The sequence below is a fragment of the Sturnira hondurensis genome, unplaced genomic scaffold (assembly GCF_014824575.4).
Source record: "Sturnira hondurensis isolate 20B ecotype Veracruz unplaced genomic scaffold, ASM1482457v3 Scaffold0008640, whole genome shotgun sequence".
NCBI classification, from domain to species: Eukaryota; Metazoa; Chordata; class Mammalia; order Chiroptera; family Phyllostomidae; genus Sturnira; species Sturnira hondurensis.
In genome coordinates this window covers 19,851,333-19,923,086 of record NW_028081271.1, presented here as the reverse complement: position 1 = coordinate 19,923,086, position 71,754 = coordinate 19,851,333, and the positions used below count along the sequence as shown (strand labels likewise).

The window sequence follows — 71,754 nt, the reverse complement described above, 5'->3', positions numbered from 1 at the left end:
AGTAAGCACTCAAATAAATTATGAAAATTACCAGCACCTCAGATCCCCAGTTTCTCTATGGCCCCCTTCCAGTTATTACCACCCTCCCTAAAAGTTACCACTTGTAACATCATCAATTAATTTAGCCAATCTTTGAAGTTCATATAAATGGAATCATACAGTACATATTCTTTTGTGTCTGGCTCTTTGTCTTTGATATTTAGGTTCATCTAATTTCATAGTAATTCATTCTTTTTTTATTGCATTGTATAAGACAAGGTCTGTCCAGAAGGTATCCAGCCATGTTATATGAAAAATAGAGACATTTATTGAAGAAGATAAGATACAAGAAACATTGTACATAGGACAATGACACCTCAGTCCCAAAATAGGCACCTTGGGACCTCACAGTTTTCCCAATTGCCACCAGCTGCCCCACTGTGTTTTCCTGAATTTCATTGGCAGTCTGAAATCTCCTCTATTTCAAGGGTGATTTTATTTCTGGGGAAAGCCGGAAGTTGCAGGAACCAAATCTGGACTGTAGTAGGGCAGAGTCATCTGGGTGATTTGATGTTTTGCAAAAAGCTTTCTGCACAAAAAGCGACACATGAGTAGGTGTGTTATCATGAAACAACAGCCAATCACCTGTTGCCCATAGCTGTGGCCTACTGAATCCCCTGAATAGTTTCCAGAGAGGAATGCTGAAGCTTAACACAAAATTTGGTGCAGATTCAGTGCTCTTCTTGCTAGGGTAGTTTCGAATGTGATGATCACACAGTCCACACGCTCACTCTGAAGCATCTACTGCCCCCACTGACCGGCACAGTGAAGTCACCAGTGTGCCTGCCCATTCCAGTCCACTCTTCTTGGCTGGCGACTTACATCGATGTCATGTAAACCATTCTCATTACATTAACTATGGGTGGACTTTTTCTGGACAGACCTCATTACATACCAGAATTCATCATCCAGTCCACTGTTGATGAGCATTGTGTTATTTTCAGTTTGGGGCTGTTGCAAATATTGCTGCTATGAATATTCTTATCCGGGTCTTTTGGCAAACATATGTTCACATGTCATTTGGGTATGTACGCAAGAGTAGAATTTCTGAGCTATGGGGTATCTGCATCTTTAACTCTAGTAGATAATGCCAGTTTAACAAAGAGCTTGTATTATTTACACCTCCCACAGCTTCTCATTCTCACTAACCCTTTGTATTGTCAATATTTTAATTTTAGCCATTTTATCAATACGGTGGTTTGAATTTGTATTTCCCTGATCAATGAAGCTGAGTACTATCTCAGGTCAGGTTCCTTGATAATCAGACTGAGATAGAGATTTATATGCAAGAAATTTATGAGAGAATGCCCTGTGGGAGAGCGAAGGCAGCCGAATTGACAGCCCATTCATAGGCTTCTGCTCATCCCATGGACAGCTCTGGGACTGGCATAACCCTGAAGAGTTGACCCACCTAGAGGAAAGGTGCCAGGCAGACCTTCACATCCATACTGACCAATCATTGGATGTTGGCTGTCCCTGGGGAGAGGTGTGATTTGGGGTAAAAAGCTCTTTTTGGCCAAAAGAAATATCAAGAGAGGGACACAGCTCACAGCAACACTCCCAGAAGCCAGGAGAATGAGTGCTTTAGTCCTGAAAGAACACCTGAGCTACACACTGTAGCCTCATCTATAAGCATCTTTTCATATGCTTCGTAGCCCCTCAAAAATCCCCTCTTGTGAAGTACCTATACTGGTCATTTGTCATATTCATATTTTTAGTGGATTATCTTTGTCTTATTAAATTGTAGGAATTCTTTGTATATTATGATGAGTCTTTAGCAGATGTCTTCTCTATTTCTGACTCATAAAATAGTCCTGGTGGCCAGACCTGATTGACCAGACACTCATTATTTTGAACTCTATCCACAACTTTTAAATTCCTTATTGCTTGCTTCCTTATTCATAAGGCACTTTTACTCACATGGTCTCATAAAATCACAACAATTTTAGTATCAAAATGAGGGGCTAAGATTCATCTCAAGGTCACATTTCTAGCAAATAAGCAGACAGGACTTCTAAGTGCCAAGTTCTTTACTATAGGAAGGTGAGATGACAGGAAGATAAACCTGGCAGGTATGTTTGCAAATATCAGGACTTCTCAGGTCCCCATCAAGACCTCCTTCAGTTAATGAATAAAGTCACTTTCTAAGGCTTATTATTGTCTACAAGGACAGAATTTTAACCTTCAGCTAGGGCCCATCCCCTTCCCATTTCTTCTGTTTTTCCACAGGTAGTTGGAAGCTACCAGTTTGAAAACGAGGCATTTCAGTGTCAAGGTGCCCATCGTCCTAATGAATGGCTGTCTACTTCATCTCCTGGGCTGGATGAGGAGCCAAGGTGAGCCCCTCTCTGTAGGTACCCCTTCCCAGCTGGCAGTAGAAAATACGGTACCTTCTGCCTAGGGTGTGAGGCTGTCTGTCTGCACAGAACTATCCAGCTTGAGCTAATGAGCTGTTGACGCGGATGGCCAATTACTTTAGCTCTTTAAAAACCTGCCAACTCTCTTTTTCACTATGGCGTTCCCTTAATGGCTCAGACATGAAATCAAATCCCCCACGTGGAAGACGGTGGCTCTGCCTCAGGACACTCCCATGCCTTTCATTGCCTCAGACAACCACGATGAGGATGACGAGCCCAAGGGTAGAGTGGAACCAGGTTGTTTTCCCCTGGGGCCTAATTTAGACAAGCCTTGGCCACCCCATCCCCACACCTCAGAAGCTAGAGTTCTAAGGACTGGCTCAGGAGGCTCGCTCCATTCCAGGAAGCCCCAGGGTATTTCTGGACAAGAACCAGGCCCCAGTCTCTCACCCAAGTCCTGAGTATGTTGACTGAGGTTCTGTTCGTGGATCAGCCCAACCTGGCCAGAGGGCCTGGGGGCTTTCGAGATGGCCCGTTCTGGAGCTGGGCTGCAGCTCCTGACACAGCTCCCACCCCTTCTAGCTTCCCATTCTGTGCTTTTCTCCCACTTGCCACAATTTGGAGTCCAAGTGGCTCTTTCCCCAAGGTGCTCTCCAGGGATAGCCCGAGAAGCCCGAGAAGACAGACTAAAATACTTCTATCGACAGAGACCCTGTTTGGAGCGAGCTGGCAAGGAGGAACAATTCTTCCATATGAGCACATTCTCCAAAGAGGCCCCGTTCCACGGTTTTTAGAGGTGGCTTCCTAGACACGATGGCTGTTGAGACTGCGCTGAGCACATACTGGATGGAGACGTGGAAAAGCAAGGCTGTGTGGGGCGGAGAAAAGTTTGTCCCAGGCTAGGCCCCAGCGAGAGGCTTGCTTTCCTCACCAAGGCCCGTAAATTCAGTGACATCTCCCCTGAAGCACACATTCCGAGGACCCAAGAAATAGTTTTTCCTCTTTCCCCCACGTTGCCTTCTGTGTCCCCAACTCACATCCCACTTTCCCTTGTTTCCTAGTCTCCTTCCCCATTTTTTAAAATGTTGTTTCTTTATTTTTAGAGAGCGGGAAAGGGAGGGTAGAAAGAGAGGGAGAGGAACATCTACGTGTGGTTGCCTCTCCTGTGCCCTGCCCATCCCCACCCGCGCCTCCCCCCACCCCCCCAACCAGGCCCACAACCCAGGCATGTGCCCTGACTAGGAATCCAACCCTCCACCCTTTGGTTCGCGGGCCGGTGCTCAATCCACTAAGCCACACCATCAGGACACTTTTTCTTCTTTTCCTCCTCTCCATCCTCCACCCGCCCCCCATTCTCCTCTTCCTTCCCCCAGCCGTCCTTCCCGGCCCCCTTCACTGCTGCTCCGCAGAGACCAGCTTCCTTCTTCACCGAGAACTCTTACAGCAGAGCCGGGTGGTGTCCCTCGGAGGGACAGTCCCTGCCTCTCCTCCTGACTCTGCGGGGCGCACAGAGTGGGCACAGCAGGGACCACCGTGTCCACAGCAGCCCGCCTGTGGTGTCTTGTTCTCTCCCTGCTTCAAAGAAAGGTTTCAGACAACAGGTGACATGAGCTGCAGGCGGGGAGCCATTCCTGCCGGGGCAGCCTTTCTTCCCCGCATCTCTCGGTGCGTGGGGAGAGCGAGGGTTATTGAGCATCGCGCTGGGTGGGGTGGCGAGCAGCGGAAATGAGTGATGAGCGCAGAGGCAGCGTCCAGCCGCGGTCCCACGGGTCGCCCTCTGAATCACTCTCCGTCTCTGTGACTCAGACAACCTATTCCAAGCCTCTGTTCCCTTCTTGGTTGAATTACATTCAGTCTCATTAAATGAGGCAGCGCGCTTAGCACCGTGCTGTGTGCGCTCAGGACACATCAGCGACAGGGATGGGGGGCGGGGAGGCGGAAGCAGCAGGTGGGAATCCATCCCTCAGGGAGCTTTCCTTCTACGCAGGGAGATGAGGCAGCAACTCAGGGTAGAAAGGGAAGTCAGGGAGGCGTGATGAAGACCTCCCCCTGCTTGGAGCGACGAGGGACGCCTTCGTAAGGAAGGCAGCACTTGGCAGGACTTCCGAGGGCAGAAGTGAGATGCGCCACAGTGGGGAGCGGATGCTCCCGTGCAGGAGACACCAGAAGCAAACGGCCAGAAGCAGTTAAGTTGGTGGCTCACTGAAGGAAGAGGAGAGGGTGTCCCTGAAACGTGAGAGAGGCGGAGAGAGTGTGGGAAGGCGGTGTAGATTGCTAGGAGTTCGAGGATCCTCGTGGCCAAGTCGCATCCCTTCCTGCCTGTTCAAGGACACCCCTTCCCCTTCCTTTCCCCATTCATTAATTTACTGCATCGTTCCCATCACCCTGCAAGCACACTTATCACTCCCCCTGTCTTAAAACAAAACAGAACAGAACAAGTAAACCTCCTAGACCCCACTTCGCTGCTCCCTGTTCGAGCAAAGCTCCTAAGAACTTACCTACACTCACTGTCCCCTATTCTTCTCCTCTCAGTCTGTCGCAACCCACTCATTCAAGCCCTCTGCCCAAGCATCCACCAAGACTATTCTTGCGAAAGCCATCAGTAGCCCCCACACTTTTTGATCCCATGCTTCTCTTTCTTGATCCTCAAGAGCATTTGCCATAGTCAATCCCCTCCACCTTTAGGTACTTTCTTCCCTGGGCTTCCAGGCCCCCCAATCTCCTGGTTTTCCTCCTCCCTCATTAAATGCTCCTCGTCATCACCTTTTCTGCTTCCTCCCCAGCTCTCTGACCTCCTTCCACTGGAGTTCCCCGGGGTCCTAACTTGGACCTTTTCCATTTTTTGGAAGCCAGTGTTTGTTATTTTAACTTAGAAATATGTGTAGCTGTAGTAAAATATATATACCACATAAAATTTACCAACTTAACCGTTTTTAAGTGCCTATACTTCCATCCCATTAAGCACATTCACATTGTGGTGCAAGCGATGCACCAAAACTCTTTTCAAAACTCTTTTCGTCTTGCAACACTGAAACTCTGGACCCACCAAACAGCCGCTCTCCTCTTCCCCTTTCTCCGGCCCCTGGCACCACCATTTCTCCCTTCTCTCCCTGGGAATAACATGGACTCCTCTAAGTACTTCCTGTAAGTGGAATCATATGGTATTTACCTACCTGTGTCTGGCTTATTTCTCTTCACTTGATGTCCTCTAGGTTCATCAGTGTTGTAGCATGTGACAAGATCTCCACCCTCTTCAAGGCTTAACAGTGTTCCATTGTGTGTCCATACCACATTGATGGACGCTCGGGTTGCTCCTGCCTCTTGGCTGTTGGACTAATGCTACCACGAACACAGATGTGCAAGTATCTTTTTTGAGACCCTGCTTTCAACTATTTGGGGTATTTACCTGGGAAGGGAATTGCTGGATCACACGGTGGACTTCTTCACATTGTGAGCTCATCCAGTCTCATGGTTTGAAATGTATTTTCTGATCACTTCCAAATTTGTGTCTCCTGCTCAGACCTGTCTCCTGAACTCTTGACTTGTACATCTGACAGTCTCATCTTGGATACCCCGTGGGCATCTAGAACTTGATATTGCCCCAACCTGAACTCGTAAATTTCTCCCCCTGACCTGACCTTCCCCAGACACCTCCATCTCACCCTTCCATCTGCTCCACTAAAAAACTTGAACTCATTCTTGACTCCCTCTTTCTCTCGTTTCTCATCTTCAATGCGGGAGGGAATCCTGTTGGCGGTACTACAAAATCAGTTCAGACTCTGACCACTCCTCAGCACCTCTGCTGCTGTACGTACAGTCTGAGCCACCATCCTATCTCACCTAGATTGTTGCATAGCTCCTAACAGTCTCCCTACGTCCATACTTGCCCCCTTTTCTAAGTCCATTCTCCAGGCAACAGCCAAAATGATTTTGGGATTTCTGTCTATTTGTTTGACTGCTATATCCCTAGTACCCAGAACAAGGTCCGTACATAGTAGATGCTTAATAAATGAATGAATCCTATAGACTGGTGATTTTCAACTTTTCAGTGTGTAGGCCTTTTTTAAAAACATATTATAAGGGATTCTGACATATAAGGCAGATAAAAGCAAAGCAGCTCTGCTAGGGGTAAGGAGTAGGGAACTAGAGCCTTTCGCCATCTGCACCAGACCCCCAGCCGGTGTTCCTCCCATTTGGTGGTGTTTGAGGAGGCTCACAGACCTCCAGGCAGCTTTCAGAGCACTGTGAGGAGTCCCGTTTGAAGGTCAGAGGGAAAGAACTCACTCCAGGCCTTGTGTGCATACTGGGTCCTGCTAAAACCAGCCCAGTTTTTTTGGACCACAGGAAGGAACCCTGCAGCTCCATTCTATTCTGAGCACAGCTACCAATGTGTGGACCTAGTTCTCTCCGTTCAAAACTCTGTTCTATGCCTGGCCTCTGAAAAGTGAGAAAACAGTCAGAGATTTCCAGAGAGTTCTTGGGAAAGACCTTTGGCCCTGTGGTTTTCGATCATTAATTCATTTAACAAACTTTGAGTACCTACCGACTATCTACATGCCAGGCACTGTATGAACATTCAAAAGTAGAACAGCTATCTTTCAGTAGCACATGGAAGAGACAGTGAATATTGAGAAGCCCCTCTCTAAATTCTCTGTTTGAATACCTCCAGTGTTGGGGGACTCACTACCTCCCAAGGACATGCATCACACTGCCCACAGACACCAGCAGGACAACTTTTCTTCTTTTTTGTTGATCTCTTATTCTGTTTTCCCATAACTTCTACCCTTGGTCTTATTTTTCTCCTCTGGCTCCACACCAAATAAATCTCTCTCCTTCACCCAAAGTCTCCTGTGATTAAATGAAGTAGATGTTGGCCTTTTAAGTATTTGAAAACAGTAATCAGTTCCCACAGAAAGCTCTCCATAGACCTGTGGCCACTTTGGGATGGAGGCAGAGGGCTATGTTTTGTGGCTGCCCCTAAATGCTTGGGATTTGGGAGCCACACAGCCTGGGTTAGCCCTGATCAGCTGCAGGCTCCCTCTCAGAGCGGGCACCCCTGCCACCCCTCTGCAGCAGGAGGAAATTCCAATCCGCTTTTATGGGGGTGGGGGGGGCAGGTAAATGGTTTAAGCAAGAGTCAAGCCCTGGGCTGCAGGTTTTCTGCTGCCTCCACACACCCCTTCCAAGAGGGGCAGACCCTCCTCCTGATACAGGTTTTGGGATGCTCATTTGATTGCAAAGCAGCCCCTCCCAGTTCCCTGGAGTGAGCCAAGCACAGTAAGGAAGAATGTCAGCGACTCCAGACCGCAGAGCTGCAGTGGGGGAGACAACAACAAGGAATTAAATGATTTTTTTTGGAGTGTTCTTTGTTTCAACAAAATGTAGTTTCCAAGTAATTGTTTGCCTGACGTAATAGGGCCCCCTGGGCCTCCGGGTGTAAATCTTCCCAACAAGAGGGCAGTTTTCTGCTTTTTCCTGCAAGGCCAAAGCCCAGCTCTTTCTCTGGACCAGCCCAGCATGTCTTGAATTCATTAGTTGGGCCATTTGGCTGAGCCGTCTCCAGCACTCCTGCCAGTGCTGTGCGCTGCTCGGCACAATCCTATCTGCCCTTTAATGCAGGAGGCCAGGCTTGCCCAGGAGAGGAGAGGGAAGTCAGCAGAGTGAAGGAGAAAAAGGAGAGGGAGCTGGGAGTGGTGGAGGGTAGAGGAGGGAAGGGGAGGGGAGAGGAGAGGAGAAACGAGAGCGACTTAACTAGTTTCTGACTAGCCAGGAAGCCTCAGAAGGAAGAAAAAAGACTGATAAAGGATTCTCAGTCTCAGAAGAAGGGCCAGGATTTGGGAGTCACATGTGGGATCTGCCCCGCACAGCTGTAAAAGGGAGCATGTTCCTGAAAGATATCTTGATTCCTGGCTGCAGGGAGAGTAGAGGGGTAAAAGGTCCATTTAGAAGAATCTCTGCTTTCCGTTGCCCTTGCTTCTCTCCCATTTTCTTCTCTGTTTTTTTATGCATGCATTTCCCTTTAAAATGTAAAGAGACAAATAAAAGCATTCTCATGCTTCCTTTCTCTCCTGCCTCCTTCCTTCTTCACCCCTATTCCCTGCCTGGCTCCAATTCCACCCCAACCCCACTTGTTTTTCCGCTGACAAGTGCCTGAATGAATGTGACCTTTCATTTCCTCTAGACGGCATCTCTCCCTCAATGCCACCTCCTCCCACCTTCCCCATATGTCTCCTGTGCCTACATGAAGTACATGTTGGCATGGGTGGGGAGCTGTAGGCACCCCAAATGAACGGAGAAGACTAAAGGTCTGTCCAAAGTTGTTAAGACAGTCCTCCAGTCAGCAGGAGGACCTCAGGGGTCTGTACTCAGTGCCCACCACATGGTACCATCCAGCCTCAGACCGTCAATCTGCCTGTTGACTTCCAATAAACAAAGGCCATTCCACTCCACACAGGCCTTTCAACCACAACCCTAAATAAAGGCTTTGGGTAGGACTGTTTAGTGGGTACCAGGTTCCACTCCGACTCCCATCAGGTTTGGAAAACCTATCCTGGCCATCTCTGGCCTGCCTAGCAAAACATGCCCTTAGGAAAAGTCTTTGAGCTCAATCACTTCTGCTTATGTGTGAATTTAAAACCCTGTGTCAGGTCCACCTAGAGGTATGTGCCTTTCAGTAGTCCCTAACTGTAGAGTTCAAGGCTTTAACCCACTGCAGGCAGCACCCGCCTGGGGTAAGTGCTCTTTCCAAGTTCCCGATAGAGACTGCAGAGGCAGCTGAGCTACTCGGTTCCCTTTGAGGCCCAGTCCCACGAACCAAGAGGCCTCCTGTCCTCTCTTCTTGGGTGGAGAAAGGGCCATGCCACCAGTGGGGAGCAAAGGCACTTGTATAATGTCGTTCCCAGCACCCCCAATACACACAAAGGATCTGGAGAGACAGAACTCAGTGTGCTCATTGCAGGTGAATAACCTAGGCTGTTCCTGCCTGGACACAGAATCCGGGCCTAGAGGTTCTGGCGATCCCGTGATTATGGGGTTCTCTGCCACCTCAGCCCACGGATTCTACCTGTGCTGGAAACAACAGCAAGAAGAAGCCCCACCCCTTCAGTCTGGAGCTCACATCAAGTAAGCAAAATACACCAAGAGGACATCGGTCTTAGACTGGGCCACACATCTCACCAGAGTCTTTGGGGAGCAAGGTTATGACATTAACAGCATCATCAATTGGCATTTCTTTCAAAGTGTCCAGGTATGCATGACAGCATGACAGCATGACAGGCTGGTTCAGCTGGGTCATTCCGCAGTGTCTGAAGCTTTCTCTTCAGTGTCAAGTGCTGTTTTCTTTTTAGATACTCACGTGGCGTTCTTTGCCCGTTCTCTTCTCACTGTGTTAGTCTGGAAGTGGAGGGGAAGCGGGCTTATATTCTCAAAAAAAAAAAAAAAGTTGCAGAGATCGGTGGGGACCTCGCAGAGGCTAAACCAGAGCCCTTATTCAATTTGGTTGGTGGTCTCTGCCACAGAGCTAATGAGCTGCAAATACTCCCCTTCAAAAGGAAGGGCTGAGCCTTTGAAGCCTGAAGGGACCCGCCCAGAATACCACAGCCTGCAGCCGCAGGCAGCGCTTCCCGGCAGAGCCTGGAGAGCAACTCAGGGTGGGGATCAGAGTGTGTGTCCCACCAGCCACTCCTCCAGAGCCCGCCCGGCTTGGGCCTCCCTTGGCCTTGGCCCTCCTTTGGAAAAGGGGGCCAGTATTGCTTTGCACCCTGTGTTCTGGGCATGAGAGGAAGAGCATAACGAGTACTGTTGGTTGAATAATTAATTACACACCAGCCTCTGCGCTAAGCACTGTACATGTGTCATTTTCTCTGTTTCTCTTACAGACCTTATTTTTAAACACACAGAAACTGGGGCACAGAGAAGTTCTGTAATTAGACCAAGGTCACACAGCTAGTAGGTGGCCTGCCCAGCACTCGACTTAACATCTAGGACCACATATTTCAACCTATGGCAGTTTGGATTTATTTCTATAATACCTTGGAGATACACCTTGATCTACAAGTGTCTGTGATCCACGTCCTTGGGGTCAGGCAGAAAATAGCCCACACAGAAGTTTTGTTACTGGGCCAATGGTCACCTGTGAGAGAACATAGGGGTGGAAATGTCCTCTCGTTCAGATCTCTTCCCCCCTCTGGAGCCAAGCATCTCTTTGGTGGGAAGACTGCTGACTATACACGCTGTCAACAGGACAGTGGGTGGCGTTTGAGATAAAATTTCTGCTTCCTATGGGTTTCTGAGAACCAGCTGCCTATCACCTGCTCAATCTTAGCACAAGAGCGAGCTGTGTTAGGGCGACTAGGCAGAGAGCTAAGCAGAACTTTAAAAAAGCAAGCTGTGGAAGCAGAGTAAGAGCAACAGTAATCTCATGAGACTGTACTCACACTCAAAACTCACAACTGTGTATGTGTGTGTGTGTGTGAGTATGTGCAGTGGGTGTGGGTCTGTGTGTGGAGTGTGGGCCGAGGAGGTTGGGGAAGGGCAGAACGTGAGAAATACAAGCCCCTCGAGGTGTTTGCAAACCGGTTGAAGAGAAAAGGTCAATATCGTATGTAAAATAGCAGCCCAGAGTGGTGTGCGTTACACTGCAAGTGCTGAATTATTTATTCAGTACAGCTAATTCCTACAATGGGAGGCCAGATCAGCAGGAGTTTGAATAGAGAAGAGGGGCTTCGTGCAGTACGAAGGGGACGTCGGGTGGCCCTTGAAGGGAGAGTAAGAGGCAATCAGGTGCTGAGGCAGAGAGGGCATTCCTGCTGAGGAGCATACATATGAAGACCATAAATAAAAACTCTAATCAAATCTGCATTGTATTTAGAAGCACAAGCTGTTAGGGTTCAAAGGGTTCTTAGAGGCCACATAGTTTGGTGTTTCCCTTTGCAGAGAATAAAAGAGAGGCGTAGAGAAATCAAGTTGCAATGGATGAACCACTTAACCTTTTTGGGCTTAGTGGGTATTGGTCTCCATGGAAGTGGGACTGCTTTGCAGACACTATCTCTGTTAACCCCCTCCCATGTTTGGGAACCAGCCAGAGACCAGACAGTGAGCAGAGCAGTGGTGCTGAGTTGATCCTTTGGATGACAGTGACTTGGAAGAGAACCGGGTTCCCCCACTTCTACTCTGTCAGGCTCCCCAGCTGGAAAGCAGTCAGAAAGGGTGTACTGTACAAAAGGTGGGGGGTGAGGAGAGACCTTAGCCTCCAGCTGGCCTCCCAAGTACCCACTCTTGCTTCCTTCTAATCTGTTTAGTGGACCATGGCCAGGTAAAAATTTATACACTAAAATTCACTTATTTTAAGTGTAAAACGATGAAACTTGAGCAACTGTACATAGTTGCTGTACATAGTTGCAGCAACTGTACATAGTTGTCACCAGTAAAGGTGACAACCCTCAAGACATAGATGTTCCCACCACCACAACGACTGTTCTCGGGCGGTCGTTGTCGATGACCTCCCCCAGCCCCTGCCTCTGCAACTGCTGCTGTGTTTTCCGTCTCTGTAGTTTTGCCTTTTCCATAATCCCAGCTGATCAGAATCAGGCATGCAGTCTTAACCTCTTTTACTTAATATGATGTTTTTGAGATGCATTCACGTTGCATGTGTTACTTCATTTCTTTGGATTGCTGAGTGACTTACAGTTATCTGACCATAATCTGTTTATCCACTCAGCAGCCAACATTGGAATTCTTTCTCTTTCTCAGCGATTTTGACTAAAGCTTCTTTCAACATTCCTGTGCAAGCCTTTGTGTTTGCATTTCTCCTGGGTAAATATGGAGGAGTGGGATTGCTGAGTGAGAGGCTGGGCGTGTGTTTAGTTCCGTAGGACCCAGCTGAACGGTTTCCAGAACGGGGTGGAATCTTGCATTGCCTCTGGCAACAGGGAAGATTACACTTGGTCCACATCCCCACCAACTCTTGCTTTTGTAAGTCTTCTTAACGTCACCCATTTTAATGGGTGTGTAGTAGCATCTCACTGAGGGTTTAATACACATTTACCTCACAACTAGCGAGGTTGGTATCTCTTCATATGTATACTGGTCATTCTTTTATCTTCTTTTGAGAAGTATCTATTCAAAATGTTAGCCGCCCCCCCTTTTTTTTACTGGCAGCTTGTCTTCTTGCTGAATGGTAAGAGTTCTCTGTAGATTCTGAATACAAATCCTATGTCATAAGTATGCTTTGCAAATTTTTGTTCTCAGTCAGTGGCCTGCTTTTGTTTGCTTTAGTGTGTGTGCTGAAAAGCAAAAATCTTTCATTTGGATGGAGTTAATTTTTCAACTGATTCATACCCTGTATCTTATGAAATATTTGCTTAACCTAATGTTAACTATATTCTAATTTTCAGTCTCACATTTAGGTCTACGCTCCATTTTGAGTTAACTTTTCTGGATGGTTTAAAATAAAGGACAAAGTCTAGTTTTGCTGCTGCTGTTGTTTTCACATAGCTATTCAGTGGTCCCAGAACCACGTCTTGAAAAGACTACATTTTTTCCAAGTAATTTCCTTGGCACCTTTGTCAAAGATCAGTCGATGGTTCTTAGGTCAATGACAGAGGACATTGATGGTTCTGTACGATACCTTAATTTTAGGTATTCGTTATACATTTGTCAAAGTCCATAGAAGGTGCAACACCAAGGGTGAAATCGAATGTGAATTATGCACTTTTGGTGATGATGATGAGTCAGTGTAGACTCTCCATTTGTAACAAAAGTATCACTCTGGTTGGGGGTAGGTTAGCCTGTCTCTGAGTAGGAGTAGAAAGTACATGGGAATTCCCTATACTTTTTACTCAGTTTTGCTATAAACCTAAAACTGCTCTAAAAACATTCCATTAAAGAAAAAGCAGAAACAAAAGAGTCCTGACCAGTGTGGCTAAGTTGGTTGGAGCATCATTCTGTAACTGAAAGGTTGTGGGTTTGATTCCTGATCAGGGCATATGTCTAGGCTGCAGGTTAGATTCCCGGGGCGGGGGGGGGGGGGGCCCAGGAGTGTACGGGAGGCAACTGATTGANCCCCCCCCCCCCCCCCCCCCCCCCCCCCCCCCCCCCCCCCCCAGGAGTGTACGGGAGGCAACTGATTGATGCTTCTCTCTCACATTAATGTTTCTCTCCCTCCCTCTCTCTCTCTAAAAGCAATGAAAAAATGTCCTTATGTGAGGAGAAGAAGAAAGAAGGAAAATACAAAGTCCATTTTTAAAAAGTCAATTGACTATGTAAGTGTGGGTCTATTTCTGCCTGTCTGGTCTGTCCCACTGACTTATCTGTCTCCATTTATGTCAATACCATACCATCTTGGTCACTATAACTTAGGGTAAATTTTAAAATCAGGGCGTGTAAGAACAAACAAATAAAAAACATACTGAGCATATATCTAGGCTTTGGAACTTCCTTGCTAAATGTTATTGCACATGTCAATAACAGATTAGGGCTCATAAAAATGTGATGTGTGTTTGATTCTTATTTGATTATTTCTAAAAGCCAACACACCTTCACATTTATTTATAATTATACATAGCACCCAAAAGTAGTGTTACAGAACCAAAAGAATTTATCCACCTAGTGTTAGCAGAGCCAAATGCTAGACACTGAGGATTGCAGTGAAGGAATATTCGCTGTTTTATCACGAATGACGCAGTCCAGGAGAATGGGAAACTAATGCTCAGAAGTTCAAACTTCCTTCTGGCACGTAGGTTACAAGCTATACAGGGCAAAATCACTAGATTCTGTGGGTTAAGGTTTCAGGTCACGTTGGAAGCTGATGGGTCAGAGGTGAGGTAAGGCTAATGAATCATTTCTTCAGGTCTTGAGGACAACTCTGAGGTTTTTTTAAGGAGCCAGAAGGTGGTTCCACCTCAGTTCTCAGGAACTGAACATAACTCAGGTCAAGATGCTATCTTTAGCTTGCCAGAGGTCCAGGCCTTGTGACTATCAGTCAGGTCCGGGCTGCTGTTTCCTGCTGCCTCGGGAGTTGCTGATTATCCAGGGGAAAGGCTGGGTCTATGAGGGGTATATATATGGGATATATATAAAGAGAGAGAGAATTTCTAGAGCTAAGATCCAAAATTAAATTTAATCAAACTCATAAGGACTCTCAGTTTAAGCAGCTATTGTATTATATTGTGTGCTGCCAATTAAATAATAACAAATAGCTTAGTAAAGAAACAAATCTTAATAAAGCAGGTAATGTAAATGATCCAACTTTGCTTTTCTTTTTCAAAATTATTTTGACTATTTTATGTATTTTGTCTTTTCATATAAATTTTTTTAATTTTAATTTTTATTTAATTCTTGTTCAAGTACAGTTTTCTGTGTTATATTCCCAGCCCTGCTCCCCCCATCAACTCATCAGTTTCTTCAAAAATGCCTACTAGGATTTTTATCAGGATCGCATTGAATCTATAGGTCAATTTGGAGTGAATTGACCTCTTAATTCATACTGAATTTTCCACTCCATTAACATCAAATCCATTAACATGGAACCCATTTCATTAAGTCTTCTTTTGCAATGTTTTCTAGTTTTCACTGCACAGATCTTGCCTACTTTTGTTAAATTTATTTCTACTTATTTTTAATGCTATTAGAAATAGATATTTTATAGAAAATTATTTTTTAAGTGTTCACCACTAGCAAATATAAATAATATTAATTTCTGTATATTGACCTTATTGACATCTCTGTAATCTCTTTAGCCTTGGCCAAATGTCAGCCCCAGAATACTTTACTCATCTCTTCTAGAATTTCTCAGACTCTGTTGTGTATTACTGATCAATCAAGGTCAGAAATGCCCATAGCACTGTGTTCAACCACCAGGTTCTTGCATCCAAGAAGAACTGGGCTTTCCCTTTCTTTCAGTCCTTGTCCTGAAGAGCAAGATAATAAAATTCTCAGAGAGTCATTTTCTTCATCTATAAACTAGTGGAAATATCTGCTGTGCCAGTCATGTATTGCTGAGTAACAAACCACCCCCAAACTTAGTGGCTTAACACACCCATTTGATTTGCTGTGAATCAGCCACTGGGTTGGGTTCAGTTGGTGGTTCTTCTGCCGCTCTTGCCTGGGGTTCCGCACGCATCCGCCATCAGCTGGTAGATGGCTGGGGTCTGTGTGGCTTCGGACTGGGACTGCCTATCTCTGCTCCATACAGTCTCCCCCACTGCACACCAGTCCAGGCTTCTTCACACAACAGCAGGAAAATTCTCAGCAACAAGGGAAGACAAACATCTCAATATAAAAGCACTTTCCAAGCCTAAACTTGCATATTTACTAATATTCTCTTGGCCAAAGCAAGTCACAAGGCCAAGTTCAGAATCATTGTCAAAGGGGCTACACAGAGACATAGATACGGAAGGAATGATTCACTGGGGACCGTTACTGTAACAACCTACCACACCTGTTTACTTGGGAAAGCTATGAGGATCAAATGAGATGGTACTTACACACCACTATGTACAATGCAAGTTTTATATCATCAGTGTATGTAATTCTATCATTTGAACTTTATTTATGATGTAGCTGGGAGTCTTTCAACATCCCCTATGAAATCCAAGTCCCTTGGGAATGGTGTCATAAGTTAAATTGTATTCCCTAAGAAAGACACATTGAACTTCTAACCCCCAGTACCTCAAAATGTGACCTTATTTAGAAATAGGGTCACTGGGTCATTGCAGATGTAATTACTTAAGATGAGGTCATACTGGAGTGAGGTGGAACCCTTAATCCAGTATAACTGGTGCTCTTTTAAGAGGAAGGCCGTGTAAAGACACAGAAATACACAGGGAGAGCATCATGCAAAGATGGACCTTGGGTTATGCTGCACGAGCCAGTGAAGTCCCATCTGGGACTACCAAAAGCTAGAAGAGACAAGGAAGGATCCTCACTCTGGAGGCTTTGGAGAGAGCATGACCCTGGCAACACCTTGATTTTAGGTTTCTAGCCTCAAGAACTGTGGGATAAAAAATTCTATTGTTTTTATGCCGCTCAGTATACGGTATATTGCTACCACAGCCCTAGGAAACTAAAATAGATGGTAAATATCTTTAACCCTCATCAGCTTCATTTAAAGAAGGCTGAGATGGAACGAACCACGATTCTTTGATTGGAAGTCAAGAGTCCAGGCCACTCACCATCTGTGGAATTTGAGCCAGTTTCCATATCTGTTCAAAAAGAGGGTTGAAATAGATTAATATTTCCAAAAGCACGGTATGGGTGTCCCATGATAAGGTACTTGGGATGATTTTACATGGATGCATGGGCAAACATTTTTTAAATTTCAATGGTTAATATTAATCGTGGGTATTTGATATGCATGGCAAGTAAGGATGATTTTCCATTTTTGTGGGTAGTATAAACATGTGTGGATTTTTGAAATGTCTCAATTTAAATAAAGCTATGAGTAAATAATAGAACAGTTGACATATGCGTATAACAAAAACTGTGAAAGTACTGTGTGAAAGACTGGCATTTGGGGAAATAATGATATATTCTCAAAGGCTTCTTCCAGATAGAAAATGTTAGGCTTCTGTGGATTCATAAAAATGCCCTCTAGACTAGAACACAGGCAAGGCTCTGGAGGAATACGGGTGGGCAGTTCATGGAGAAATGAGGGAGAAGTGGGTGGTTCTGCAGAACCCAAAAGGGACCGTGAAACCCTGGTCACTCTTGGGAAGCATCCTCTGATTCAGCACTTGTTTGCTCCATTCTATCACACAGTGTCACCCCCAAAGCCACCATCTCAGTAAGTGTTTTTTGCCAGGATTTGTCTTACCTTGTTCAAGCTTCCATGGCTGAAAATCACAGATCCGGAGACACAAACCACTTCCCACTCAAAAGGCAAATGGTAACACCTATCTAGTTGGGAAGATGGAGAACCTTACGGTGGGCTCTCTGCAGTGTTGTTTTCATAACAGAATATAATATGGGCTCATATTTGACTGTAAGTGGCTAATGGTGCCTGTCGAAAGGACAAGGGGCATGAAGACCCATGAGACACAGCCTCACAAGAGACCCTTAGTCCTGACCCTTTAGTGCCAAAAGCGACCTTGTAGGTCATCTACCTCCCTGTACATCTCCACTGAATGTCTTCCAGCTCCTGCTGACGTACATCCATTACCTCCTGTTGTATGTTGGCACTGCGGGTTAGAATTATTATTCTGCGTGATGGGCTTTAGCCTCCCTTCTTATAACTCACATGAATGGATCTTTGGGCTAGAAGGACCCTCACACCCTTTGAGCAGGGCAGGCATTGTTATCCACATTTTTTGCAGGAGAAAACTGAGACCCAGAGAGTTTAATGGGCAGAGAGGAGGATCCCCTCTCACAGTCCTGTAGCTTCCCATTATGCCCGAGTTTCACGTACATTCCGGTCGACTCTTAGAAATGACTGGACCAAGTTTCCTCCCATTGGGGGTGCCTCTCCTACAGCATGTTTAATATGTGACCATGTTTATCACCTGTTCTTCAACTCCTGTGTTGGCTCTCACCATCCTCCACCAACCCAAGGAGAAACTGTAAAGCCTAGTTATCAAACACACCTGTCTGATTTCCGTTGCATTGTTGCCACTGACTTGGTTTTTGCATAACAACCATTGGTCCTTTTTCTGCATTCAATATCTCTGTGCAATAAGCTCTTCTCCCAGCTAGCATCTCTCCACATACCTGAGAAAATTCTTCTCTTGGCCATGTAAATCTTTCCTTCTATAGGCTAAACATCACCAGTTCGCCCCACCTGTTCCCCAAGGACATAGTTTCCAAATCTCTGAACACCTTCGTTGTGGTCATCTCAAATGCTCAAATATGCGGTGCTAAGAACTGAATGCAGTAGCCTAGACACAGCACAGTTGTCAGAGCACCGCCATCACCTGGCCACTGGACTTGTATTAATGCAACATTTACTTTCTGAGCAGTCATAAGACACTCAGGACTCTTGGCGAACTTGCAGTCAACTAAACCTCTAAACTGTGAATTGTTATTAGACTAAGGGTTCCCTTCCTTTTATTGTACAATGCACATTTTCAACCTAATTTTTAAAAATCTCCAATATTCCTGTGGATTTTTTGCTCACCTCCTTCAGGTCTTTGCTTAAATGTTGCCTCCTTGGTGAGGGTTTCTGGACAGCTTTCCAGAAGCTCAGGCCTTTGCCTACACACACTTCCCTAGTGTTCCCGAGACACTTCTCTGCTCTATTTTTCTTGATGGCACTTAATGCCATTTGACAAATTAGTATAGATTTATCTCTCTGTCTCCCCCCATTAGAACTTCAGCTCCGTGAGGAGAGCATTGTTGTCTGTTCGCTCACTAATACTGCCCCAATAAAGACAACAGTTCCTAGCACAGAGTAAGCATTCAATAAATATTGGTTATATCAATAAGTAAATAAAATGTAGGTATATTGGTCAACTTGGGGTGCCATAACAAATATGGCAGACCAGGTAGCTTACACAACAAATTTATCTCTCACAATTCTGGAAACCAGAAAGTCCAAGATCAAGGTTTAGCAGGGTTCAACTTCTGATGAAGATGCTTTCCCTACCGATGCTGCCTTCTTGCTGTGTGAAGAGGTCTCCCTCTCTCTCTCTCTCTCCCCCCTTACAAGGCCACCATTCCTATTAGTTTAGGACCCCACCCTTATGACCTTGGTTAACCTTGATTATCTCCCCAAAGCCCTACCTCCAAATACAATCACAATAGGGGTTAGGGATTCAACATACAAATTTCTGGATGGACACAATCCAGCCATGGCAATAGGATGTTGGAACCCTTACTCAAACCCTTACTACAGATAAGGAAACTGCAGCCCTGAAATACTGAGGCAGTGTCTTGCCCACTCACCTCCTGGTAAGCCCTCACAAAAGAGCTGCCAGTAATGCCTTAGGATAGGTGTGGGTTCCATGCAAAAAAGCACACATCTAGCAGTTGAGTTCCCCTTCCTGCTGGAGCCTCACCTTCATGTTTCAGGACCAAAGGCCTTCCTTCCAATGTACCCTGTGGTCTGGTCGGCCAGAACTTGCCGTCTTTCCAGGAACTCATTCTTTGACTTGTACTTACTCAGCTCATCCCAGTATGCAACAGGGCTGTGCTCTCTAAAAGTGATGACAACAGACTGGTGAGACAGCTAATTTTTGAGGAACTATCAGAAAAAATTAAGTGCTAACAATGTGTGTGGGACTGACTCCAGCATAATGAGAGATCCTAGAAGAGAGAAATCCGAGTGAGTGGGAGAAAGCTCCGTAGAACTTGTGGGACTCAGACGGGGCTAGAAGGATGTGTGGGACCTAGACAAGCAGAGGAGAGGAAGGAGGGCGTTGCTAACAGTGGTGAGACTGGAGTGACAACAGTATGTTAGGATCAAAGGATTGAATCAGGCTCAACCCCAGGAATGGGGTTGGGTCCAGCACTCACGCTGAGGATGGGTGAGAAAACACTGGAAAGACAAACTCTTTTGCCAAATAGAATACTATTGTTCTTTCTTCTTCCCCTCTCACTCCGGACTAGCCAAGGCAGAAAAGCCCAGAGCTTCCTTAAGAGAGTTTGCAGGGAGCTTCCCCCCAAATTTATCAACATCAGACCTTTTATTTATTTATTTTTATTAAAACAGGCAGCTCCATGGGTTTGCTTCCTGCCCTTTCTACCAAAGTTTTTCCTCCATCAGCCACCAATTTTGGGCGGGGGTGGGGGGTGGGGGGTGGGCTTCAATTTACTGACTTGAGCAGAGTCCAATTCCTTGGGGTCTGAGGTGCAGTGGGGTAAAACATTTGACCAGTAGGTCCCTTCCTTCTTGGACTTGACAAGAAGTGGGCAGGTCAGAGGCAGCTGTGCTGAGTATTTACGTTATGCAAAAGGCCGACTCAGCCCTCCTTCCTGCCAAGGTCAGCAAACCCACATTCCGGGTGGTTTGGGCGTGTGGGTGTCTTCTGGACCAGCAGGAAAGCCGGCCAGGAGCCCAGGCCTTAGCTTGTGCAGAGACACAGAGGCTGGGGAGCTTCTGTCCCCCATAGCCATCACCTGGGATCTCTTGTACACGCCAGACCTCCCACCCTTTCTTCCCTGAGCGCTTTGTCCACCAATGAACAGGAGAATGCATGGAAATGGGAACCCAGGCCCAGGCTGAGTTGGGGTCGTGGGGGTCGTGGAGAGGACGGGAGGCCCTGGGGAGCATGAGGGGTGGGCAGAGCAACCAAGGTCATACATTTGCTGACACAACTGCAGGCAGAGCCCTGGGATATACTTTCTCCTCTCCCCCACTGCGGTCATCATCAGCCACACACATTCTCATTGCGTACTGTTGAAACCAGACTAAATGGACAACATTTAAGGAGAAAAACAAGTAGCATCAGGACAATCTGAATGTCCAACATGGAAGGAAAGTTGGCTGCTCCAACTCTTTGCTTTAGGAGTTAACTGAACAAAATGAGTTTGGGAATTAAGGTTTTTAATGTGCAGATAAACCTCTATTTAAAACACACAAGGCAGCTATTTCCCCGTTCCTTGGTCTTCCTCTCTGCCTACGTAACTGCTACCAACCCCTCAGGGTGCAGCTCCAGTTCCAGCCTGTCTGGGAAGGCCTCCCCTCCTCATCCATCTCTCACAAGCCAAGGACCTTGATGTTCACAATCGATGGTTCATCCGGTACTCGGCTCAGTACTGCTAATAAAACCTCACCTGCTGACCCCTTCCACTCTGCGTTTCCCTGGACCCCTGGATACCTAAACCAACCCAATTCATTGTAAAGAAAATGGATGAATGCAGCACATACAAGAGACTGGCGCAAATAGCAAGAAGAGTGTCTGGCAAGAGAAGCACCGGAATGATCTAGAAGCCCTGGATGTTTTCTCTGAAGATCTGTTTGAATCAAAGCTCAGGGCCCACCCAAGGATCAGCCTTGGGTGTGGGCCCTCTGTAGCCCACTGAGGAGGTGAGCAGGGACTCCCAGGGCTGGGCATTTCTGCAGGTGGCCTTCAAGAATAGGATCAGCTGGACAGGGCCTGAAAGGCAGACTCTGGTGCTAAGCTCTTTGTGAGACCCAGGAGCCCCAGTTTAATTAGAATTCCTGCCCAGGATGAAGGCTCACGGCTGCCAGCCCAGGCCTTGAGCCATTGGTCACGGCCCATAAAGGCCACACACAAGACGTAGAGCCAAGGCAGGGCCTGCTTTCTTCAGTGGGGGAACCTCGGCTGCCTCTGTGATCTCCACGTACAACTCTTTTCCCTCCGGGACTCCATCGAAAGGCCCCCTCTCTCCAGACAACATGTGTAATGACACCTGATGGGAACCTGGATCTCTGCTGGCCGCTCAGTGGGGTCTCTGCTCTCTCCCCACACCTTCCAAGAGGTCATTCTTGTCACCAGCATGCTCCCACCTCTGCCTTTGATCCCAGCTGCAGGGATCAAAGTCCCCTAAGTCCTGGATGGCTGCAGGGTTGTCACAAGGACTAAGCTAGAGCAAGCTACTCTACTTGCTAAGCTACTTGCCCCTGCGAGAGCAAGTAGCCGTTTGAGAAGATTTACATCAAATACACACTTTTAAACTGTGAAATGTGCTGTGAACTTCATGCCAGGTTTTTCTAATGACGGAGTTGTAGGTGGCTGGCAGCTGTGACGTGTTCCGATGCTGGCCGGTGGAATGCGTGCCTCCAGCCAGAGGGGGGCAACACGGAGGCTCTGTGCAGCTCCAGCCTCTAAGGGGTAATGCTCCCAATTTGAAAAGCACTTGTCAGCCCATCAGTCTGCAGCGAGTGACCCTGACGCGTCTCAGTCCCCGTCCACAACACGCATTGCAGAGGCTGCTTCACATTCCACCTTTATTTTTTTAAGATAATTGAAATTTATTTATTTATTTTTTAAAATATATTTTTTTAAAGATTTTATTTATTTATCTTTAGAGGGGAAGGAGAGGGAGAGAAACATCAATGTATGGTTGCCTTTCATGCGTCCCCTGCTGGGAGTTGGCCTGCAGGGAACTGACTTGCAACCCAGGCATGTGCCCTGACTGGGAATCGAACCGCGATCCTCTGGTTCGCAGGCCCGCGCTCTGAAATTTATTTTTTAATAATTGATTTTTTTTAGAGAGAGAGGAAGGGATAGAGAAAGAGAGGAACATAAATTTGTTGTTTCACTTATTTATGCATTCATTGGTTGATTCTCATGTGTGCCCTAACCAGGGATTGAACCCATAACCTTAGCGTGTCAGGATAATGCTCTAACCAACTGAGCTATTTAGCCAGGGCACATTCTACATTTAAAGCTTCATTCCGTCAGTTTAACATTCCGAATCCTGTTCATACATTTTTTCCAGGGATGAATAGCACTTTAACACATACCCAGTCATTTACACATTATTGTGAATGAAAGATCTGAGACCAGCTTAATTTAGGAAATTAGGAAGTGGGAGCCAAAGGTACCGGGACTCTGAGGGGAAGGAAAGTACTGAAGTGAGGCAAGAACAAAGTCATTATAGTCAGGGTAAGTTCTGCGCCTTCATTGATGACTCAGTGATTGCGGGCAAGTTATTGAGGCCAGATTACAGAGGTTTGAATCCTAGAGTTTCCACTAACTAGCCACTCACGAGCTTGGATAAGTTACCTAACCATGGTGTGCCTCAGTTTCCTCAGCTGCAAAAGAAGCAAACTCTTACTGTCATCCTCCAATGTTGCTGTAAGCGTTAAATAGTCAGCGTATGTATAAAGCATTTTGAGACAGTCTGAGTGTTGCTATTAGTGTCTACAAAATGAAGGAGGAAGACGTCTGATGAGAGAGTGGGGCATTCCTGAAGGCAATCTTTGAGAATGGTCTCCTGCTTAGAAAGTGGGTACCTCTTTGCTCCCAAACAAAGGCCCCTGGAGTGGGGGTGGGGCAGGAAAAAGTTCAAAGAAGTCGCTGGGGAGTCTACTCCAGGGGCCCTGGACCCTCTACCCCTCTGCCTGCAAAGTCCCACTCAGGGTTCGCACCAACTTTCTGTCTTGCACACAAATGTGGTGCCGCACTAATAAACCGATTTCCACCCATTAGGGGTCTGGGTTACTCCCTTCCAGCCTGTGTTACACAGCACCGAATTAACGGATAGCTGAGATTTGGGGCTTCCTCACTGAATCCCCTCCCCCGGCGGGACACCCCCTGGGTTGTCTTGCTGATAGAACCGTGTCACAGGGTGGATCAGCCTGGCCAGGAGGCGGTCAAGCAACTAGAACATGGGAATAGTAGGCCATGGAGATGCTAATGGAGATGAGGAATAAATAAAGACGTTGGATTTAATTAACTAAACCAGTCATCACTCAAACATCGTGTCCTCTCTGGTAAGATCTAATCTGAATGTTCCTATTAAGGAAGGTCAATAAATCATGATGTTAATCCATGAGGAAGGCTCTCACTTTGTTCCCCCTCCCCACTCACATATTTTCAAAACCTTCATATTCTTCAAGATCTAACTCATTCACTTGTTATTCGACTATCCCACAGAATTACTCATTGGACACCTACTTCAGGCTGGGCCCTGAACTAGTCATGGAGGTGCAAATATGAACCAGGAGCGGTGGTCTCCAAAAGGCTGGGGGACACCAGGCGATTTAGGAGTCAGTAAGAAACTATTGGAAGATCTATTTCTATTTATGTATTAGCTCATTTTCTGTCCATTTCTATTTTTGTGTTTCCTTTATGATGACTGTAATATGTGAATACAGAAGTATATGGGTATTATTTCAAATAAGTAGATATCCAAATATTGAGGGTACATACTTAAAAAGTTTTATTCATGGGGTACCCGATCAAAAGAAGGTATAGAGCAGGCTGTCTAAGGGATCCGTGGGATGTGGGTCAGAGAATTAGGAAGCCCTAGAAAGAAACTATTCAAAATACATTTGCCTTTCCCCTTGCCAGTGGCCCTCAGAATCTCAGAAGAAGGGACAGAACCCATTGTTATTTTTTTAAAAGTCCAGGCATTTCTGATACTAATCCTACCCTTCCCTCGTCCTTGGTAAGAACTGCCCGTTCACTGACTTCTTCCAGGAAGCTCTCCCTAACCCCCTTCCCCAGCCTACACTGCAATGTCCTGGGTCTCCAGGCTCAGCGTCACACTTGGTATCACTGGTTTTTTTCCTGCCTGGTGCCCTTTTGCAGAGGGGCAGGAGAAGACGAAGGTCAGAGTGCTGGCCTCCACTGGTTCCCACATAGCATTAAATTACCCGTGGAGCATGGATGGAAGGGGGATTTCTGGGACTATGTCACTCTGAAAGTGTCTGAGGTCTCACACCTCTGGGTGGGCAAAAAGCAGGGGATTGGTCAACACAAGGGCCTCGTCACCCTTCCTATAGGTCTTTTCTCCCAACTCTCAGCACCCTCCATCTTACACCAGCACCCATAGCCCTCCTATTGCCTCTCTTGTCCCACAGGAATTTATACTGACGAAAATCACAGTCTTAGCGCATCCAGAAAGCTGATTTTGGAAAGGAAGGAGAGTTAGGGAGGGCCAGATACATCGCTGTGAAGCAAACCCTGAAGCTTGACGTGCCTGTCACAGAGCCACTAAGACTCCCTTGGCCTGTTAGTTCCTTCTGCCCGGCCCACCGCCTCAGGTGCTAAGCTGCTCTTTGTCTAGGGCTGGTCTATAAGGGGACCAGAGATGGGCATCTCGCCCACAGGCCAGCTGCTAACGCTTGAGGTGACAGGAAGTGCAAAATTTATCCCATCTGACTACCTTCCTCCACATGTGATATAGAGAAAAAGAGATTAGGAAGCTGGTCAGAAATGAGCCACACAGCGAGAAGTGAGTGTCCCCTGGCAGGGAGACCATGTGTGCCAAGGGGTCTCTGTGGGGAGCCAGGTCCCAGAGTCCGGTTGGCGACTGGAAACTCTCTGGTTCTCATTCTGAGGCAGCGCAAGGCCCTTGTCCTCCAGGTGGTCCAGAGAGTGTCCATTCCTTGCAAACAACAGAGCCAAGCAAAGCCAAATCTCAGCTTCACTGACTGCTTCCCAGAAAGGACCTCCAGATATGAAATGGGGTGCAGACATGTGGGCAAGACCACCCACATCCCATCACCTCAGAGCAGCCGTGTCCTGCCACAGCCCCCACAGGAAGTCAGAATCTGTCCCCATGGACTTCAGAGTGACCGGACAAATGGGGTTCAGCACAGCACTATCCCTACTCAGTGAGAAACAGGCAGCCCCACAGCAAGGAACCAGGGGAAGGCACAGCTGGGAACCAGCTCCCTGAGAGCATCTCTCTGTCTTCACAGGGCCTCCTCTTAGAAGGATATCAGTTGCATTAGATGAGGGGTCTGTGCTACTCCAGCGTGGCCTAGAAGAGGGAGCTGGCTCTGCCTGCCACCCTGACATCTGCTCTCTCGCCTCAGAGAACCAGAAAAAGTCTGCCTCCCATTACAGCCCATTCGGGCTCCTTTGGTGAAGCACAGGGTCTGGTCTAAATGAGGAAACAAGCTGTTGAATGGGCTCTTCTGGTTACCCAAGATGATGGCCAGGACCCAAGGTGAGGGCAAGAAAGGCAAACTACAGTGAGAACCTCACATTCCATGTTCAGAGCTACACCCAGGTCACACAGGACAGGCTGAGAGGAGCCAGAACCTGCCTGCCTACCACCAAACCCAGCCCATTTAAGAAGGGTCCAAGGACAGGAAGCAGGGTCATTGGTCTTAAGAACACTGCGTGGATCTAAAGGTGCTGGCTGTGCCCCGAGAGAGTGAGGGTGTCTCCAATAGAACCACTAGTAAAGGAAGAGATGCCTGAAAGGTGGAAAGACAGCATCTCATGCCCCTACTAGAACGTGACGGAGCTGCAGAAGGCTTTGGAGAGCAGGGCGATGAGAAGTTCTTCAGAGTACACTCTGGGAGCCCAGCAGCAAGGTGCAAGGGCATTTTGGTTCCCCTATATCACCTATGGAGACCAAAAAGAGGGTGCTTGGCATGCACCCCTTTAAACCAGGAAACACTGGTGAGCAGACCCTGGGTGAGTTTGCTAGGGCTGCCATAACAAAGAACCACACACAGGACAGCTTAAAGGGACAGACATTTACTGTCTCACAGTTCCAGAGGTGAGAAGTCTGAAATCAAGGTGTCAGCAGGGCAGTGCCACCTCTGAAACCTGTAGGGGAGAGTCCTTCCTCACCTCTCTCTAGCTTCTGGTGGCTTGCCAGCAGCCCATGGTGTCTCTTGGCTTATAGCTGCAGCATTCCGATCTCTGCCTCTGTCATCACATGGCGTTCTCCCTACATGTCTGCCTACACATGTCACCTTTTTATAGGGACATCATGATATCCGATTGGGGGTTCATTCTCGTATGATCTCATCTTAACAAATTGCATCTGAAATGACGAGATTAGAATTCAACGTATCTTTTGGGGGAACACAATTCAACTCATAAAATATACTGCTTTGAACTATTTCTAGACCAGGGGTTTCTGAAGGTGGCAGGCTCACTGGGCTGGCCAGTGTGAGCAGGACTTGAAGAAACTGTTGCACAGACTGCCTAAAGGTAGGCGGCTAGGTCCTGTCTGCTCCAGCTCTACATGGCTCTGCAGGGTATAAAGAGAATCCGGGGATTCCTGTGGTTGTGCCTGAGGGAGCATGTGGTTAGCCGAGGACAGGAACCAGGGGCTCCAGGGAAGCCACAGAACTGGAGAACAGGACATCCAAACCAGAAGTGGGGTGTGCTCCACTGATGAGCCCCCAGGGAGACTCTGCCGCCCCCTGAGGGATGTTCCCCACCTCAAAGGAAGACAGGGCTAAACTTAACTTGCCCCAGGAAAGCCAGGCCTGGGACAAATCCCCTCATTGAGTCAGGGCTGGTGAGGGAAGGAAATCTCTGCCTCCTCTACCCCTCCTTCCTGCCCCCGCCCAATCCCTTCTAGGAGAAAAGGAAGAAGGATCCCAGACACAGACTACACCCTCCCACCCCTGCTCTCTGAACAGCTGGGAGCCAACGTTCTTGCCAGGCCAGGAAGAGGAAGAAGACAAACATTGCATTATGCTTAAAATTAAAGTTCTGAAAAGTAAGCAGAGGTTGAATCTTAAATGCTGGAATGAGACTATGCAAATGACTCACAGGGACAGGAAAGTCAGCACCCAGTCAAGGGGTCATCAAAGAAGGCACTAACCAGTGGGACAGAGGTGCTACACTGTATAAATAAAAGCATCATTGGGTGGGTGTGTCGGGGGGAATATGCCATTTTAAAATCACTCTCCAACGAATTGAGATTTCTCCATCTATCAGCCACAGAGTTTTCCTGAACTCAATCTGTAAAATCAGTGCGTGCAGGCTGCTGCCCCCACTAGAGAGGCTGTGCCTTCCATCATGCACTTGGAGCCTGAGCTTAGACAGCTGTCCACCTGCAACAGAGACGTGTCCGGGTGAGGCGGGTCCCAGCCCTCGTCACTCCAAAGTCAGACACCAAATGACACCGGCAGCAGCACAAAGGTTTTTGTCAGCGTCCATCCTTAAGGGATCTCAATTCTCCTCCCCTCAGATTGCAAGTGTCAGAAATCAAGGAACTTTCTCCGAGGAGGCATCGCTACGGAAGGGCTGTCGGGCTAAGGTGCCACCTCCAGCATGTATTTCACACAACCAAGACTTTTTAGTGATACAGACAAGACTGGAAAATGCTGTGGGCACACAAGTCCTCTTGAGCTTGTAATTTCTTAAGAACGAGGTATAAACAAAGCATTCTGATAGGTACTGTACTACGGAAATGTGTAGACGAATGAATAGGAAGACTTTGTACACTGCTAGGATTCAACAACAGCAAAAATAAAACTTGCAGGAGTATGTGGTCAGATGAGTCAAGTAGAATGAATTCATCAACTTTGTACTAGGAGTCTAATGGTGTAAGACACAGTGTTAGGAACACTTGGGAATACAAAGATGAGGATGGCAGGGTCCCTGCTCTTAAGCTGGAAATCCAGGAGGAAGGACCTAGAAGAAGTACACAAATACCTCTAAAACAAGACAATATCATATATGCCATAAAAGATCAAAATTAATGGCATAGGATTTTCAAGGGGAAGAGAAATCTGGTTGGAAGAATCAGGAGGAGGTAGTATTTGGAGAACAGATAACAAACTTTTTTAGCCTCACTGAGAACATGGGAAGGGAGGGAGAGAAACATCCAGGTGAGGGAGAAACATTGATCGGTTGGTTGTCTCCCACACATACCCTGACCGGGGACCGAACCCACAACCTAGGCATATATCCTGACCAGTAATTGAACCTGCGACCTTTCAGTTTATGCAACAACATTCCAACCAATGGAGGCACACTGGTCAGGGCCTTCAAAATTTATTTTTTAATTGGTGATATATGTACACAATTTTTTTTAATTCCAAAAGGATCATACTTAATGGTGGGAAACTCAAAACTTTCTAAAATCACACAAAAGGCAAGATGTTCCCTCTCTCCACTCCCTTTCAACATTACACTGGCATTTCTAGCTCATGCAAAAAGACAAGAAAAGGAAATAAAGGGCATGTAGACATGAAGGAAGAAATAAAACTGCCTTTGTTCACAAGTCACACGATTGTTTATGTAGAAAATCAGGGGAAAAAATCAATGAAAAAGCTTCTGGAACTATAAGTCAGTATAGCTGGTTTGCAGGATACAAAGTTAATATTCAAAAGTCCATTGTTTTCCTATATACCAGCAAGGAACAAGTAGAATTTGAAGTAAAAAAACAGAATACCATTTACATAGTCACCTCAAAAATTAAACACTCAGGTGTCAGTCTAACAAAACATGGACAAGGTCCACATGAGGAAAACTACAAAACTCTAAAAACCAAAAATCAAAGAAGACCTAAATAAATGAAGAGATAGCTACTCCATGTTTGTAGGTAGGAAGACTGAATACCGTCAAGATTTCAGTTGTTCCCAACTTGACCTACAGGTTCAATACCGTCCCAATCAAAATCCCAGAAAGTCTCATTTTATGGTTGTTGACAACAGATTCTAAAGTTGATGTGGACAGGCAGAAGACCCAGAATAGCCAACACAATTTTTCGAGAACAAAGTTGGAAGACTTATACTATCTGACTTCAAGACTGACTCGAAAGCCAGAGGATCTGAGGCGGTATGGTGCTGGTTAGTGAATAGATAAACAGATGAGTCAAACAGAAGCTCAAAATAGACCCACATAAACATTGTGAACTGATCTTTGACAAAGGAGCAAAGGCAATACAATCGTCTTTTCGACAAATGGTGCAGGTGTAACTGAGCATCCATGTGCCCCCCCCCAAAAAAAGTGAATTTAGACACAGGCCTTACACCATTCACAAAATTAACTCAAAATGGATTGCAGATCTAAACGTAAAACACAAAACTATAAAACAATATAGGAGAAAATCTAGATGATCTCAACTGTGGAGATCAGTTTTTGACATAACACCCAAGACACAATCCATGAAAGAAATAATAAATTGGGCTCATTAAAATTAAAATGTTCTGTAAAAGGCATATCAAGGGGATGAGAAGACAAACTACAGACTTGGAGAATATATTTTCAAAAGACACATTTGTAAAGGACTGTTACCAAAAATATGTGAAGAACTCTTTAAAACTCAACAATAAGAAAAAAACAAACCCCATTAAGAAATGGGTCAAAGACCTTTACAGACATTTCACCAAAGAAGATACAGGGATGACAAAGGGGCATCGGAAGAGATGCCCACATCATCTGTCATCAGGGAAATGCACGTGAAAACAACAATGAGACACCACTACACACCTATGAGAATGGCCAAAGTCCAGAACCCCGACAACACCAAATGCTGACAAAGATGTAAAGCACTGGGAACTCTCTCGTTCGTTCTTGGTGGGAATGCAAAAGGGCACAGCCACTTTAGAAAAAAAGTTTGGCAGTTTCTTATAAAACATACTTTTACCGAACAATCCAGTAATAGCACAACTTGGTATTTACCCAAAGGAGCTGAAAACTTACGTGTACAAACACACACACAGACAAAATTGCACACAGATGTTTAAAGCATCTTTATTTATAATTGCCCAAACTTGGAAGCAACCAAGATGTCCTTCAGTAGGCGAAAAAATAAAGAAACTGTGGTACATCCAGACAATGGAGTCATATTGGTTACTGAAAAGAAATGACCTATCAAGCCGTGAAAAGACAAGGAGGAAGGCTAGGTGCATATTGTTAGGTAAAAGAAGCTAATCTGTGAAGGCTACATACTGTATGATTCCAACGACATGGAATGTTCCAGCATTCTGGGAAAGGCAAAACCATGGAGATAGTAAAAGTCAGTGCTTGCCAGAGGTTGAGAGTGGAGGAATAAATGGGCAGAGCAGAGGGTTTGGGGAGGTTAAAATGCTCTATTTGATACTATGAAGATGGATACCTATCATTATACATTTATCCAATCACACGGAATGGACAACACCAAAACTAAACTTTAATATAAAGCATGGACTTCTCATGAGTATGATGCATCACTGTAGGTCTATCAATTGTAACAAACATTCTACTTTGTTGGGGGATGTCCATGAGTGAAGGCAGGGTATGTATGGAAAATCTCTGTACCTTTCCTTCAATTTTGCTGTGAACCTAAAACTGCTCTTTAAAAAATAAAGTCTTCTACCCTCCTCTTCTGGGCGGGGGTCAGGAGTGCGGTCCCGGTCCCCGTAATGTACAGAGGCAGAGGGAAAGGACTCCGGGCCCCTCGGCATCATGTCCACGGTGCCGACGGTTTCCAGTCCACCAGTTCTATCCTCCAACACCGGAACACTGGTAAAAATATTAAAAATAAAGTCTTCTTTTAAATTCTGAAAGAACAAAGATCAAAGTGAAAAAGACAAAACTACAGTGACATTGTCCTGGCTGGTGTGGCTCAGTGGACTGAGTGCCAGCCTGAGAACCAGAGGGTCACAGGTTCGATTCCCAGTCAGGGCACCTGCTTGGTTTGCAGGCCAGGCCCCCAGTGGGGGGCGCAGGAGAGGCAACCACATATTGATGCTTCTCTCCCTCTCTTTCTCCATCCCTCCCCCTCTCTCTAAAAATAAATAAATAAAATCTTTTAAAAATATATAGTTGCACAGAACAGATCAGTGGTTGCCAGGTCTTAGGAGTGGGAGAAGGAATGAAATATAAAGGAATAGCAAGGGCGATTTGGGGGGGTGGTAAAACTACTCTGAATCTTAATTATGGTAGAAGTTACACAAACTTTGCACAAGTCAAAATGTATAATCCCACTTCATCAAAGGAAAAAATAAGTAAAGTTTATCATATGATAATCTGAAAAATTGAAGAAAAAATTCATACAAAGTAATACATAGTGAAATGTAACTTCTTCCCACTCATGATCCGGCCTCTAACCTTTCCCTCTACCAAAGTCACCACTTCTGCATGCATTCACAGATTTATGCATATTACAAAAAAAGTTTCTGTCCATTTAAAACTATTTACAAAAAGTAGAACGCTACAAAGACAGTGCTGCCGCTTTCATTTTTCATTGAACAATAACTCTTGAAGAGCTTTTCATCTCTGTATATTCATATTTGTCTTAGCCTTTTAAATAATTGTATACAATTACGCTATATTGCTATTTTCTCATTTGCTTTGGTTTATTTTTTGTTTGTTTTAACTAGACTCTATTTGATGGAAGTTTGTGTTTGTTCCAGACCCCAAAATGGCCACAATCCTTTGCTCCTCCCTGTATTTATGCCCCTTGGCAACACGGTTTGAGCTCCTCTGATTGGCTGGCCTGGTGGCTTGCTTTAGCCAATTTAATGCAGCAGAAATGACACCAAGCTGCTTCCAAAACCAGGACACAAGAGGCTATGTACATTTGAACTTGGTTTTGGGGACCCTGATATCACCATGTGAACAAGCCCAGGCGAGCTTGTTGGGTGTGAAAGACACATGCCCAGTCATCCTGTCACCTTAGCCAACAGCCAACCATCCCCCAGCAGCAGAGGTTCCTCGCTTACCTGCAGGTGACCATCGTTGTTCAAGGGAGCCCAGGGGACACAAAAGAGCCACTCAGCTGATCTGCACACTGAAGAGCAACAATAAATGGTTATTAAAGTGCCCTGGCTGAGTGCTCAGCTGGTTGGAGCATCATCCCATACACCAAAAGGTTGCTGGTTCAGTTCCCTGTCAGAACACATACCTAGGGTGTGGTTCGATCCCTAATCCGGGCATGTTTAGGAGCCAACCAATTGACATTTCTCTCATTAATGCCTCTCTCTCTCTCTCTCCATATATATATATATACTCCATATATATATATATCTTCAATAAACACATCCTTGAGGGAAAATTTAAAAAATAAAAATGTGTGGTTATTAATGCCATTAAGTTTGAAATAGTTTGTCACACAGAACTAGGGAACTGATACATTTGTTGCTTCCTATGTTCTGTCATTATAAACAAAGCTGCAATTAACATGTCTTTGATATATGCAGCACATATATCTTTACATGTGTAAGTTAGTATCTCTATAGGATAAGTTCTAAGAAGAAATATTGCTGGATCAAAGGGAATGTACTATTTTTCTTTTTTAAATATATACTTTATTGATTGTGCTATTATGGTTGCCCCAGTCTTTCCCCCTTTGCCTCCCTCCACCTTGTGCCCCCCATTCCCTCAGCAAACCCCCCACCTTAGTTCATGTCTGTGGGTCACACATATAAATTCTTTGGCTTCTCCACTTTCTACACTGTTTTCAACATCCCTACATCTATTCTGTGCCTACCAATTTGTGCTTCTCAATCCATGAACATCTCCTCCCATTCTCCCTCTTCCCCCTTCTTCCCCCTCTCAACAGACAACCCTCCAAATGACCTCCATATCTAGGATTCTGCTCCTGTTATGGTGTTTTGCTTAGTTTGTTTTTTAGATTCAATTGTTGATAGTTGTGAATTTATTGTAATTATAATGTTCATAGTTTTGTCATTTTAATGTTCAATGTTCATAGAAGATCATAGTTTTTACCTTCTTTTTTTTTCAAATAAGTCCATTTAACATTTCATAATAATGGCTTGGTGATGATGAACTCCCTTAATGTTACCTTGTCTAAAAGAACTTTATCTGCCCTTCAATTCTAAATGATAGCTTTGCTAGAGAGAGTAATCTAGGTTGTAAGTCCTTGCTTTTCATCACTATGAATACTTCTCACCAGTCCCTTCTTATCTGCAAAGTCACTTTTGAGAAATCAGCTGACAGTCTGATGGGAACTCCTTTGTTGGTGGCTCTCTGCTTTTATCTTGCTGCTTTTAAAAGTCTCTCTTTATCTTTAACCTTTGGCACTTCAATTATGGTGTGTCTTGGTGTGGTACTCTTTGCATCCATCCTGTTTGAGATTCTCTGTTCTTCCTGGATTTGTATATGTCTGTCCTTCACTAAATTAGGGAGCTTTTCTTTCATTATTTTTTAAAAAGTTTTCAATTTCTTGCGCTTTCTCTTCTCCTGTCATCCCTATGAGGCAGATATTAGTACATCTGAAGTTGTCCCAGAGGCTCCTTAGCCTAACCTCATTTTTTTGAATTATTTTTCCTTCTTGCTGTTCTAACTGGATGTTTTTTTCCTTCCTTATGTTCCAAATAATTGGATTGATTCTTAGCATCATCCACTTCACTGCTGATTCCCTGTAAATTTTTCTTTTTGTCCCTTAGTGTAGCCTACATTTCTGCCTGGGTCTTTTTTATGTTGTTGAAGTACCCAGTGAGTTCCTTGAGCATCCTGATAAGCTGTGTTTTGAACTCTGCATCTGATAGATTGCTTATCTCCATTTTGTTTAGTTCTTTTTCTGGAGTTTTGTTCTGTTCTTTCATTTGGGCCATGTTTCTTTGTCTCCTCATTTTGGCAGCCTCCCTGTGTTTGTTTCTGTGTATAAAGTAGAGCTGATTTGATTCCCTGCTTTTGTAGTGTGGCCTAGTGTAGAAAACACACCAGTAAGTTGGATGGGGCAGAGCCTTAGGTAATCGCCAGGGTAGGGCAGCCCGTGTGAACCAGGCTGATGGAGTCTCTGATACGATGTCTCCATTCTGTGACCACATGTCAGGGAAAGCTCAGAAAAGGGACTATAGTCGCTGCCTGGCCTCTGGTTTTTTTTTTTTTTTTTTTTTAGGAGGGAATGGTCCCCTGGCACTTGCCCTGGTGCCAGACACTTCAGTTTTTCCCCATGTGCCACTGGTGACCTTCCAGCTGCTACCCCAGTGTTGGAGCCCAGAGTGTATGAATTATCATGAGTCCTAAGTCCATTTTAGGCCTTTAAGAGGAGACACCTGAGAATCCTAAAGTTTCTTCCTCTTCCCCAGCCCCCACTGGTTTTTACAGACAGGAGTTATGCAGACTTACCTTCCTGGCACTGGAACTGTGGACTTGGAGGTCTGGTGTGGGCCTGGGCTCCTTCTCTCCCAAGGTTTCCCTCCTGATTTTTACCCACCACACGTAGATGTGGGACCACCTGCTCCATGTCTCTGTGTTCCTGCCCCTGCTACCCTTTTCAAAGAATATGACTTCTTTAATCCTTTGGTTGTCAGACTTCCATACAGCTCAATTGTTGGATGATTCTGAGGATAGTGGTTTTGTATTTTAGTTGTAGTTTTTGCTATGGTTGTGTGAGGAGGTGAGTCGTGTTCACCTACACCTCCATCCTGACCGGAACTCCAGGATGTGCTATTTTGATAGATATTGCCAACCATCTTCCACAGAGCTCATGCCAATTTACAGCCTCACAAGCAACACATCAGAGTGTCTAGTTCCTCACACCATTCCTTTTCCAAAACCAAAAAATCAAACTTTGGGGGTTTTGCCACTCTCACAGGTGAGAAATAATATTTCAGTCCTCCCAACTGAGCACGAAGGTCTTTCTTTCAATTCTCAGGCCAGCGCTTGATCCACGGAGCCACACCAACCAGGGCTGGACCTTTCTTGAAGGAAGGGTTAGTGTGTCCTCTGCATGGGTATTTTCCTTTGTCAATAATTCCATCCTTTTCCTAAATAGTACTAGGATTTTAACATTCTAACTCCTATCATCTCTGCCCATCTTTTATCGGGGTGTTTACTACCTACCTCTTGTTACACCCTCCAAATTAATTATCATCACTATTGTTTTATATAATCAAAGCTTCTTAAGAATTTTCTGCATGTTTACTAATTTCTTTGTTCATAATTTCTTCTTGCACCTTAGTTATTTCTTATATTTTTTATCGTACTCTTGCTTAAGTGTATCTTCTAATTGTTTTAGTGAGTGTATATTAGCATCTTAGTCTTTGTTTGGAAAGTTTTTATTTTGCCCTATTTTTGAATGATAGTTTAGCCAGGTATAAAATGCTTACCAGCATTTCAGAATTTTACTATGTGATTTTCAGACTTCTATTATTACTGTTGAGAAATCTTGTAATAGTCTAATTGCTGGAGGAGTTTTATGTATATGTGTAGATTGATCTCTTGCTTTTAAGATTTGCTTTTAGTCTCTGATGTTTTGTATTTTTACCACATTTTGTCCAGTTGTGGATTTAGTTTAATTTATTCTGCCTGAAATCCATGGGATTTGAGAATCTATTATTTATCTCTCATCAACTCTGAAAAATTATTAGGCACTTCCCCTTTAAATTTTGACTCTCCCCCATTCCTTTATTTTTCTTTCTGAAACTTCTGTTAGATATATATCAAAACTTTTTACTTTATCTCCCAGATCTCTTATTGTCTATTTAATATTTTGTATCTCTTTAACACTTTGTGATGAATTCTGGACAATTTCCTCAGCTTTAGCTGCCACTTTATTTATTCTCTTGTTTTTTTATAAATTTGCTGTTTCCTATAATTATTATGTTTTAATTTCAGTGCTTATATCTTTCATTTCACAGGCTTACTATATTTTCATCATACCTTTTCTTGCATCTTTGTTACTTCATTTGTCTTTAATCATTTTAAGCATATATATATATATATTTTTTTTTTAAAGATTTTATTTATTTACCTTTAGAGGAAAAGGGAAGGAGAGGAGAGAAATATCAATGTATGGTTGCCTCTCCTGCATCCCCTGCTGGGAACTGGCCTGCAACCCAGGCATGTGCCCTGACTGGGAATCAAACTGTGATTTGCAGGCCCGAGCTCAATCCACTGAGCTATACCAGCCAGGGCTTTAAGCATATATTTTTAATAATTCCTATCTACATTACATTTTCCAAAATTCTTAGTCACGTCCATAGACCCACACTTGTGATAGATTGCTTCCTCATGAATTTTTCTTTTTGAGCCCATATTCAGCAGAACTCCATTGTGGGAGTCCTGCAAAGCCTGGAACCAGGGTGTGTCCTTCCAGTGGGATTTGGTTTACTTGGTCAGTCTCCCCAGAGGTATCATCAGCTGTGGGTCACTTGAATGTGAATGTTTTAGCTTGAGGATTCCTGGACTACCCGACAGCGTAAGTTAGAACCAAACTCGGGCAAGGTACAGGCTATGACTGCAAATTCTCAAGAGGTACTTTTTCTCACCCAAACCCAAGCCAAAGCAGACAATCTGCATCCTTGCTGGCTCCTACTGCCCATGAATGGATAGTTTTTTTAATCCATTATTTTACTGAGCATGTAACATGTAACTGATTCTAGCTTTGGGCAAGTATTTCAGTTCCAAACCCTCTGCCTGAGGCAGGCCCACGGTTTTGTTTCCAAGGAGGTTCAGACCCAATCCCCAGCCAGCTGTGATGACCAGCGGTGAGGACTAGCTGTGATAACAAGCCACCCTCCTCCCAGAGTGGCTATAGTCTTTGGTCATGTACTTACCGGTCTTGTGTTCAGTTTGCTCTTTATTTTTGACCCTGGGGGTTTCTTTTAGTTTTTTATAACCTAAGCTATGTATTTAAAGGGTATTTGTTATATCATATGCAAGATTTGTAGGTGCTCTGTAGCAAAAGAGTTCCTAAATTGTATTAGTTCATCCTGTTGACAAAGTAAAGTCTGACTCTTGTCATAGTTTGCTTATTTAGGTATTTCATAAATCCCATATTAATAATGCGGTCACCGCCCTGATCAATAAGCTCAGTTGGTTGGGCATCATTCTGCAAAGCAAAAGCTCACCAGATCAAGTCCTGGTCGGGGCACATGCCTCAGTCCCAGGTCAGGACCTATATGAGAGGCAACCGATCAATGTTTCTCTCTCACATCAATGTTTCCCTCTCTTTCTCCCTCCCTTCCCCTCTCTCTAAAAATAAATAAATAAAATCTTTAAAAAATAATAAAAATAATAATATTGTTGCCTCTCTGGACAATACTCCAGCTTCAGCTCCTCTCATTAAATACCTGGTCTCTCTACCTTTCTTAACTCAACTCCCTTGGATTGATCTTTTTTATTGGGGGGGGGGGTGTGGTGGTGGTGGTATTTGATTGGACCAGCCCCCTGGGCCATAGGCAGCCCATGAATTGGCTGCTTTTGAGTCAAGTTCAATCAGAAGTAGCTAGAGGAAGAATGGGGTCTCATGGTATAAAATACTGTAGCCTACTGCTATCTCAGGCAAGACAAGTTCCTTAGAAAGGACTGTGGATACAGGAGGCACTGCCCACAGGCATTTCTAACACAGCCCTTCTCCTCCCAGCACCATCAGAACAAAATACCATCATCGCCAGAAAGGCATTTTACCCACGAACAAATGAATAAACAGGCAAACAGCTCGCTGAACAGTCCATGGCCAGTTGCGATGGTTAATGTAGGTTCAGTTTGAAAGGCAGTCTCTAATGGGCGAACATTTTTATCAACAATTTAGACATTGAGATCAAAGTCCTTCCATAAATTTGATGTATGACACAAAGTTGAAAGAGACAGAAAGCACATTCCAGAAATGAGTTTCAAATGGTTTTGACTGATTAGAATAAACAAGATTAAATTGAATAAGGATTAGGTAAAGCCCCAGAGTTAGGTCCAAAATACCAATTGTGATGCACAGGATTGCTATGCCCTGGCTTGGCAGCAACTTATGGACAAAAGACCTGGGGTTTTAGTGACCGTAATTTCAACCTGATCCTGGCTAGTCTTGTTCAACTCCTACTCAAATCCTCCTGGCTCTGGAGAGACACACGAGGCCCACAGAAAACGAACTCCCAGTGGTTCTCAGCACTCATGGGCTTCAGCAGCCCCTCACTTACTCTGACCTCTACCCCCTCTCTTCTCTCCCCCAACCTAACCCTTCTGGTTTTGTGCACAATTTGGCTTCCTGGGCCCTTCTTTCAGACCTCTGCTCCTCATTCATTTTACTTGCAGGCTTTGGGTCTCTGAAGCTAATTCGTACTAGGAACTTTGGAAGAAACTAAGGAAGCATTTCTCCTGGAGAAGAGACTGTGGGAAGCAGTGAGCCTCTCCAAATAAAAGAGGGAGCGCACATGTCCTGTGGTGTAGTGTAGAGCTAGAGGATCAAACGTCTGTTCAGTATAAGGTGTCAGTGTTTCCCTTACTGTGTATGAGCACTCGCTACATGCAAGGTGATGGGTGCTTTGGGCCATCCGAAGGAAGGACTGTCCAACAAATGGAAATACATCCATCTAGCTGTAGTGTTGGAGAGCAATCACTGACCTCTTATCCATAATACGGCAGAGTTGACTCCTGCTTTTGGAGAAGGGGACTGGACTCCAACCTATAAGGCCTCATCCGACAGCAAAATTCTGGTTCTTTAATACTACGTTCAAGCCAAGTTCATAAAAGTACTAACAAGATTTATTCCTTTTGAATGCAGGGAAGATGACAGACCACAAGTCATCATTCCAAAAGAGTCAGAATGACCTGCAAAAATACCTGCAAAATACTTCTCTACCTACCCACTTTACTTCTGGCCCTTTAAGTTAGCCCAACCTATCCACAGGCTGCACCTGCAGAAGATAAAGTCTAGCTGAAAATAGCCACGGGTGTTCAGAGCAGCTTCCCAGAACCTCCATTCTCTGATTTGGCTCAGATTCCATCTGACCCTCCTCCAATCTCTTGGCTCTGACTTCACCTCCGTTATTTGAACCGTGGCTTTACTTTCCTACAGACCAGAGACGTTTCAAACTTTAGGATCAGAATTACCAAGAGGACTTGTTAAAACACAGATTGCTGGGCTCCATTCCCAGAGTTTCTAATTAACGAGGTCTGGGACCAGCCCAAGAATTTGCATTTCTAACAAGTTCCCAGGTGACACCGGTGCTGCTGGTCCAGGGACCCCACTTTGAGAACCGTTGCTCTGGACCGTGGCTACTCACCCAGGCCTTTCTCCACTCTGCCACAAGACTCTGATTCTTTCCTCTACCAGTCTGCTAGTCCAGTGATTGTCAATCGTTTTCATTGCATGGCAGGATCAACGAATAAAATTCTGTGGCACACCACAAATATATTCTTTGTCAATCTGATAAAAGAAAGATGATTTTGATTCATTCACACTGGACAGCTGTTGTTAGGTTGGCTGTTGTCATGTTGGCTGTTGTCATTTTTCTTTTGACAATCTAAGGGAAAAGAGGTCAGGGCCCCTAACTACCTAGTCAGGTATTGCATGTTTTGAAAATTCTTGCAGCACACCCGTTGAAAATCGTCGCCCTAGATGGTAGGCCTTCCTGGAAGTCAAGGCAGGTCTGGGCTTCTTTGATATTTTAAAGATATCTCCAAAAGAGGGGCTTGTTATGAAGGTTTATATTAAGCAAACGGGCACATTTAACCTCCCAACTAAATACATAGTGCACTATAATCATGGCATTCACATGATCGATTATGGGATCTATTGACACTCCTGGGAATCCAGTGTGCTCCCCCCCTGTGGTGGGGTAATGAATTGCCTGCCATCTGAGGGGTCCACATCCATGCCTGTTGAATAGCTTCGTGCCAAGTGTCAAATCCCATTTGCGGAGAACGTCCACCACATTATGCCGGGGCCCTGCCTCTGGACAAATGGCCGTCCCTCTTGTCTGTGACAGGGCTTGCAGGAGGCTCCCGGCTCCCTGAAGATGCTAGCAGAGGCCCCTGCAGCCGAAGGGCTTCATCTCTGGCTTCTCCCAGAGTCTGGCCAGCGTGCCCTGGTACCTTCTGGCTGCCCCCGGCCCTCTCTCTTCAGAGCTTCTCCCTCCTTGAGTCTCTGCTTAATTTCCCCCAGCCCCGTTCACCACTGCCTTAAAACGGAAAATTCATGAGGTTCTGGCCCAATGACCAGTGGTTTAATTAGCATCTAATGGTCCTTTGCTTTTAAAGACCCCTTGCCTCATACCCAGGAACACATCCCCAAACGTCTGTATTATTTCCACTTCTGGCTGTGAAGCTGGATCAGACAAAGAGTTTTGGACCTTTCTCCTCCTTATGAACAGAAAGGGCCCTGTTTTGACTTGAATTTGCCTGCCTAGGCTTTCGGAGAGGCTGCATCTCCACATAGACCCTGTTCCCACCGAATAGCTGCCTACAGGAAAACTATGGTAACGACATTCGTTTGCTCTGGCTCCATCTGACTGAAGGACAACAACTAAATTTTTCCCAGAAGTGGGTGCATCTCAGCATACTAATAGGATTGGCAGATATAATATAGAATGCCCCAAGAAGTGTGAATTTCAGATAAACAATGAACATTTTTGTAGTATGAGTATATTCCATGCAATATTAAAAATACACTTAGACTTTAAAAACATTGGTTGTTTATCTAAACTTCAAATTTAATTGAGTGCCTTCTATTTTTATTTGCTAAATTTGGCAACACTAAGAATATATCCAGTAATCTACTTAAATACGAGTTCTATGAAAATGTTAAAATAGTAGCAATAACTATAAGCGCCAGCATCTAGCTGGCCTAGCAGAGCTCATGTGCCCCCACCACCACCTTGGCCAGGGGAAGGCAGGCATCGGATTAACCATCACAACAGATCCTGTGGAGGAGAGTTAATTCTCCCAAAGGAGAAAAGAAAAAAAAAAGGATAGAATGAAAAATACTAAATCAACCATTAACAAGGCCAACCAATGACCAAACATCCTTTAAAAGGATGGTGTAGGGTGGGTGAAGAGAAAATTTTTAGAACAGAGAAGGTCACATAAAGGTAAGTCACTCTTCCATTATAATTTTTCCAAGGGTGCTTTTGTAAAAAGCAAAGGAGGTGCAGTTCCTTCCCCCCACTCCAGGACGGATCCCTGCGTGCTCCGGGACAGAGCCCTGTACGGCAACCTACATCCTCCATGCCTCGATTTCATCCTAGATGCCAAGCAAGTTTCTGGATACAGAAAACATCTTTAGACCTCAGGGGAAAAAAGTGGGGGAGATGGCTCAGGAGGTCCTCTGCCACTTAACAACCTGTGACGGTGAGGTACCTCTGTCCCTCAGATAAAATAGCAGGACAATAGCCTCATTAGAAAATATTTTTAATTTAAAAAAATCTATCGAAACATTCACAACAGCATTTTAGACAAATGATGTAATAATTTTAGGCAATAATAGCCATACTTTTGAAAGCCAGTGCTGATTACCAGGTGTATTAAAAATGGCCTTGGGGGAAATCTCTGTGCAAATATTCTTTGTTAGTTTAATTTCAAAGACTACTTAAAAGGGAAAAGGGAGGATGTCTGAAGTAGTGAAGTAGCAATCACTTGCACCTGGACAGACTATGCTCCCTCCCAGAATCTGGAGCATTTTGTGCACAGATGGGAGAGCCCGTGTATGCATGGGATGCCATGGGGCAAGGAAGGGGCAAGGCCAAGAGACGAGGTGGCTCTGCCAAGGTCACAGAGAAGCACAGGTGGACCTGACAGAACTGCTCCCACCTGACTGCCATCTCACAGCCTCCGCGTTCTGAAGAGAAGCGTGGGTCGTACTGCGGCGGTCCCTCAGAGCTTCCCACGCACAGCCCATAGCTGAAGAGAAGCCAGTGAGGCTCTGGCTGAGTCTACTGGGCAACTGCTACACACACAGCCCCGTTAGGCACCAGGGGAGGGAATAAAGGTGGACAAGACCCAGGTCTTGCCAACAAACGTGAGATTAACTCACAAGACAATTTTCTTTGTGAAGGGACGGGATCTGTCACTGGGGGAGTAAGGGAGTCTGCAGACCTTTCCCTGGGCCTACAACAGGAAAAGGGATTTTGGCAGAAGCCTGGAGCTTTTCACAGTGCTGCAGGGCACCCCGTATTCTACCCACCTCCTTTCCCCATCGGAGGACTAGAGCACCCCTGTCTTCCCCCCTGAAACGCAAAGCAGGCTTCACGCTGGCCTCCAAGCTGCCTGCTGCAGACCAGACCCATGCAGGCTCCTCCAGAAAGTTCAGAGGGATTTTGGTTAGCGTGTCCCCATTCTCTTGGTGTTTTGGTGGTTTCTCACCCACCTGGTCCAGTTTTTCTCCACTGCCTCTTTTCTCCTTTTCCTTTCCACAGAGGAAAAAGCCGTGATTAGACCTCAAGACAAGGAGAACAGAGAAGGTTCTAGATTCTCTCCCATGTCACCGAACTCTTGGGGCAACAGTGATTCCTGTTAGTGCTGAGCCAGAGCCTGTGCCCAGAGGACAGACAGGCCCTCAGAGTGGGGGGCATGTTCACCCCATCTTTTATGCTTATGGAATAAGGAATTAGAAGTTGGCACGTGGCAGTCACCAGTGGGACCACTGTCCCTCACTGCCACCAGGATGGCCACCAGACAACCTAGATTTTCTAGGACAGTTCCAGTGTCAAATGAACCTGTAAGTCTTCCAAATGGCCTGGAAACTATGACATTTCAGCGTCCAGACGACAGCTTCAAAACTGCCCCCTCACATCTGGAATTGGTACAAAAATCTTTCATTGGCCCCAACGCATGGGCTGGGCTCCAGACACCGTGATCATCACAACTAGAGGCTGACTGCAAAGTAGGTGCATTTGGTCTTCACAGTGTCCCCACGTCCCCAGTCACCACTGCTCCCCCCTCGTACAGTGCTGCCCACCGCCCAGCCCACCCCATCCTCCCTCGCCCTCCCCTTCGATGAAAACACCCGTCAGGATCCAGCAAGTGGAAATGGGAGCTCAGTGACTGCAGATGATGTCAGGCTTTTTGCATCCTCACAAGAGACAGTATCTTGAAACCAAGGGGTAAAATGTTAATAAGGAATTGGGGGTGTAAGCGGAGTGTAAGAGAATATGGGGGAAGGAGAGTGAGGGGTCTCTGTAGAGCCCTTGAAGCTGAGTGGTCACCATCTGCTCTGCCTGCTTGTCACCCAAAGTCTCCTGCCTCTGGCAGAAAAAACTGCAGCTGCAAGTGGGTATCAAGTAACTATGAGCATCCTTCAACGAGGGGCTGAAGCTGGACACTGCCCGGTGACCACACACACTTCTGAAGGCCAGGCCACATGACAAGAATAAGCACCTCAAGTCACTTCACCCAAAGACCACTGGGCACTGGCTGAAAATCTGACAGTGAATTCCGTGCATATTTGCACTTTGGCACCAGGGAAAGAATGAGCCCCGCCTGCCAGAAGCCTGCACAGTGACTGGAATGACAGGAAGTACTTGGTCCTCGGTGGCACCAAGCTATTCACTGCGGATGGTCTCCATGTCACAGAGTCACAGAGTCATAGACCATATCTCAGCCCAAGACTGTGGAAGCAGAAGTCTGCCATGGCTCACCTGTAGATCGTGAGCCCAGACCCTGCCCAGAACATGGTCCCACCCAGCCATCCAGCTCACTCTTGCCAGGGCCCACCTGCCTCAAAGGCGCATCCCAGGCTGCCCAGTGTCGGCAGTCTAGGTCACGAACAGTCTGCCTCCCTTTGCTCCCCTCTTTTTACTCTGCTCCCTGGTGACAACTGTCTCTCTTCTGCTCTGCCTCAAACATCCTTCAGCTGGGGCCTGATTGGTGCCTTCCTGTTCTCAGGTTTTGATTCCATTCTTTGTTATTTCTTGCCTTTTTCTGTGTTACTTCCATGGACAGATATAATTGTCACGACCCACGCCTTCTGCAAGCCCCAGGATACACTGTCCCTGTGCAGAATCCCCATAGGGAGGTGTGAGCAAAAAGAAAAACCAAGCTTGAAGAATAGCTCCTCTTTTGTTTCTTCTTTCTGCCACAGAAGATGGGTAAACTTCACCCTTTTCCAATCTGCACTCTGGTAAAAGAGAATGCATGACAGTCTTTGAAGAAAGTTTCCATAGAAGACTATTCTTGCCCTCAGTTTTTTCCTTTGGCTTCTGCTATGGCCAGATAATTCCACAGTTAGAAATTAATTCCTTTGCTTTTTTTTTCCTGTCAACAGAGTAATACATGGGGAAAAGGTAACCACAGTTATTTGTGTTTCAGAGCAATGTACGTATTCTGAGGGCATACTTTGATGGGGAGAGAAAGAGTTTGAGGTGAGGGAGCTGGGAACAGTTAAGAGAGGCCTCAAAGAAAAGAGAACCAACTGCAGAGCAGAATGATGGAAGAGGGCCCAAGCCACACTCTCCCTGTCTCAGAGGCCAAACTCTGCAAAACTCTGAATCCGAGCCAGGGCTCAAATCCGCCCGAGGGGAAGAAGGCGGGATACTGAAGCAAGTTCAGGTTTTGAACACAAAGGCCTCCTTTAGTCCAGGGACCATGTAGGCACCAAGGATGCAAAGAAAAGAAAGACCTGGCTTCTGCCCCCAAGGAGCTCACGGTCTAGTGGGAGAAACACAAGGATATAGTGTTCACAGCACAGTTTGAAAGTGCTTGCCCAGAGTGAGGCGCACAGAGGACGGGCATGATGAACGGACACCTGAGGCAGCCTAGGGACGGGAGAGGATCGGACCCATGGGCTGACTGTGAAGAGACGAGTAAGAAGGAGTTTGGCAGGAGAGGGAAAGGAATACTGGCAGAGGGAACAGCCTAAGCAAAGGCTCATGAAAAAGCAAAGTTCTGTGTGATGGAAGTGTAGGGTCCTTGAGGTGGCGTGATGGGAACTGAGACTGGGAACGGGCTGGCAATAAGGCATTGAAGGCAAGGCCAAGACATTTAAGCCTTATTTGAAAGCAACAAGGAGCTACTGATGGGTTTTAAGCAGAGGGCTATGCGGGCAGTTTGCATCTGGATTGTTGGCTTGGAGAGCAGGCAGATGACGGAGCTCAGGGGAATGAGACCAGATAAAGGGAGGCCAGTTAGGAGGTGATGTTAATAGATGGGAGATGAAGGACTGACCCAAAGCAGTGCCAGAGAACACAGAGGAAGATTGGGAAGTAGCATCTATGAGGCCTGGGGACCACGTAGGAGCTGCAGGAATTCGAGAAGGTAAAGGCAATGTCTGAATTTCCGGCAGGGCCCCTGGTGAATGGTTAACTGTCCCCTAAGAAACAAATGCAGAGGAGTCGTGTGGGGCTGAGGTTCGCAAGTCTGGTTATAAGTAAAATCTATTTGGTCAACATTTTACTCGAAAAATCCCTTAGATTACTCATTAAGTCCACATGCTCTGATTGAAATGAATGAAGTTTGAGGGCTTTGTTGCACCTGACCTTTAACCTCCAGAGGCCACACTCCACGTGGAGGCATACTCATCGTAGGAAAAACACCGGGAACCAGCCCCCCACCCCCACCCCGGGCCCCCATGAGAATAAGAGAGTCCTTCCTGGCTGGCAGGCACCCCAACAGCGTTTAAGTCAGAGGTTCTCAACCTGGACTGCATGTCAGAATCAGCTGGGGAGCTTTAAAAATACAGATGCGCGGCCCCCTTGCCCAGAGTTTCCAATGCAACCCTCTGGACTGCAGCCTGGACATCTGGACTGTTAAAGTTCCTCAGTGATTCTAAGGTGCGGACAAGGTTGAGGACCTTCGATTTGAATTGTTCTATTTCCTTCCCAATGCATCATTTGAATTCCTATGAGCTCAGGGACAACGAGTGAGTTCAGATTTGGACTCACAGAGACTGTCGGAGGTCCAAACAAAGACATCCTCTGCCCTGTGCTAATGATCCCTCCAGATTTTATAAATGTTTATCCAGGCAGCCCTGGGCTGGGCAATGGCTCCTGATTGCTGGGTATACTGGCTGGGATGGGGAAGAGCCTTCTCCCAGACAGTACTTCCAGACAGCTTGGCTTTGAAACACAAACAAACAGAAAATAGTCACTTTGCCTCCCAACCTGTTCAGCACTGGGAGGTGATAGGGTGGGAACCAGGGGAAGAATTCAGACAAGGGCAACATTTACTAGGCTTCTCCAACCTGCGCTAGAATAGCTATTACCACAAATAGCCGCTCTGGCTGCTATGAGTCTATAATTTCAACCTCTGAAGTAGCATATCCCCAGAGCTGCTGGCGTCTCATTTTGTTGATGCAACGAGGAAAATCCAGAGCCAGGACTTGAGGCAGGCTCTTGCCCCTCAGCCACTGGTGCCCTAGTGATTACTAGACCCTTCAAAATCAGGCTCCGAGGTTGTTTTCCAAGGGGGTCTTTCAGAGTTCACGTTAGGACTTGCTACTCAGCAACCAGAGCAGAAATGTCACACGCATCCGGGGTTGAGGCCTGCAGGCACAGCAGGACTTTTCCAACCACTCCATCTGCCCGACCCCTCGGACATAGTGACAGGCCTTGCCTGTGATACATGCCGGTCTCAGAATTTGGAGGAGAGAAGGGTATACACCAGCCCCAGCCTTTCAGACAGTCAAATCCATCGGCGTGATCAAGTCCAGGGTGAAGGAGGCCCGAATGCCAAATGGAAACCTCAGCTCTGAGGGAAGACCCCAGGTTGGGCCTGACTTCAAGGATAACAGACATGGATTCTCATTTTTGATTTTTGGATTCCCCAGGCTATAGTGAGCAGCTGTGAAATTCTTAAAACAAAAGCAGTTTGAATTCATTTTTATTTAAAAAAAAAGGGAATGCAAAATCGAAGAGTACTTTGTGGGAGCCAAAAGCAAGGAAAGAGGTCACCAAATTGACAAATTTATATTGTTTGTTCATTCAACAAACAGCCACCATATGCCAAGTACGGTGTAAGGTCCAGGAGCTACAAACAAGCAGCAGGCGGGGTCCTGGCCTCTGCCAGGTCTCTGGATTACTTTTAGAAGTGGACGGTTTAGTCATGGTGTATGTTAACAATAGAGCATGTGCAGGGCTGTAACAGAGGTGCTATGGCAGCCCCCATGGGGTACCCAACACAGCCCAAGGTGTCAGAGACAGGTGTAAGAAGATCGGTAGGAATTCACCAAACTGAGAACACCAAGTGTAAGGAGGGACGGTGCTGCCTGCAAACCTACGGAGCTGTGTGTAAAGGTGACACCTTCAAGAATAAAATTCCACAACATGGGACCTCCACCTGCACGCCCAGCTGCAGCAAACAGCAGAACGCCTGTGGCCTGCCCGGTGCGGCAGGAGGCCCCTTTCCTGGCACTCTCCTGTTGAAATTTCTTCTTCACTGCACGCTGCGTCTGTGTGCAGATGTCTGGTAAGCACCAACGCAAGGATGTGGCCTTAAAAGCCACTTACGTCATCTTATGCGGGATGCTAAAAATAACTTGCCCATCTGCTGCTTGCCATCTCACCTGCCTGACAGGAGTTAGCCAGGTGGGCCTTGTCAGAAAGCAGGAGTTGGCAACGGATAGTTATTCCAACAGCTTTGCAGTTGGAATAACTATCCACTGGTTTCCAAGCATATCAGGAGGCAAGAGAGTTTTGACACATGAATCTGTGGGCCTCGGAGAACCCTCAAAAGTGGAGGAGAGAGAACGCTTACTGAGTATCCACTCAGTCAGACCATAATGGGTCGGCTGCTCTGTGATGTTCGAAGAGAAAATGGAGGCTCTCCTTCCCACAGTTGGAAGTGGTGAGGGTCAAGTTCTACACTAAGCTGACTGACATCAACCCCATGCCCACACCTGCCTGGGCACACACACAACCCTCCCTTCACCTTCCTGGAGACGGCCACCCTCCTCCAGCCAAACCAAGGGCTAAAGCTACGTTCTTCGACCACCACCCCGGCTGCTGGGTGCGGAGGGGCCTCTTTGCCACCTGTGATTCTTCCCTCTCACGTAACTGCTCCAGTGGGGTTTTCACCCCAGCACATGCAGGCCAGCTCCAGAGTGGGTGTTTGCACACTTCCCAAGCGGTCTTTCTTCAGTGAAAGTGATGTGTGGCCCTGACTGGTGTGGCTCAGTTGGTTGGGTGTTGTCCCACAAAACCAGGGGTCACTGGTTTAATCCCTGGTTGGGACACATGCCTGGGTTGCAGGACCAGTCCCCAATTGGGGCACACATGAGGGACAACCAATCAATGTTTCTCTCCCTCTCTTTCTCCCTCCCTTCTCCTCTCTTTAGAAATAAATATATAAAATCTTTTTTAAAAATATTTTATTCATTTATCTTTAGAGGGGAAGGGAAGGAGAGAGGAAGGAAACATCAATGTATGGTTGCTTCTCATGCATCCCCTGCAGGGAACTGGCCCCTGCCGGAAACTGGCCTGCAACCCAGGCATGTGCCCTGACTGGGAATCAAACCGCAATCGTCTGGTTCACAGGCCAGCACTCAATCCACTGAGCTACAGGAGCCAGGGCTATAAAATCTTTTTTAAAATGGTGTGCAGACCCACGAACAGGCAGCATATTTGTGTATTTGTTTCCTGGAAAGGCCCTCAGGTGCATACCAGAAAAAATAAACATGGAACAGAAGACACAGCAGAAAGTAAAAGAATCGGGTTTGTAAATTAAAGTCTTACAAGTTTACAAAGAGAAAATGATCAATTCATAACCCCTTATTCCACATGCAAATATCCCCACGTAACCCATGAGTTACATTTCAGAGTCTGGGGTCCTCCAGTGATAGGGACATGATGTCATTAGACTCTGGCTTCGTCCCCTTACTTCAATGCCTCTAACTGTTGACTATGCCCCTCAGTGCATGGTTCCCTCTCCACATGGATCTACAGGCCCCCAATTTCCCTTCACGCCTTCCAGCCCATTCTCTCCCAAGCCAAGGTAACAGAAAGGTCTTCAAACTTGTTCTCCAGGCTCCTGCCCCACTCAGAAACGTTGCCTTTAGCCCCGTTTCTCCTGAGCCTTCAGCCCCAGACATGCTATTGTTCCTCCGCTTCTTAGATGTTATCACTCCTGACTCATCTCTCTGTTCTTGCTCTTGTTCTCCGACTCCTCCCAACTCTTCTCTCTAGTCTCACAATTATGTCCCATTCAAGGACTTGAAAGTTCAATCTTGTCTTTCATGCAAAACATGAAAGAAGGGCGAATGAGACAAGACCGTGTCCAGAGGATAGAGGGGTGGGACTGGAGAAGAGTTCAGGAGAGCCAGCAGAGTCAGAGTGGGTGTAATGAGACAGTTGGGGGAGGCTGTTATGGAAACGAGAGCTTAAACTTAGTTCCATTTTCTATAAAATGGGTATAACACTTAACTGAAAAAGTTGTTAAAAGACCTAACTTTATATATAGTGCCCTACTTACATGATCTCACACTGGTCTTCCCTTCCTTCCTTCCTTCCTTCCTTCCTTCCTTCCTTCCTTCCTTCCTTCCTTCCTTCCTTCCTTCCTCTTCTCCACAAGTGAAGAAACCAGAGCTTACAGAGATTAAGTAACTTGCCCAGAGTCACTCAGCTGGTCAGGAGCAGAGCCAGGATTCAAACCCAGGTGGGTCTGCTTTTAGTCACCACATGAGGCTGCCTTGCACTCCATACCCGACGTTCTAATTCTCATGCTCTCTGTAGCTACTGCATCTCAAGCAAGGAGTTTATGCCTCCCAATGGTCATCATCTCCAGGATACATATTCTTGCCCACTCAGCCACTCCCTCCCCCTCACGCATGCCCCTTGATTACTTACTGTATGTGTCGGTCAGTAGCCTGCTAGGTGAGTCGCTGCTTTGATACCTCTAGCTACTGACATCTTCTTCGAAGAGGGTGGATAGAGGCTCCTTGAGAGCAAGAACCCTTTTTTCCCCTTCAGCGTTATCTCCTCAGCTCACTGGGGCATGTACTAACATTGACCTGTTGACACATGGCTGAGATGAAGTCCGCTAAAGGGGCGAGGCAACCACATTTCTCAGACCCTCCTTTGTTCAGAGTGGGATTCTGACCTCTTGCAACGTGTCACTGACAGACAGGGCCACTGCACATCACCTGAGTCCCGCATCCTGTTCAAATCTGACTCGATCTCAGGGCATCCTGGGAGGTGAGGCAGATGAGGGGGGAGCACTATAGACCATCCTCAGAACATTCCTGTGAATTGTGTTTAGCCTTAATCACAATTTGTCTGTTTGATAGACACAATCTTCAAAAGTAATTTACAGTGAATTATAATTTTTTCTTACAATCGACACTAATTTTAATTATGTCAACCATTGAGACATCCTCTCTTTTTCACATTGTTTACTGTCAAACAAGCTACTTTTCAAGGCATTCACTAATTTTTCCCTTTCAAACCCACAAAAAAAGCATGAGGATTTTTTCCCTTCAAATTAGAAATGTATTTTTCCTTATGAGGCATGTGACATATTGTTAAAATTCATATAATACAAAAATATTCTAGTAAACATTGAACATCTCATAATGCCTTTCCCAAAGATGGACACTATAACAGGCTGGTGTACGGCCTTCCTGATTTTTAATGCATATGTAAATATAAACGTAATTTGCATGAACTTCATCATACAAATATACTATTCTGAAACTTGTTTTTTCCTTTGACATTCTGTCATAAATAGCTTTTGATGACCATACCTATAGATGGGTATGGTCATCAAAAACTATGGTACTACAAACTGTGGGGCAGAAAAGTTTTCTGCCCCACAGTTTTTAGTAACTGCTTAATATTCTATTGAATAGATACACCCTCAGTTTTACTAGTCAACACCATGTTAATGGATACGAAGCTGTTTTCATGCCTTTGCTATTCTAAACAACTCTGCAGTGAACATTCCTTGAGATAAATTCCCAGAAATGGAAAGGCTGGCCCAAAGGAGATGAGACTTTTATATTTTGATGTACATTCCTAGATAACATTCCAGAAAGGAGGCTAAATATGAAGCTCTTGCCTAAAGAAGTTCTTACCCATTGAGTATCAAGAGCCAGGAAAATGGTGACGGGCTCCGTCTGTCCATCTGCCACTTCCCACCTGGAGGTGAAGGTGGGAAGGTCACATCTTCTCAGGACCGCATGTGCCTTGCCACAGGTGGAACAGGCAAATCTTTGAATTATGGCTTTTTTATAATTCTAAGATTCCAAGGGTTTCCCCTTCCAATTTCTAATAATCTCTTTGCTCACACAGTCTAAAGAGGTCATAGTTATTTCCAAATTAGATGAACTTTATTATGTCTGGGACTAGTTGGAAGAAAGAACACGGCGCGCACACGCAGAGCACACAGCATGTTACTTCTGACACCAGAGTGACTTAACCAAACCAGTTAGAGCAAAGGACTAACTCTCCAAGACCCCGAAGGTCACTTCATTTTTATCCTCAGAAAAATTTATTTTCTGAACCTGGCATTCAAGACCCTGTACAGTCTAGTCCCATCATAAAATTTAACACTTTATATTTCCTAAATGAACCCCACCTTCCCCCAGTGAAACAGAAGCTATTGCCTCTCGCTCACACATGTGCTTTCCTGCTTTGTGACTCTAGTTAATGAGAAGTTGCCACCATCTCTTCAGTACCTACTCTATTCCAGGCACCCTGTTAAGTGTTTTTAGGTAGTCCTCACAGCAATTCTATGAGGCAGATACTATTTCTCCCCATGTCCATATGGAAAAACGAAGTTCAGAAAAGTTAAGCAACCTACCCCAAGCCACACAGCTGTTCAAAACTGAGCCAGCACTGGAAGCCACACCCCCTAATCCCAACACTTCTGTTCTCAATCTCTGCTTGGCTTTCTCCAGCTCCCCACAGTCTAAATCCTTCAAGATGCAGCTCAGTAGAAGGAAGTATAAATTAAAAAGAAAAAAAGATTCAGCTCAAATCCCCACCTCCAGCAAATGGAAGTTATCTTTCATCGTTCTGAATTCTCATTGTTTGAACTCTGCCAAGAGCTTACTGTCCTGGCTACAGTTTGCCACCAGTTTCAGTATAATTCAGCCAGCCAGCCTTTCCTCAGCACATTCCATGTGCCAGGGCCTGCCCAGCCCACAGCCCCAGCCCCAACGGAGGTGGGGCCAGTGCAGTATCTCCAACTGGGTTATGAACCGATAGGAGGCAGGTAGGATGGATACCCCTCTGTATCCCCCAGAGCACTGTCCTGCAGCAAATCTTTCTAGGTTAATCGGCAGCTTGGATGGTTGACAGTCATGCAGAGGAGGGCAGCTTTTTTGCCCCACAGCAGTGCCGCTGAGCCTGCCTGTACCCTGTGACCCTCCTGTTCTGTAAATCCACCCCTTCCTGCTTTGAGACATTTCTCTTCCCGCCAGGAAGGCAGCTCTGGCCAGATAATTTATTCACCACATCCTGTCTTCTTGGGAGAGGGACGTGCAGCCCAGCAGGTACCTACCTGATAACAAGCCCATTAAACTTCCATCTCTGCTCTCAGCTTGAGCCCCCAGGCACTGGGCAGTATTTGTCTTCCCTACCTGGCTGCTGAGTGGAAGGGTAGGGTCTGCCTCGGCATGAGGAAAGCAGGAAAAAGACTGCCTGGGGTCCTGAGCCACCTGGACGGCAGGGGCTGCACCCAGGGCTGCGCCCCCCATTCCGAGGGACAGGGTTGGGGCACAGGCTAACCGGAAACCAAACCTGATTGTATACCGCCATTTCTTCTTCCAGTAATTCCTCTGCCTCCAACACCCCCTCCCCCACCTACACACATCTACACAGCCCCCCTTCCCTACCCCCCCCATACAAAAATTCAAAAGAAAGCACAGGTGAGAGGTAACTGCCTTTCACGAAGGAACTGGAGTAGGTGGCCACGGACCCACTCTTCAGCTCAAGAGTGTCAGACGGCGCAGTCACCAGGGCCTGCAACGTTCTCATCTCCAGTTGTTTTCAGAGACATCCCCCAGATCCCGCTTCGAGGAGCAAATATTGAGCCACCAAGGCTGGCTCCCTGGCACTTGGAAGGGCCCCACACTGGCTTAATGCTCTGCTGTTGCTATCTTAGCATTCTAAATAACTTTTTAAACGAGAAGCTCTGCGGCCCTGGCTGCTGTAGTTCAGTGGATTGAGCGCGGGCCTGCGAACCACACGATTGCGGTTCGATTCCCAGTCAGGGCACATGCCTGGGTTACAGGCCAGTTCCCGGAGGGGGACACACCAGAGGCAACCATACATTGATATTTCTCTCTCTCCTTCCTTTCCCCTCAAAAAAAATATAAGTAAATAAAATCTTAAAAAAATAAGAAGAAGAGCCTTTAAAGTAAAACATTAAAAAAAAAATAAATGAGGAGCTCTGCGTTTTCCTTGTGTGCTGGCACCTGCAGGCTACATAGCCACTCCTGCAGATCAGCAGCCAGCAAGATTGTTCAGGAACAGGAGGAGGGTCAGGGAAGGTCCTTGATGGAAGAGGGCTGGCAGGACCGTCCCACTCAGGCCACGGAGCAGGAGATGCCACAGCCCACAGCAGCTCCGGGAACCGGCCTGAGCAGGGCCAAGCGCTGTATCTTGCCCCACCCCCACCTTTCCTTTTCCAAGTCACCAAGGTCAGGACAGCACTGAGCTGAAAGCTTCTGAGTCCCTCCTCCCAGGTCTGGGTGTACACAGGGCGTGCGATGTGGCCTGTCCCCACACGTAGCCACTCCCTGACCACTCACAGGCCCTGGGCTAGGCCTCTGGCTGCAAATCTTTTTACTGTCACTGGAGCCATAACAAGGTCCAGTCTGAGGAAGTGGCTACTCCTAGCACACTGGGCCTGGGAGCCCCCAGTTCACCAGGCTGAGCCACCCCAGAGGGAGCCCATTTACGGCTCTGTGTGATCCAGAGCCCAGCTTGAGAAGAAAGAGACCTCACCCCCAACCTCATTGTTCTGGGAAGACCAGCACTTTATTAATGCAAGGAGCTGAGCGTGGAGTGAGACTGACAGGTTCTTTAAGGCAAGATCCAGGTCTTAGACCCCTTTGCATCGCAGGGTCAAGTGCAGAGCCTAACCAAAGTATGCCCCAGATGGAAGGAGGGAAGGAAGAAAGGGCAGGGTAGGGAGGGGGGCCCTTAATCTCCTCTACAACAGCCTGTCAGATTCCGCCAATATTTGTGCATTTCTTTAAGACTTTTGGCCTTGAGAAGCCCTAATAAAATTCAAATATCCTTAGAAACAGTAATTCTGTGAGCTTTCTTCCAGGAAAAAAAGTGGGTGGTGCTTGGAGCCTGGTGAAAGCAGAAGGAAGACAGGAAGGAGGAAGGCGGGGGGTGGGGGGGTGGGGGGAGAAGGCAGCAATAAACAACACGATTTTGCTGCACAGTGCTGCGGAGGACGGGGCTGGGTGGAACACACCCATGGTCGGCCGCAGCGGGGAGAGTCCTTACAGAGCCACTCATGACTACAGAGCAGACTGACACCGCTCCAAGTGGCCTCTGAGCTGCCTGTTGCTGAGTGCTGCTTGTCCTAAGCTCCTTCCTGCCCAGCTCCCTGCTCTCCTGAGCCCTGATTGCCCCTCACAGCCCCTGCCATCAAAAAGCAGGGCCTGGCTTCAAGAAGGGGGTGTGCCAGAGTTACTCACTGGGTGGGAACACGGATGAAGAGTGGTACTTGCCACAGCATCAGAGCCCTGCCTACCAGCATGGGGCCTGCATTGGTGTCAGCCCAGCAGGGCCCACTCAGCACCCTGCCGAGCGGTTCTGAAATTTGTCCCTGATATAGCCTATTGCAGGAGAGGGCAGGAGGGGGAGATGAGGGCCTGGAAATCCCATCCTGCTCCACAGCATGTGACCTCATTAAGAGGGCCTGCTGGAAAGAGGATTAGGCATCATGGTGAGTTCCCATCATGTGCTTGTTATTATCAGTAGTTTTCATCATAATTCAGAACTCCCCATCCAGAGCTGGGCCCTCTCCCCTGCTGCAGCTGCCCTGGGATCAGCTGATCAGCGTCAGTCTCCCCGACACCCACATTCCCACAAGCACATGGATTCATCAGGTGCTCAGGCCTCGAGACCTGCCTAAAAATGAAATGCAGCCTCCCCTCCTCCCGAAGGGAGGGACCAGGTGCTGGTGGTCCTGGCATATGAACCTGGAATGAGCTAGAATGAACCTGGAATATGAGAAATATGAGCTAGAGCTGGACCTAGAACAATGGGGGCAGGGACAGGGGACGGGGCGCAAGAACACCCTGGGAAGAGCAGCAGAGGCAGCCAGAGCATCTCTCCACTCCCTACCAGCTTGGAAGTTTGTCTGTATCTGCCCCGCAAAGCAGCAAAAGGCAGTTCCCTGGGAATTCTAGAGATCAAAGCGGTCTTAACTGCTCTATAGACCTGGGGCTGAGGATAAGACATCTCAGCTCCTCTTCACACCTGCTGCTTCCTCCCATCAGAGAACCATGGGGGACATTCAGCCCCCTTAGATATGTCACAATGTTCCCTTTATAGGAGAAGCTCTTCCTAGGGATGAGTGGAGCTGCAGGTACTCCAGTCCTGGGGCTAAGCTTCCCGGTTCACTCATTCATTTGTTCATTCCTTGGCTCGGCTAGACATCTACTGAGCTCTTGCTAAATAAAGGTCAAGGGCTTGCTGGGGACTGATGATACCAGGCACCTTCCTCCTCACTGAACTCACAGCCCGAGACGGGGTAAGGAACAGACTTTGGGATTGGGTCCTCCATGGTGTGTGGGGCACCGTGAGAGGAGCTGGGAGTTCCCTGTCCTTGCCCTCAAGGAGCTTACAGTCTCGAGGTTGACACAGTATGATAAGGTTGGGAGAGGGGTCAGCATGGAAGGCTACTGGACACAGAAGTGAGCAGCTAAGGGGGTGGGGCATCTAAGCTTGAAGAAGAAGAAGAATTTGACTAAAGAGGTGAGGGGAGCCCTGGCTGCTTTCCACAGAGGTGTGGATCAGTAGATTGAGTGCCAGCCTGCGAACCTAAAGGTCGAAGGTTAGATTCCTGGTCAGAGCACAAGCCTGGGTTGTGGGCCAGGTCCCCAAATGGAGGCGTACAAGAGGCAATGGATTGTATCTCTCGCACATCAATGTTTCTCACCTTCTCTTTCTCCCTCCCTTCCTATCTCTCTAAAATAAAATCTAAAAAAAATTGGGTGTAGGGAGGGTCAATGCTAAAAATAGGAGAAGGGGCATAGGCAAGGGCTTGGAAGAAGAAAGCCTAGAATAGCCCTAGCTGGTGTGGCTCAGTGGACTGAGTGCCAGCCTGCACATCAAAGGGTTGCCAGTTCGATTCCCAGTCAGGGCACATGCCTGGGTTGCGGGCTGGATCCCCAGTAGTGGGCACGCGAGAGGCAACCACACACTGATGTTTCTCTCCTTCTCTTCCTCCCTTCCCCCTCTGAAAAATAAATAAAATCTTAAACAATAATAATAATAAAGGCCTAGAATAACCATGATTCTGGGTGCTGGAGCTTAGACAAGAAAGTAGAACCCATCTGCTTTAGGCAGAATCCAGCATGGTCAGATTTCCATTTTAGAAAGTGACTGGACGGAGTTGGAGGACACTGTCCTGAAGGACACGGCCTTTGTCTGGTGAGAGATGACAAACAACTGAGCAATGGCGTGAGGATGCAACAGAAAGGGAAGATTTGATGGATTTAAGGATGGAGAGTGGACCAGATGTGGTGACTAACTGGGTGGGTGGTAGGTGTGCAAGAAGGAAGATACCATCCAGCCTCCAGCTTGATCAGTGGGAAAAATAGTTGTGTTATTAACAAAGGCGGGGGATACAGGCAAGGAACAGGATTATGGAGAATGATAAAAAGTTCAGTGTTGAGCTGGTTGGTTTGAGGTATTTGTGGAACAGATAAGAGGTGCTGAAAATCTGTGAGATAGACCTGTCCAGACCTAAGGCGTTACAGATTTGGAAGACAATACAAGTCATACAAGTAACTGAGGTCATCCAGGTTGTAAGTGGCTACAAGGATAAACCCTTAAGGAGCAGCATCACACAGCATCATATATTAGCAAGGGAAGGGGAGAGGAACCTGGAGAATGTTAAAGGAGTGACCGGAAAGATAGAAGAAAAATCAAGGGAGAAAGAGAGTGAGTGCATTAGTTAATCAAAAAGGGCAATTCAAACTGGCTGAAATAATAAAGGTGCCCGTAATTTTGGAAATCCAGGGCCAAGACTGGCTTCAGGTTGAGTTTGATTCAGCTGCTCAACAATAACATTAGGCATCCAGTTTCTTCCTTTCTGTCTTTTGGCTCTGCCTTCTGCAGGATCAGGATTAGCTTCCTTCTCATGCCAACTTTCAAAACTCCAGGGGTTCGCACTGGCCCCTCCTAGTCCAGGGAAGAGACCAAGGAAACTTCTTACTTGGAAACTACTGACAAAATTCTCCCCAAGCTCATTGGCTTGATTTGGTCACATCTGCTTTCCTGACCCAATTTCTGTGGTTCTCATTTAGCTTGTGCTGAAACCATTTTCCCCAAACTTAGAGCATGAGCTGAAGTTGATTTTCCACAAAGCACATACACAGAGAAGCAGATTCCTTAGATAAAAAACAAGGTAATTGCCATATTACCAAAAATAGAAAGAATGGGTGCTAGGGAGGCAATGACAACGAAAAGTAACACAGCCGAGATCAAAAGACACCGAAATTGAGTGAGTGTGTTTTGTAGGAGGAGGGATGGTAGTGGCTGGGTTTGGGGACAACTGGAAAGCCTTCTTAAATATTACAGTCCTTGAAAGGTGTTGAACTATGCACAGGCATCAGATAGTACGCGTGCCAACGAGTGTGTGCACCACACACACTAGGAAGGAGCAGTGTGCCTGAGATCTGGAGACGAGACTGAGAGCACACTCTGAAAAAGCGGGAATCCACTGCAAATGGCAAGAGATGAGGCTCTCTGAGCCAAGGCCAAATCCTAGCAGTTTCCAGAAGGGTCACACCGCACCCTTGGATGTCATTGTAAAGGCTGTGGGGACTCCAAGTAGGGGATGGTGTAGCCGCACTAAAGTTCAGAAAAATCCCTCTAGTCTCAGCATGGGGATGTCATGAAGGAGCAAGGGCGGTGGGCAGAGGCTATTGCAAGAATCCGGGCAGCCTCTGCCAAGGTGACAGCGGCAGAGACGGAGAGGGGGCGAGAGAGAGAGAGAGAGAGAGAGAGAGAGAGAGAGAGAGAGAGAGAGAGAGACACGTATCAAAGAGAACAAGACAGCAGGACTGAGGGGTGGTTAGAGGTGGAGGGTGAGGAATGGAGGTGCCCTCAATAGGAGGGCAGGGCTGGCCAGCGTCAAGGGCTAGGGCTCTGCCAGAACTCTCCTCCCCTCCCCAGCCCATTCGTCCCCAGCTGAGATGCCAGCGAAGTCACCCACGTTGCCATGGTCAGGATGACTAACTATTAATTGTGGAAAGGAAATTGCATATACACATGTGGGAAACACTTCAGGCTCCAGCTGGCTGCACAGGTGCTGCGGAGGAGAGGGAAGGGGTGAGTTCCAGGAGGAAGGAACGAAATGGGGGAGACGCCCCCAGTGAAACGGAGACTGCTTTTCTAGAAGAATGCAAGTGGAAGAGAGTTTCGCCCCAAGGAGCAGCCGGAGCAAAGGAACAAGATCCTAAGTCTTCATTTTGGAGGCTGCTCCCTGAGTGGCTGGTCATTTTTCTTCTTGAGGTGAAGTGTTTTCAGTCCCAGCTCCAAGAAGTCGAACCCCGTGTTCTGTTTCTTGTAGCCTTTGGCTTTTGTCAAATGGGAGATGTTGGAATCCTTTCCGCAGGAGACCAGACCAAGTTGCACACTTGGCCATGCTTCCTTGGCCCCAGATCCAATTTGGGGGAAAGAGGAGATGTCTGCGGGGCTGATGGAGTGGAGAACACACAGGGGGATGAGGCGGGAGGAGTAGACCACTTTTCCCGACAGCCCCTGGAAGGAAGGACTGGAAGGGGAGTGCTGGCAAAACAGCGAATCTTCTGCCTCTGCTTTCTCACTCAGCATCCTCACACCTGGAGTTCCCACTCTTGTCTGACTCCAGGGGAAGAGGAGAAGGAGGAGGAGCTGCTGATGGAGCCCGTTTCCAAGACCTCCTCAGCCAAAGCACAGGCCACCAATCTGGAAAACAGAAGTCCCTGGCTGACCGTGGCCACACCTGCCTCTGCCCACACGAGTGGGGTGACTCCAGTTATCCCTGCAGGATATTGTCCACATTCAACCTGAGATCCAAGGAAAGAAGACCCAGCAACTGGGACTAGCTGGAGAATGACAATGCTCAACGCTCCAGCCTTCTCTCTGCCCCAAAGTGGCAGTAGAATGTGGAAAGGGTCAAACTAGAGGCCCTTGTCACTGTTTTCAGAAGATGCTCAAAGAAATCTCTTCTTCAATCTAAAAATCTCTCCACCCAATCACCAGGAAGGCCACAAGGTCAGAAGCAGCCTTTTTGCTCATATTCTGCTCTTTCTTCCCCCTCACTGAGCACCAAGAATAAATTCCTGCTGGGAGTTAGGGTGGGTAAAAAAAGATTTAATTACAGTTTCTGTTTCTGACCTTGCTCTCTCTCCCCTCAGAGCCATCTTATTGCCTCCCAGGCCATGGTGTCAATGAAAGGCACTGGCTTGGCTGATATAGACCAAGGTGCCACCCAGAGAACCGTAGGGCTAGAGCATCCTCTCCACTGCCAAGTTCACCCATTCTCACAGCAATCCCGGAGCAATCTCTGGGACTACCTGAAAACTCGATCTTAGAATACCTTCTGAAGGCAGAATGGAATAGGCTTCTAAATCTTTGGAAGAGAAGGCAGTGTTCCCCTCAGACATCTCCTGGCCAGCATTGCCTCCCCCACCAATTTCGAAATCTCACCTTCTGTGCCCCCAGCCCTGCCAATGCCCTCTCCCCATTCTCGCTGCTTTTCTACTGTCCACCAGGACTGCTTCACACTACATGCTTTTCACATACAATTATTAACAGCATCAAAGAGGGCCTCGTACTGCTTGTCTTGCCCTTCACTAATGATAAGCCAGGGCCACACTCCTCTGGCTCCTCCCTCACTCTGGCCTGCCCACCCTTACCTCAAGTTTCCAGAAGAAAATGTTTAAAAACCCAATATTCACCAAGCAAACATTTTTCAAATCTGTCTCTACACTCAGCCATCCCTTAGCTATCCTCTTCACCTCTGATTGGCCAGTCAGGAGGGCCCTTCTCCCCGCAAAGCCCCCCAGACTTCTCAAAGACCTCTTTTAATCTGGTCACCAGATGTTTCTGAAAACAAGGGCTGAGCCAAGAGGGGCATCTACGGAGCTATGTCAAAAACTATTTTTCCACCCTGGCTGGTGTAGCTCAGTGGATTGAGCGAGGGCCTGTGAACCACACGAGCGGGGTTCGATTCCCAGTCAGGGCACATGCCTGGGTTGCAGGCCAGTTCCAAGCAGGGGACTCACGAGAGGCAACCATACATTGATGTTTCCCTCCTTCTCTCCTTCCCTTCCTCTCTAAAGATAAATAAATAAATAAAATCTTGGGGGGGGAAAAACTATTTTTCCGGTTTGGGACCTCACCCACCAAGATTCCGTTAGCTGCCTGAGGTATTCAAGAATCTGATTTAGGAATCCTTCCAGGTGGTAGGAGGGATGAGTAAAGGAGAGAATAAAAGCTTTTAGACATGGTCCATCTGTGTCAAGAACCGCCGTAGAGGTGTACAAGCGCTCACAGGACCATCAAAGGGAAGCCGGCGCCCACGACTCTGTTTGTTGACTCGGTGAAATCCTCTGTCTCAGGGTTATTGGCATTGGAAACATCTCTTCTGTCTGGGATCTCTCTTACACCCAGCGCACACTTGCTTCATTCATCTCCTCAGAGGCATCTGTCACCAAACCCACAAGCTGCCTCCGCCAGCAGGCGGGACAGGATACCAACTTGCCCCAGCCTCTGCCCACTGGGATGAGCCAAGGATGCGGTTCCTGTCTTAATAAAGCCCCAGATGTCTCTCCCACCTTGTGGGTGGCACCCTCCGCACCTCCTCGCCCCATCCCCATCCCAGCCTCCCTCACCCTCAGAAAGAATCAAGGCCAGGGGAGAAGGAGGCAAGCAGGAGTTTCCTTTGGAATCCATGTTCAGGGAGATTCACGTAAACGTACAACAGGTTCCTACACCAAAAGGAAAAAAGAAAAACTAACCTGATAGTGGGCCTTCTACGTGCCAGATGGATGCTGTGTTACACATTTGATCTTTACAACAACCCAGGGTCGATGGTCTTTTATGGGGGAATCGCCGTGACAAGAGTAGAACTTGAAAGCAAGTCCCACTAGCCGATGGCAGGAATGTGGGGAAACAACTAAGAACCTGAGCTTTGTGTCACTCGTCTCCACGGGGGTCTTTACGATACCCCACCCGCCCCCCTCCCAGACCTGTGGAGAGGAAAGCCAAGTGCAGCAAGTCTAAGTGCTTTGTAACCTGGAAAGCGCTATCCAAATGTTAATGGACTGTGACATCCTCGAGGGTAGCAGATCTTCCTTCTCCTTCATCTTTGTGTCCCAGGCACCCCCGTCAGTGGCTGGGACATAATCAGCCCTCTATTGATGTGGGAGTGGAATGACACAGAATGGAGAGCAGAGGGGAGACCTCCTCCTGGTCTGGATGGGGTAGGGGCTGGGAGGGGTGGCAGGGAAACCAAGTATCAGGGAGCAGACCACTCAAAGAATGAGCCCACCCCTTGGTGGGTGTGGCTCAGTGGATTGAGTGCTTTGAGTTCTGGCCTGAAAAGCAAAAGTTCACCGGTTCAATTCCAGGTCAGGGCACATGCCTGGGTTGTGGGGCCAGGTTCATGACTGGGGGCGTGAGAGAGGCAACCGATGGATGTTTCTCTCACACACCGATGTTTCTCTTCTCTTCCTCTCTTTCTCCTTCCCTTCCCCTCCTCTAAAAGTAAATAAATAAAATCTTTAAAAAATAAAAATAAAAGAGTGCTCTAGGCAGGCTCTGCTTGGGGGAGGGATATGGAGAGAAAACTGAGAGGAAAGTTCTAGATCTGAGGTCCTTTGGGAAATCCCCATAGACCCACACCAGGGACCCACATCAGGGACCTACTTCAGGGGCCCACATCAGGGACCCACTTCAGGGGCCCACACCAGGGACCCACTTCAGGGGCCCACACCAGGGACCCACATCAGGGACCCACACCAGAAACCCACATCAGGGGCCCACTTCAGGGACCCACACCAGGGACCCACATCAGGGACCCACTTCAGGGACCCACACCAGGGACCCACTTCAGGGGCCCACACCAGGGACCCACATCAGGGACCTGCATCAGGGCCTGGGTCTCCTGGAGAGAGAGTCTGTCTCCTGCCTAGGGCACAATCATTACTATTACCTTTCTTGAAGCTCCCTCTGCCCCCTGCCAAGAGGGACCTCCAATCCCAGGCACCCACCTTACCTGTTCCTGTTTTATGGCACTAATTACATTCCGCCCTTGTTTCAGGCTTTTGCGGCCCTGATTCTTACCACAGTGCCCAGCGCCTGGCCAGTGCCCCACAGACAGGAGTGAAGAAATAAGGCGGGTGCGGAGGGGGACAAAGGGACAGAGGAAAGTTAGCATGGCCTTCATAACCTTTTGCCTCTGCCCTGCCATCCACCGTGGAGCCCAGGCCGGGACACGGGCCCCTGGGGCATCAGCCGCGTTGCAGGAGGTGGGGGCAGGAAGGAGTGGACAGCAGTTCAGCCAGAAAAGGGGGCTCCACCACCTCCAGGTCCGACCTGTCCCTTAACTGGAGGGGCAAACTGAGCCCGCCCTGCCCGCCTGGCAGGAAGCGCTCCTGCCTGCATCGCCTCTGCACAGCCATAATTGAGCTCCCTCTCCAGAGTGATTTGTGTGTCAAAAATATGCCAAGGCTGTAAATCAGGTGGTAGGAAGCGCCGTCTCCGGTTTTCCTGCTCACCGAAAGGGAGACGGAATGTACTGCCACGGGCTCCCCAATCTGGAAACCGTGTCTGGTGTAAGAGGGAGTTTTCCCAGGCGCTAGCATGGACCCGTGCTGGGGAGCAGGGCTCCTGGCCTTCTTTCCCCAGCCCGGCTGCCTCGTCCCTGGCTGGGGAGCTTAGCCGGTGGGGGACCTGAAAGCCAGGTGCCTAATAAGCCCTGGTGTTCAATAGCAGCTGCTGGAACCGAGCCTCCTGGGAGGCCTCGGAGGGGAATTTTCCACTGCTCGGTTCGAGTTAGCTCTCCCTGCCTGCTGCTGCCGTGACTGCTCCGGGCGAGGAGAGCCGGAAGGTGCGGGCCGCACCGAGGCCCTTGGTCCAAGAGGGTTGCAGCTCGCCTACAGGCGGGGGGGCGGGGGGGGCGGGGCGGAGGGGGCAGCCTGCAGGAGAAGGGGCGGGGACCGAGGGCTGGCGAGCTTAGGGAGTAGGTTTTGTTTGTTTTCACAGTGCCCCAGATTGACCTTACTATTCCTTGACCCCGGAAGGCTGGCGTGTGCAGATGGGCCTCGAGCCAGGCCTCCTTTGGGGCTGGGAGGAGAGGATCCAGGGCCTGGATGCGAGGGAGTGGGGTCAGGAGTCAATGAGTCGCTCCCTCCCTTGCTCCCTCCCTTTCTCCAGTTGTCTAAGAGATACCCAGCATGGGTGAGTGCGCCCTCTCTCCCTCCCCGAAGCTACCCGCCCCTGCTCCTCCCCTCTCCGGAACCGCTGCCCCCTCAGCCCTGATGCCCTCTGGGTTCTGTTTTCATACCGCGTTGCGGATCCGGTGGTGGGAAGCAGGTAGGAAACCATGATTCTGGGGGTTAAATGAAGAATTATATTTAGTGCTCACAGAAAGCCAAATATTGGGTTAGCAGCCAGGAATGGAGAGGGAAAAAACCCAAAGCAAACAGCAGAGGAAAGAAATTCCTACCAAACAAGGTCCCTATTCATTCTTTCAACCCCAGGTGCAGGGGCCTGCAGGGCTGAGGCCCGCTGAAGGCAAGCAGCCTGTCCCGTGTTCACGGCTACAGAGAGAGAGACGTGTGGACCCTGAGCTCAGAGCCTAGGCTGCCTGTCCGCTGGGCCCAGGGGGCATCCAGCCCGCCCCACACAGGTCGTCAGTATCTCTACCCACAACAGCACCAACAGCCCTTGGAGAGCCAGGGGTGGGACAGGGAGGGAGAGACGAGTGAAATGTGCCTGGCCTGACCTTGAATGAGCGATTTAACCTTCCTGGGCCTCGTGTGTGAAAGGCAGGGCCTGCATTATGATTTCACAGGTCCTACCATCCGATTATTCTGTTTCTGCCTAAGATACGCAAGAAGAAAAAAGAGTGTGAGCAAGACCGCGACAGCGGGACACATCTGTTTCCTTAAGAGCTTGGGGCGAGGTGTAGAAAGAGAGAAAGTGATGTTTCAGCTTGTTCCCCACTCGCAGCTTCCTGTGCGAGGCTGTTCACAAAATAAACTTCCAGGATCTGCGCTGACTCCTCTAGGAACCCCAGGCTCCGGTGAGGGGCTTCTGCCACCTGCTCAGGCTGCTACCAGGTTGGATAACAGCCTGGGCAGGGGGAGGGCCGCAACATCAGTCCTGCTAACTGGGAAGCTGAGGAGACTAGAAGTTCAGGGAGAGATTGAGAGTGGGTGGAGGGAAAGGAGCAGAAGCAAGAGACATGGCTGACGTCCTGATCAACTTCTCTGCCAGTAGAGTTAATGCTCCTGACTCCAAGACTCCTTTGTATCCGGCCACTGAATTCTCTAATTGGCTGCCCCTGCGGGGGAGGGGAAGGTGGAGATCTACAGTAGGAGGCTGGATCCCAGGTAATAGAAGTCATTTAGAAGCAAAAAATACTAGTCAGGGAGTAAAGGACTGAAATCTGACTGACCAGAAGAAAAGAAAGACTGGAATTCCTTGCTCATAGGTCTGTCTGTGTTCTCTACATGTATCTGTTTATGTCTCATGTGCTTAACTCTCTCTGCTTTCCGCCCCCTAGTTTTCTCAGAGACCCAAGCTGGCACCCACACCCCCCGAGGACTAGCATTTCCTACACTGATGGATGCCCACTCCAAAGAGCCGCAGCCTGAGGGCGGCCCCTGTCCCAGCTGCTGCCCTGCCCATCCTTGTCTCCCCAGGTCCAAGGCATCATAAGCAGGGACTCAGAAACATGCCTCTGTCAGGTGAGTCATGGGACCAGAATTTTGGGGGAGAACATGCAGAGCCAGCCACTGGCAGGATTGCAAAATAAAATGAATTCCCACAAACCTGCTCCTTCCCTTGCATTCCTTGTGCAACCTCAGGAGGTTGCACCACCTTCCACCAGTTTTCCAGGAACTAAACATCATCCTTGACATCCACCCAATCTGATACTTTCCATCTATCTCTCAAGTTTACGTCCCCAATCTCACCAGCCCCACTATCACTTGCCCTTGTGGGCCCTTGGCAAGTCTCACCCAGGTTATTGATACTTCTTCCCAGGTAGTAATTCGGGCTTCACATAGCTCTTCTTCATTCTGACCTCTCCAGTTTAGCAAGAGAAGTATGTCTAAAGTGCATACATGCAAAGTTATTTTACTTGCCCGCATGCAGTTGTTCATCATCCATCCATCATCTAGAGGACGAAGTCTGAGTTGGTGAGTGTGCAAATCCCTCCATTAGCCACACCCAGCCTGTCTACTACCATCTCCCTGGTCTCCAGCCAGAGCTGGCAACAGTTTCCTAAGCAGGTCCTGCTGCCCTTCTGGTCAAGATGGACAGACTAGTGGAAGTGGTGCAGCCACTATGGAAAACAGTTGTGGACATTCCTCAAAACATTAAAAATAGAACCACTATCTGATTCAGTAACTCCACTTCTGGGTATTTTAAGGGAACAAAATCGCTATCTTGAAAAGATAGCTGCACCCCCATGTTCATTGCAACATTGTTCACAACAGCCAAGAAGTGGAAGTAACCTAAGTGTCCATCAATGGACAAATTGATATAAAAGTTGTGCTGTCTGTATTCAATGGAATAGTACTCAGCCATAAAAAGGAGGAAATGCTGCCATTTGTCACAACATGGGTGGACGCTGAGGGCATTAGGCTAAGTGAAATAAGCCAGACAGAAAAACAAATACTGTATGATCTTATTTATATATGGAGTCTAAAAAAGCTGAACTCATAGATTCAGAGAACAGATTAGTTATTGCCAGAGGCAGGAAGCAATGAGTAAATGAGTAAAGGGGGTCACAAGGTACAAATTTCCAGTTATAAGATAAATAAGTCTTGGAAATGTAATGTACTTCCTGGTGATTATAGTTAACAATACTGTATTTTATATTTGAAAGTTGCTAAGAGAAATCTTTAAAATTCTCATCAAAAGGAAAAAAATTGTAACTACACATGGTGATGGATGTCAGCTAAACTTATTGTGGTGATTATTTTTCAATATGTACAACTATCAAATCATTATGTTGTATACCTAAAACTAATATAATGTTTTAGGTCAATTGTATCGCAATTAAAAAGTATTGAGTTCTCTATTCCAACCACAAAGCCATGATGAATAAAAAACATTCAAAAGATAACCCAATACACTTAGCTGGACTTGAAAACAAGACTAATGTTACTGTGAACCAGAAACAGAACAGATTGTTGATAATCAAAAGTTTATTATCCTAAAAGGTATCTGGTGCAAATGATTTTAGAGACTCATTTTCTTGAATCTTTAAGGCACAAATAAACTCTCTTAGACAAATGCTTTCAATTCCTGTGGCAGTTGTCCTCCCAACTCCTCCTTCTAATGAGATGTTTTCCAGGGCACCGGGTTGCTGACCCACAGGCTACATTTCCCAACCTCCCTTACAACTAGGTGTGGTCACGACTAAATTCTCATCTTTAATTATGAGCAGAAATGGTGTGCTACTTCTCCAGCATATGTATTAGTTCCCCAGGGCTGCAGCAAATGTGCCACAAACAGGGTGACTTAAGCAACAGAAATTTATTCTCACACAGTTCTGGAGGCTAGGAGTCTGATACCAAGATGTCATCCGGGTGGGTTCCTTCTGAGGGTTATGAGGGGAAATCTCTGCCATCCCTCCCTCCTAGCTCCTGATAGTTGCTGGCAGGCGGTGGTGTTCCTGGGCTGATCTCTGTCTTCATGCTATGGTATTCTTTCTGTGGGGTGTCTATGTCCAAATTTCCCCTTTTCATGAGGACGCCAGTCACACTGGATTAGCAGCCCACTTTATTCCAATATCACTTCATCTTAACTAACTTTATCTGCAATAACACTGTTTCCAAATATGATCACATTCTGAAACAATGGGGTTAACACTTCAACATACGAATTTTAGGAAACACAATACTTACTTAAAAGGTAATTGCTTGTGTCCAGACTGGTGCACTTAGTGGATTGAGTGCTGACCTTTGAACCAAAGGGTCACTGGTTCAATTCCCATTTGGGGCACATGCCTGGGTTGTGGGCCAGGCTCCCCAATGTGGGGCTTGTGAGAGGCAACCAAACATTGATATTTCTCTCCCTCTCTTTCTCCTTCCCTTCCCCTCTGTCTAAAAATAAATTTAAAAAATCGTTTTTTAAAAAAGGTAACTGCTTGTTCTCCACTTTCTCTATTTTCCCTCCCCATGGGCTAGAACACAGCCATAGAGCTGAGCCACCTTTGGCCACATAGATGGAGATTTAGGGGCTGGCGGAGACACAAAATGAAAACAGTCTGGGTCTCCAAATGACTACATGAAGGAGAGATGCACCACCAGCCTAGACCATTCATTTCCAGACTATGGATGAGAAATATATTTCTATCTTATTTAAGCAACTGTATTTGGGTAGGTTTTTGTTATAGGAACTTAGGGAATTTTATGCTAATGAATTCAGCTACCCAACTCACTTTATAAGATTCTTAACATTGATACCATAAGCCAATGAGCACAAAAAGAAATTATGAGCAATGTCATTTATTATCATAGATACAGAGTTTCTAAATAAAACACTAGCAAATTAAATTCAGGGACATGAATAGATCAAATAAAGCATAACCTAGTTGTGTTGATCTCGATAATTCCAGGATGGAATGGTTCAACATTAGAAACTCAATTAAAGTACACTCCTTAAACAGATCAAAGAAGACAAACCCACTTAAGCCATACGATGGGTTCAGAAAGATATTTGTTAAATTCAATACTCATAAAATTGGACATGTGGACATGGATGGTCAATTAATAAGGAGAAGGAATTACTGTTCAATTGGTTTGATAATGATATTATGGTTGTTTTCCTCTTTAAAAAAGAAATACTGATTTTTAGGGATACACACCGAAATATTTACAGATAGCATGATGTCCCAACATCTGGCATTTGTTTCAGATAACACAGAAGGGGAAAAATTTAGCGCAGATACAGATAAAATAAGACTGACCATGAGCCAACAGTCATTGAGGCTGTGTAGACAAGGATGTATTATATTAGGCTGCCTACTTTTGTGTGTGTTTTAATTTTCCCATAAGAAAGAGTTACGAAAAGTCAAACTTACAACTTAAAAAGTATAGAAACAGAAGTCAGTGTTCCTAACTTGACAGAAGTCGTGTACCAAACTTAGAGTTAAACTCATTTTTGTAGTGAAACTTAAGAACATTGCCATTAAGTCAAGAAGTAGATGAAGATGCCTATTATCGCCGCTTCTACTCAACTGCCACTGGTCCTAGCCAATACAATAAAAGAAGGAAAAGAAAGACAATGTATAAGAATTGAGGGGTGAGGGTAAAGGAAAAACTACCCTTATTTGCAGATGATATGATAGAATACAGAAAAAAACTACTGACAAACTATTAAAACTAGCCCTAGCTGGTGTGGCTCAGTGGATTGAGTGCTGGCCTGCAAATCAAAGGGTCAGAGGTCTAGGGCACATGCCTGAGTTTCCGTCCAGGTCCCGGGTAAGGGACATGTGAGAGACAACCACACGTTGATGTTTCCCTCCCTGTCCTCCTCCCTTTCCCCTCTCTAAAATAAATAAATAAAATCTTTAAAATAAAAAAATAAAAACCAATACTAAAGCTCAGTAAGGAAATCTAATAGGAAAAAAATACATGATATTTACAGTCAAAACAAAAATAATCCTGTATCCAGGAATAAATCTAATGAAGGATATGCTTTCTGAAGAAAATTACTAAACGTTATTATTAAAGAACCTAGAAGAAGACTTCAATAAATGGGTAGCTATATCATGTTTATAGACAGGAAGTTTCAAGCTTGTAAAAATACCAATTATTCTAAAATTAATGTATTCACTTAATGCAATTCCAATGCAAATCCCCACCAGCTTTTTTTTTTTAAACTTCACAAGCTTATCCTGAAATTCCCATTAAAGATTAAATGTCAAGAAAAGCTAAGACAGTCTTGAGAAAGACAGGGAGATAACTTGCCCTACCAGATGTCAAAGCTTCCTCTAAATCTTTAGTAGTTAATTCAATAAGATAACTGAGAAGGAATGTACAACAGACAATAAAATAGAGTAAGGAGCCCAGAAAACTGCATATTTTTGGCAATTTGATATATGACAGAGGAAATGGCCCTAAACATCAGTAGGAAAAGAGTGAATTATTTTGTAAATGGCACTAGCATGTTCACAAGGGGAAAAAATCAGATGTCTATTTCACACCATCTAGAAAACATAAATTCCAGGTGTTCAAAAGACATAAATATAAAAACGAAAACTTTAAAACTTTTAGAAGAAGACATAAGCGAAAAAATATATATGAGGATATCTTTATGAATTCAGTATTTAAAAAAAGAATGCTTAAATAAAACACAAAAGTCTAATCCATAAAGGAAAAGATTGATATGTTTGACTATAATAATATGTAAAACTTCAGTTTAAGACATAACTTCTAAAAATTTAAAGACAAGGGCCAGGAAAGATTAGTATCCATATGTTATTAGGACTTCTTAAATATTGATTTAAGAGATTCCAGTTCCAGCAAGACGAAATAAACATGGCCCACCTTGTCTCTCCCATTAAATGCAATTACCAAACTCACACAGACTGTGGGCGGCAGCTAGCGGTCCAAGGCAGGACAGATAGAGAAAGACACCAGAATTCAAAGTTCTTCCCAACCAGTGGTAAGGTTACCATTTTTTCCCCTTTAGTGTTATCTGGCCTGAAGAAAACCCAAAACCCAGAAGTACATAAAAGATGGGAATAGAAAGAGTTCCAAGAGAAACTTACTATTTCTAGCCTGAAGAAGGGGAAAAAGACCAGTTGAGTCAGAAAGAGTTAACGATATTGTGTTTCATTTTACTCACTCTCTTTCTCTTTCTCTCTCTTTTTCCCCCTGATGTCCCACTCCAGCCCCCACACAATAATGAAGTGGAGGCGTGATATTGGCTGGCACATGCCAAAACTCAGAGGGACACGGAGGAGCTGTGGTCTCCCAAGTGTGGGACAAAGCCCTTTTGTGTGTTACTCTCTGGCCTGAATGACTCATCAGAAAGCATGGAGGCCAGAAGGAGGAAGAACAACACGTCTAAGGTGCTAAAAGGAAAAAAATGAGAACCAAGAATTCAATGCATATCTGTATCTGATTCAGTGCAATCTCTATCAAAATACCAACTGTGTATTTTGGCAGCAATGGACAAACTGATCCTGGAATTCGTATAGAATTACAAGGGGCCCCTAAAGTCCAAATTGGTTTTGAAAAAGAGGAACAAAAATGGAGGATTCATACTTTCCGATTTCAAAACTTACTACAAAGCTACAAGAATCCAAACAGTGTAGTGGTGGTATAAGATAAACATATAAACCAAAGAAGTAGAACAGACAGTCCAAACATAAACCCATGTATCTACATTCAATCGGTTTTAGACAACAGTGACAAGACAAGGGGGAAAGAACAGTCTGCAACAAATGATAACACAATAACTAGACAACCAGATGCAAAAAAAAAAGAACAAGAACAAGAAGCTGGGCCTTTACCTCACAACAATGCAAAAATTAACTCAAAAGAACTCAAAGTCCTAAATGTAAGAACTAAAACAATAAATCTCTCAGAATAAAATTTAAGGGCAAGTCTTTGTGGTCCTAGATCAGGTGATGGAGGCTTAGATATGACGCAAAGGCTCAAGCAACAAAATTAAAAACACATAGATTGGTTTTTATCAAAATTAAAAAGTTTGTGCATCAAAAGACACTATCAAGAAAGTGAAGACAACCTACAGAATGAGAGAAAATATTTATATACCATAGATCTACTATTCTAAGACATATAAAGAACTTTTACAACTCAACAACAAAAAGACATAGGACCCAATTCAAAAATTGGCAAATTATTTGAATAGATATTTTTCCAAAGAAGTTGTTCAATAAACACTGAAAAAATAGTCAACATGATTAGCAGTAGGGAATGAAAATTAAAAACAACATCAAGATACCACTTCACACCCATGGCTAAAATGAAATAAAATTAACAGAAAATAACCAGTGTTGTAAGGATGTGGAAAAATCGAAAACCTCATACATTGCTGATA

At 46.4% G+C, this 71,754-nt stretch overlaps 2 long non-coding RNA genes and 1 other non-coding gene across 4 annotated transcripts; 2 read left to right on the top strand and 1 right to left on the bottom strand.

The window, feature by feature from the left end:
* Positions 1-30,511: 30,511 nt before the first annotated feature.
* LOC118993182 (uncharacterized) lies at positions 30,512-56,217 on the bottom strand. Its single transcript, XR_005067791.1, has 3 exons — positions 54,918-56,217; positions 32,374-32,441; positions 30,512-31,171 (listed from the first exon to the last, which is right to left on the bottom strand). It is a non-coding gene; the product is annotated as an uncharacterized LOC118993182 (long non-coding RNA).
* Positions 31,026-31,174, top strand: LOC118993268 (small nucleolar RNA SNORA57). The gene has a single exon (XR_005067821.1). It is a non-coding gene; the product is annotated as a small nucleolar RNA SNORA57 (small nucleolar RNA).
* A 7,692-nt stretch (positions 56,218-63,909) lies between the features above and the next one.
* LOC118993181 (uncharacterized) lies at positions 63,910-71,388 on the top strand. Of its 2 annotated transcripts, none has more exons than XR_005067790.1 (5): positions 63,910-64,038; positions 64,206-64,354; positions 64,554-64,750; positions 65,234-65,417; positions 70,580-71,388. It is a non-coding gene; the product is annotated as an uncharacterized LOC118993181 (long non-coding RNA). The 2 variants fall into 2 exon arrangements; XR_005067789.1 differs by lacking the exon at positions 70,580-71,388 and adding an exon at positions 65,716-66,026.
* The last annotated feature ends 366 nt before the right edge of the window (positions 71,389-71,754 follow it).